This window comes from Arachis duranensis, chromosome 2, assembly GCF_000817695.3.
Source record: "Arachis duranensis cultivar V14167 chromosome 2, aradu.V14167.gnm2.J7QH, whole genome shotgun sequence".
Lineage (NCBI taxonomy): Eukaryota > Viridiplantae > Streptophyta > Magnoliopsida > Fabales > Fabaceae > Arachis > Arachis duranensis.
The window spans coordinates 31036151-31095508 of record NC_029773.3 but is presented as its reverse complement, the minus strand read 5'-3'; the positions used below and the strand labels follow the sequence as shown (position 1 = coordinate 31095508).

Here is a 59358-nt window from a genome sequence, read left to right as displayed (position 1 = left end):
AATTGAATTTGTGTATTCTGTTGGGCTGAATTTGTGGGCCGTGAGACGTCTTTATTGTTGTCATGGGCTGAGGTAGAAGAGTGATTTAATACGCCCCCGCACGTTGGAGGATGAAAGATGTCAAGAATCCTAAGCTTATTCAGATTAAGATGGAAGGGTTGAGGAGACAAATGCTTGGTGAAAATGTCGGCTAGTTGCCCAGAAGAGAAAATTGGGAGAAGTTTCATCACTCCAGCTTGAGCTTTTTGTCAAACCAAGTGACAATCAACCTCTAAATATTTGGTTCGTTCATGAAAAATCGGGTTAGCAGCAATATGAAGAGCACTCTGATTATCACAATATAAAACTGGTGGGCGAATAGGGGAGATGCGTAAAAATTGTAACACATTTAGTATCCATTGAAGTTCACAAGTTGTGTTGGCAAGTGCACGATATTCTGCCTCCGTGGATGAGCGGGCAACGGTGGTTTGTTTCTTGGTCTTCCAAGAGACTAAAGAATTGCCTAAGAAGAAACAATAACCTATTAAAGATCGTCGAGTGTCAGGACATTCAGCCCAATCAGAGTCACTGAAGCCAAGAAGCTGAATTTCTGATTCCCTTGGAAAGAAAAGTCCTTTGCCAGGACTAGTTTTCAAATATCGTAACACATGCTTGGCAGCTTGAAGATGAGATTCAGTAGGAGATGCCATGAATTGACTTAATTACTGAGTTGCATACATGATGTCCGGTCGAGTAGTGGTAAGATAGATAAGACGGCCAACTAAACGGCGATATACAAAAGGGTCGGATAGCAGGGGACTTTTGTCTTGATATAGTCTTGTGGTATTATCCATTGGAACAGAAGCAAGTTTAGCACCTAATAAACTAGAATCCTCTAAAAGATCAAGACAGTATTTTCTTTGAGATAAGCAAATTCCCTTCTCTGATTGAGCAACTTCAATACCCAAAAAATATTTTAATGGGCCCAAGTCTTTAATTCGGAAGTGTTGGTGCAAAATAGACTTAATGGTAGCAAGTTTAGAAATGGAATTACCAGTGAGAACAATGTCGTCAACATAGACTAGAAGGATAGAAATTTGATCACCAATGAATTTAACAAATAGGCTATAATCAGATGAGGTCTGCTGATATCCATGAGATAGCAAAAGATGAGAAAGTTTGTCATACCACATACGACTAGATTGTCGTAAACCATACAATGACTTTACTAGCTTACAGCATTGATTCGGTTGAGGAGATGTAAATCCGGGTGGCAGAGTCATATAAACATCCTCAGAAAGATCCCCATGTAAGAAAGCATTATTGACATCCAACTGATGTATGGGCCAACGCTTCATAGAGGCCAATGCCAAAACTAATCTGATGGTGGCAGGCTTGACAACAGGGGAGAAAGTTTCTAAAAAATCAACACCTTCAGTTTGAGTGAACCCTTTAGCCACAAGGCGTATTTTATATCGATCAACTGAACCATCAGGCTTGCGTTTGATGCGATAGACCCATTTACAGCCAACCGGCTTAACCCCTGCAGGGTAATCAACAAGACGCCAAGTTTTATTCAGCTCAAGAGCATCCAACTCATCTTTCATAGCACTACGCCAATTAGTGTGTTGATTGGCGTCCTTAAAAGACTTTGGCTCAACATCAGAATGTAGAGATAAAAGAAATCTTTTATGTGAAGATGAAAGAGAAGAAAAAGACATGACTGAAGATAAAGGATACTTGCACTTTGAGGGAGATTAATTTATAGAGATGAGAGAGGAATTACACAAGTAATCAGAGAGATATGCTGGAGGTCGGTGAGGCCGGTCGGAATGACGAGGATGGGGTTGCTCGGGTGGTGAAGAAGGTGACGGGGGATGAGAAGGTGATGGTGGACTGGTGTCTAGTGCGGAAGGAGAGATGGGTGTCTGTATTGAAAGTGATTCGGTGGTCATTGGTTCAACTTGGCTAGGTAACGATAGTGAGAAAGAGGGAGAGGTTGTTGGAGAAAATAAAGAACTAGGTGGAGTTGGGTCAATGGGTATAGGTGAGAGTTCAACTGGAAGATTAACTGAATCTTGTTTTTGAGAAGGTGTGTTTGGCAATGTTGGGCTGAGTGTCTGGAATTGGACATTTTTTGTGACTAAGGGCAAGATCATTTCATAAAAAATCACGTTTCTAGAAATCTCAATTCTTTTATCTTCTAAAACATAAACAATATATCCTTTAAAACCACTTTGAAAGCCTACAAATACAGCATTTTTGGCTCTTGGATCAAATTTTGATCTATTTGCCTTTAGGGTAGAAACAAAACATAAGCATCCAAAAACTTTAAGGTCATGATAATTTGGTGGATGATTGAATATGATCTCAAATGGTGTTTTAAAATTAATTGCGGATGATGGAACTCTGTTAAGTAGATAAACAGCATGTCTAACAACATAACACCAAAAAGATGATGGTAAATTAGATTGAAACATAAGAGCACGAGCTATATTCAAAATATGTTGATGCTTGCGTTCTACCCTTCCATTTTGTTAAGGAGTTTCAACACAACTACGTTGATGAATAATGCCCTTTGAAGCATAAAAATCAGATAAAATAAATTCTAGTCCATTATCGGAACGAATAGTTTTGACTTTGGAGTTGAATTGTGTTTCAATTTAAGTAATAAAATTTTTTATTTGATTTTGCACTTCTCCTTTTGATTTTAATAAAGTAACCCATGTAAAGCGGCTAAAATCATCAACAATAGTAAAAAAATATTTATGATTATGAATAGAACTTTGTCGAAACGGACCCCAAATATCAAAATGTAATAAATCAAAACCTGCATTGGCTTTGTTAAAACTTTGAGAAAATGAAAGTTTCTTTTGCTTAGAAAGATGACAAATGTCACAAGCCTCATCATGATGTATAGAGATAAAAGGAAATTGTTTATGTAAATGATTAAGTCTTTGCCCATAAGGGTGTCCTAAACGAAAATGCCATATATTAGAAGGTGTAATGGGTGGAGATTGGATGGTTTATGGAGTGTGTAGTGAATGAATTTTTACCGAAATTGGGTTCAAAGACATCTAATCCCTCTCTCATTCTGGCCAAATCAATTGTCCCCAAATTGTTGCTCTGTAAAGTGCAAGAAGAAGATGAAAAAGTGAGTTCATATGTGAGTGCTGAAGTAATTTTTGAAACAGAGATAATATTAAAGTTGAAATGAGGTAAATAAAGAACATCATGAAGAACCAAGGATGGTGAAAATTGAACAATGCCAGTAGCTTGAGAACCATTTGGTAAATGAACAATAATAGGAGAAGTTTGTGTGTAAAAAATAAACCAAGACAAATTTGATGCAATGTGATCTGTGGCACCAGAATCAATGATCCAAGTATTCAAGAATGAATCTCGATTTGAAGAATTGTTAACAGTAGAAAAAGTATTGAAAGAACAAAGATAATGAGTAGTTGGACTTGGAAAAAGCTCAAGTTGGTTTGAAGGACGAGCTTCTTCATTGAAAGGAAGTGCCATGAAAGAAAAGTGTTGGGTTGACGAAAGGTCCAAAAGAGGCTCCGGATGAAGTTGCTGTTGTGCCCTTTCTCCTTGATCCATGGATGTCAGCAGAGCTCAAGAGGAGCTCTGATACCATAATAAAACGGAAAGAGTATACAAAGATAATAAAATTGTGAAAGAATAATAATGAAAGAAAAGAAAAGATGAAAAAATTTTATTGATTGTTGATTGCTGTGTATTCTGTTGGGCTGAATTTGTGGGCCGTGAGACGTCTTTATTGTTGTCATGGGCTGAGGTAGAAGAGTGATTTAATAATTTTATTGCATGATAATTGTTGATCTTAATAAATAAAAAAGATTTATAATTTTTGTATTTATATGTTTTATATTTATTATTTGAAAATAAAAAATTATATTTTTCAATTAAAATATTATATATTAAAAGATATTTATTTATATACTAGTGATGTTTAATGTTTTCTATATTTATTATGGTCTATTAATATTTTTTAGTAGCTTTTGATTTATATTTAATAAAATCAAATGGTTTATAACAATATATAAGACACATTCTATGAAACACAGATGCTTCATTGAGTTACGGTGTCTACGTGTCAGACACATTTCAGACACGACTACGACACTCACCGACACTCGTCTGACATGCGTGTCTGCTATGTCCAATCGTGTCTTAATGAAAAATAAAAAATTCTTCTCTTGACACGCTTGAACACGGTTAAATACCATCACGTGTTAGTGTGTTCAGTTTTATTCTTAACATCTATTTTTAAAATAAATTTAAAAATAGTATATATTATTATTTATTAAAACAAAAAATATTTTAAATAATTTATAAAATTAAAACAAGACATTAAAAATAATTAAAAATTATTTACGTTTTAATATCAAGAAAATATAAAAATATCACTACAATTCATCTAAAAAATACTTTATATTTTATATATATGGGTGTCTCCGTATCATATAAAATTTTAAAATTTGTGTGTCGGTATATTCCGTATCGTGTCGTATTTTTTGTCCATATTAACATCCGTGCATCATAGGACACATTTAATAAACACAATTATTGTGTTTATCTTAGACATGCCAATAAAATTTACATGCATGAATGAAACAGATATGACATTAGTGTAAAAATGGTGAAAAAACAAAGAAAGGGCTAGTTAGCTAAATCTTTTAGAACAGATATGACATTTGTTTAATATGCATTTAAATGTGACTATGCTATTTTTCCTATATATAAGTTGCACCAATATAACGAAATTTATGAGTTACAGCTTAAGATGTATGGGTCCTTTACGATTTATTTGTTTGGGAGTTAAAAGACAATTCATTGTTGCTATTTATTGATGTTCGCTGAACTTGCATGCTCCAGCTGAAAATCTTGCAAAAGTTGAATCGTCAAAGAAACTATTCATTGAGTCTGACTTCTTATTACTCACTGAGCTGGCCATGTTCACTCTCTATTTGTTGATGGCTATTTTTTCGGAGAATTTTAAATAACTTCAGAATTTTAAAATAATTAACTTGTTTTTTGTTATTGCAATCATTTATCTTTTTGAAGACACCAAAAGAATAAATCACTTATCTTTTTGTAAAATAATGTTCTCCGCTATTCTTGTAAAAAGTTTACCACATATATACCAATAATGTTGCATCATGTAAAAAATATTATTAATTATTTTTTAATTTAATTATGTTGAAAATCCTATTAATTTTGATGATTATCCAAAATATAATGTTAAATGTTAGAATAAATATCTTTTTTAACTTTAGATTATTTATTTAAAAAATAAAATATTTTTTTATAATTTAAAATAATCAATCTTTAATCATAAGTAGTAGACAATAATAAAAATCACCTAGATTAATTCTTTAAATAATTAAAAATTGACTAGAGATTTTTAAATTTGGAAAGACTACTTTATCCTTCGATCATGGTTGGAGGTGAAAATTACAAGTTCTCAAAATGTTAATATTCTAGAGAGATATTCTCCACATACAAGTCATTTTGACATAAAGTTTATACAAGTTCTTTTAACCTAATTTATCTCACGCGCTTCTTTGTCACTCCTGATACTTCGTTATCGCCATCACCAACATCATCATCTCCTCTCCTCCTCATTTTTCTCCTTCTTTTCTCATTGGAATTACTTCTCCTCATTCCTTTTCTTCCATCTCTTCCATCATCTTCATCCTCCTTCCTTTTCTTCCTTCTCCCCCATCACCTTCATCATCATAATCATCATCGTTATAGTCATCGTCATCTTCTTCTTATACATATCATCGTTATTGTTGTCGTCATTATTGTTATCGTTCTCATAGAATTTTCGCTATATTGATGACGTTGCTTGATCCAAAACTGATTTGGATGTGTTTCTGTTGATAATTTAGTCATTTTTTGTGTGTTATTTTCAAACTGAATTTGTGTGTCGTAATCAACAAAAAAAAATTGGTGTTGGAGTTATGAATCTGAATTATTATTGTGATAAATCTGTTCCATTCTCGTTTCGGTGTACTTTAGAAAACTTTCGGTATATTTTGAAAATCTTTCGGTGTATTGTAAAATTTTTTTAGTGTATTTTTATTATGATAAGTTTTACATAATTCAAAATTCTTTTTCTCCCCCCTCCTCATCTTTTGCTGCTTCTTCTTCTTCTTTCTCATCATCATCACCATCATCTTCTTTTTTTATTCTTCTTTTTTTTTTGTTTTATCTTCTCAACTTTCTTCTTATTTTACTCTCTTAACAAGAATAAAAGAAATTAAACAAAGAAGAAGAAGAAACATAATGGTACAAAATTACTTGGAAGAGGATAAACTTACATTCATTCAACTAAAATAAAGAAAGAAATAAGAAAAAAAAGAACGAAAAAATACAGCATTAGAGAAAATATTTTTATATATTTGCAGCACATTTGGGTGTAATACGAAAATATTTAGGTATAACACGAAGATATTTAGGTGTAACACGAAGATATTTAAGTGTATTGTTTAAGAATTTTCAATGTATGTGTACTGATAAGTTCTGCATAATTCAAAACTCTTCCTTTCCCTCCTCCTCATCGTTTGGTGCTTCTTCTTCTTTTTTTTCGGGCTTGTTTGGGTGAACTTCTAAAAGTATATCTTTTTTTGAGTTATCTTTTTTTAAAAGATCTTATGAAAAAGTAAAAGTAATTTTATATTTGGGTATCTCATGTAAAAAGATTTTTTTATCTATCAATTATGTTTGCTATAACAATATAAAAATACTTTTTTGTTTATTTTTTATATGAAAAACTTCTTTTTTTAAGGAAAAAAGATCTTTTAAAAATAGATGTAAATTTCAGCTTCTCAAAAAAAATGTTTTTTATTTTTCTAGTGCTTTTACTTTTACTACTAAAAATTTGCTAAATACGCTAAAAAATTAAAAAAATTAAAAAAAGATCTTTTTTATCAAGATAACGGCGCCCAAACAAGCACGAACTCATCATCATCACCTTCTTCTTCTTTTTTTATTCATCTTTTCTTTTTTGTTTTACTTTCTCAAGTTTCTTTTTGTTTTATTCTCTTAACAAGAATAAAAACAAAAAAATCAAATAAAGAAGAAGAAAAACTACATAATGCTACAAAATTATTTGAAAGATGATGAACTTTTATTCATTCAACTAAAATAAAGAAAGAAATATGAAAAAAAGAAAAAAATGCAGTATTAGAGAAAATATTTTTCTGTATTTGTAGCAAATTCGGATGTAATACAAAGATATTTGAATGTATTGTTAAAGAATTTTCATTGTATGTGTGCTGATAAGTAGTTCTGCATAATTTAAAACTCTTCCACTCCCTCCTCCTTATCTTCTACTGTTTCTTCTTTTTTTCATCATTATCACCATTTTTTATTCATCTTTTTCTTTTTATTTTACCTTCTCAAATTTTTTCTTATGTTACTCTCTTAACAAGAATAAAAATAAAAAATCAAATAAAAAAAAGAAGAAATACATAATGCTGCAAAATTATTTAGGAAGATGATAAACTTACAATCATTCAACTAAAAGAAAAAAAGAAAGAAAGAAAGAAAAAATGAAGAAGAAAAATGCAGTATCAGAAGAAATATTTTTCCTGTTTGCAGTAAATTTAAGTGTAACACGAAGATATTTTGATGTAACATGAAGATATTTAAGTGTATTATTTAAGAACGGTACATATGTGCTAATAAGTTTTGCATAATTCAAAACTCTTCTTTCTCCTCATCTTGTATTGCTTCTTCTTTATTTTTTTATTTCATATCTCATAATTCTTTTTCGGAAGAAAAGATCAAATAAAAACAAATACATAATGTTGTAAAATTAATAGAAAGAGGAGGAAAAAAAATATGGCAACAACAATAATAGAAAAGACGATAATAAAAATGAAATACACACACAAAAAAAAAAAGAGAAACTCAACGAAAAAGAAGAAGGAACATGAGGAGGAGAAAGAACATGGATACAAATGCATTATTTAAATAAATTTTGTTGGATTAAAATTAACTTATATAACTTGTATACTAAAAAGATTTGTATGTATAGTAGTACTCTTATTACTATATGATATGCAATGCATAACTATAAGTGAAATAGTAGGTGGCGTACGAGGATTTGCTGTGTCCAATTTTATTACTCCTTTTTCCAGAATTTTCTTGACAGCATTCTATCGTCAGTGATGACATCTGATGCAACTCAAGGTAGCTATTATAAATACTTGAACTCAATCGCGTGTGAGTACCCACCAAAAGTTTTGTGCATCACAAATTACAATCAAATTACTCTTTAAACTACTACTATACATTCGCTCGCTGAAGAGAATCAAGATCATGGCAACTGCGTATGTCAATTCTACATTCTCTAATTTCCTTATATCTATGTCACTTGAATTTCCTCTTTGCTAAATCTTCTCTCAATTTCTGTGTAACATTTAGTGGTGTGCAAGAAGCTCGTCCTGCTCCACTAACTTCAACTTCCGAACCACCGCCTCTTTTTGATGGAACTACAAGGTTCCTTTCTTTCTCATTCTTTGTTATAACTCTGCTTATTTTCTAGGTTTTATTATTTTTCGGTAAAATTTTGATTTGGTTAAATTATTCGGTCGGTAGTTTCAAAAACTTTGTAACTAAAATTTTATAGATTAAAAGCTTTCAATTGAGTATTATGCTGTTTTGTAAATTTGTAATTAGGTCTTTGTCGTACCAACAATGTTAGAGTCAACGAGAACCTTCTAAAAAAAATAAGAGGAGGTTAGATTTAGAGATTTATCCTTTACATATAGGTATCTTAAGTTTGAAAGGGAATATTCTATTAATTCTGATATTTTTTGTACGATAATGACCTAATTATAAAATTTAAAATGAGTAGGGATCTAATCAAAAGCTTTTAAAATATGAGGATTTAATTACAAATTTAGTAAAAACTATATGAACTGACAGAGTAATTCAACTTTTTGATTTTCTAAGTTTTTACTAAAATTCAGTACTGACATGTATGCTCAATTTCTTATCTAGGTTGTACATCTGTTATTATTGCCCCTATGCACAACGTGCATGGATCACCAGAAATTACAAGGTTATTCCTTTTCTTTGGAGAAAAGGATAAATAAGTCTTTGACTTTTGGTTCACGAACATTTAAGTTTTCGAGAATTTAAAAGTACATTGAAGTCTCTGACCCTTTCAAAACCTAGACACATCGATTCTTCTGTTTACTTGGGTCTATCAGACCCAACGGAAAAATCAAACATGGTTTTCATTGTACTGATCTGGCGATATACGGATGCTCACGTAGGAGAGTTTTTAAAATGAGATAAATTTAGACCCAGGATCGATATATCCAGCTTTTAAGAAGGTCAAGGACTTAAATGTGTTTTTAAATCATCGGGGACTTAAATGATCGACCAAAAGGTCAAGGACCTATTTGTCCTTTTCTCCTTTTCTTTGTAGTTGAATCTTTGTATAATGGTAAATTCAATTGCTTGATGAATTACATATTAGTTAGTCACCCTTGATATGATTATGAATCATACATTGAATAAACAGGGAACCACCAACGTAGCACTTGAATGATTTTGTTGCTAACACAATAGTTCTTAAAAGAATGGAATTAGTTTGTAACGCCCAAAAGATATCAACTGTTGACTAGTACTCATGTATTTAATTATTATTTGCTAAGTCATAAAAGTGTATGATTCTATTATTATTTACTCTTCTGGTCTGCTGTTGTTATACTTTTCTGGTCTTGCCACTTCTAATTTGTTTCTTCTGTTGGTTACAGGGGCTGCAAGAGAAGATCAAATTGGTTCCTATTGACCTTGGAAACAGGCCTGCTTGGTACAAGGAGAAAGTCTACCCTCAAAATAAGGTATGTAACTTGATGATTATGATAAAAGATAATATTATAAATTGCTTTGCTATTTTATACATAAACAGTTTCTTAATAGAGATGCACATGAATGGTTTTATATTTTAACAAATAGAAAATTTTAACTCGTATTGGAATTTAATCTTTATTTAGAAGAATGGGATAATAGCAGATGAACTCTTAGGCTCACATCAGTGCTAGCATAGTTTTAAAATAGAGATCCTGACAAGGAGAAAGTCTACCCTGAAAATATGTTTTAGTTTGTGTTAGTGATAGAAGATAAATAAATTTGCTTGCTAGTTTATGCATAAACAATTTCTTATTAACCTTAAGTCATGGTAGATGTAAATAAATGGTTCTTTGTTTTAATAAACAGAACAATCAACACTGAAATTTGATGTTATGGAAGTTGTCTTGTAGAGACAACTATTTAGTTGTTAATGTAGTGTTACCTATTTATAAAAAGCTCTCAATAGACTCATTTCTAGTTTATGTACAACATATTTCACTTGATTAACTAATTTACTGCACCCACATATATGACTTTCGTCTCCTGCTAATTTTTACAGGTGCCGTCATTGGAGCACAATGGTAAGGTAATTGGAGAAAGTCTTGATTTGATCAAATATATAGATGCCAACTTTGAAGGGCCATCTCTTGTTCCAACGGTAAGAACTTTGAACTGCCGAATCTCTTTCTTCTTTGCACATTATGGCCCGTAAGCAGTTTTCAGTAGTTAATCGAGTAATGAACTAATGATGTTAAGAACACACTTTTTATAGGATCCTGCAAAGAAAGAGTTTGGTGAGCAATTGGTGTCACAAGTTGATTCAGTCACCACAGATTTGTATGCTGCATTGAAAGGGGATGCTATACGACAAGCAAGTAAGAGTGTAGGTTTATTGATTGAGGAGAGTGTTTTCTCAAACGTAAAAATGTGTCTTAAAATTGGTTCTCTGAATTAGGTCCTATCTTTGATTCCTTTGAGAATGCTTTTGGAAAATTTGATGATGGGCCATTCTTCCTTGGTCAATTCAGCTGGGTAAGTTCAAGTAGATTTCTTAATTCATACCTCAAGAAATTGGAACTGATACTGATGTTCATCATGATGCATTTGATAAAAGAAAGTTTCACTTACCCAAAAGTGGCAAAAAATCAATGTAGAATAAACCTCCAAACCCTTACTCACATAAAACAATGTAGTCAAACCCACCATGTATTGATTTGTCACACTTTCTCTAATGGTGGGAAATGAATTTGTCATTTTAAATACGACATTATCCTACCAATTTTTTTTTTAGGTAGGAGTTTTGGTGTTTACTCATGATTACATCAATGAATATGTGACTTTTCTCCCTTTATAATTTGTAAATGCTTGTGATAATCAGGTGGATATCGCCTATGTTCCATTCATTGAAAGATTCCACGTGGTCTTTGCTGAGGTTTTCAAGCATGACATCACTGAAGGAAGGCCTAAACTTAGAACATTCATTGAGGTACCCTATAGCCTCTTATCTACAAACTTTTCTTCCCCCTTTTGTCGAAATTGCAATGTTTTTCATTAATTTATATGATTAGCTAATTTGACGCAGGGGTACATGTCTTTAGATTACTTGGAGTTTCTATGGGGTCATATGACCTAACAACATTATTACTTTTCTTTTCTCTGTTTTCATGTTGTGAGTGCCTTAGTGGTTTCACATTGCTTATGCTATCATTTTGGTTATTTCTTTTCTTTTCCTTATGTTATTCTGAAGTCTGGCATAGCTTACATTACCATTATGTGGATACTGGATAGCTATTTCCTATATAAATAACAAGCTTATTCAATATGTCAATAACCAATAGTGGTAGCACAGTGTTCTATTTGAATTTGGCCCTGAAATTCAGTCTATGGGATTGATAATAAGATGTCTAACTATGCTACTAACATGTTCAAACTTTCGTAGTTACAAAAGAGATTTTCATTTGAGAGTAAAACTTAATTTCTTCAATGTTTTGTAGGAGGTGAACAAGATTGATGCATATACACAAACAAGGTTTGACACAAAGGAACTTGTTGATCTTTACAAGAGACGTTTCTTGGTACTGCTACGTATCCTTTTTCACTGTTAATGTTTGAAGAGTCCTAATTTGATTGATTTATGACTTTGTTTACATATTCTCTTTGCAGCCCCAACAGCAGTGAACTTTTGAATTGCAGTGTGGCCTCTAAGATGTGAAGAACGCGGCCAATAAAGTGTTTTGCATTCATGGGATGCTGATGTTCAGTTAGATATTGGTCTGTTTGTTTTGTGTCATAATAATCAATAATGTTCTATGTAACAACTTGTGATCTTTGATGATACATGTACTATTGTGATAATAAATTAATTAGTAATAAAGAGATATATATGCATTACCTATAATATACTAGAAAGTATTCGATGATATTTCTGTCAGCAAAGGCAAGAAAAACATAGAAATGAAAGAGAAAAACATAGGATAAACCGGGAAGAAAATAATTTGATGAGATCATACAATGCTTTCAAAAACATCTGACATAGATACTTCTTATTTTCAAATTTAGGTGGCTGTTTTACATATATTTTCTTAGATATGAAGTTATTTGAGAAGGTTGCCTTTGCATCCATTTGGAACAATGAGATCATTTGAGAAGCAATAAAAACAAGCAAGATTTCAATTATTTCTAACCTTGTGATTGGTTTAAAGATTTTTTCACAATCAATTCTTTTTTCATGATCATAGTCTTGGGCAACTAATTATGTTTTGATTTTTGACAATTTTCCTATTTCATCCAATTTCTTTTCGTACATTATTAATCCCAATGATTATTTTTTTTTACGACTGGATATCAAACTTGATTTTTATAAAATTGTTTTTAAGTTTTCTTTCAAAGTTTTGACTGAATCAAGTTTTTTGAGAGTTTTAATATATGATCTGATTCATTATTACGTTCCTACTCTTTTTGGAATTGGATTATTGAAACAACTTTGGGAGCCAGCACACTTTTATAGTTTTAACTTTTGAGATCTTTCAGGTTTTTCTCTTTTTAGTTACTTTTCCTGTTTTTTTTTTATTATTATCAATGACTTGAGGTGATGATATTGATCAGTTTTCAGAAGAAATTCTGAATAGAAAATTAAATCATCTAAAAAAACCACATGAAAGACAAAGTGAGAATTTATGATGTACGGATACGGGACACAATACGATATAGTATGGGATACGTGAATACACGAATTTTAAAATTTTATAAGATACGGGAACACGACATATATATAAAATATAAAATATTTTTTAGATAAATTATAATGATATTTTGATATTTTATTAATATTAAAATATAAAATAATTTTTTAATAATTTTTAATGTTCTTTTTTAATTATATAAAGTATTTAAAAAATTATTTTAATAAATAATAATAATATATTATTTCTAGATGCATTCCAAGAATACATATTGAGAATAAGGTTGGACATGCTGACACGTGATGATATTTTGGTGTGTCCAAGTATCTCAGAAGAAAAAAATTTTATTTTTTATCAAGACACAGTTAAACACAATAGAGAGTAGACACACGTACGGACGAGGGTTGATGAGTGTCGTGTCCGTAATATGTCTAATATGCAGAGACGGAAACTCAACAAAATGTCCATACTTTATAGGTGAGAATTATCCCTGTCTGCAGTCCCAATACTAGCAATTTTGGGTTAACTTTCTTCGAAAGCTTGTCTGAGCCACTGCTTTTAGGGTTTGAGAAGACTGAAGTACTTCCACTACTAAAAAATTCACCAGTATCGACAGCATTACCAAAAATCAAGGAGCTGGTAACCTAATTTACTAGTGATTAGGGCGTCGATAATTTTCAGTCAAATAAGTCTCCATTGGTAATTTTTGACCAAATTTATGAATGATTTATGGCTAGAGGTGTTTATGGATCAGATCCGATTTGCATATCCGTAGTATTTATTCGAATTTGATCCAAAAATTGCTGATATGGATCCGATCCACAAGGCTATCGAATCGGATCTTATCCGGACACTAGTAGGATCGGGTTGCAGATTTTATGTAGATATCCGCATATTCGCGTATCCACAAAAATAAAGAAATAAATAAGTATATATTCTTTTTATGTTTTATTTCAACTAATAATTATCATATATGTTGTATTATTTTAATTTATTATTTAAGAAAAGTATGTTTAATATGATTTTAAGAGTAAACATATTTAAAAGAATAGAAAAAATAAATTTTATTGATATTTTTTAATAAAAATAAGCTTTTAAAATTATTTTTATGTTTTGCGGATATATCCGATCCGATCCGCATATGTATAGATCGGATCGAATCGGATCCAAGCTTAAAAACTACAGATATTAAATCCGATCCAATCCAATAATTTTAGTACAGATCAGATAAAAATTTTGGCCATATCCAATCCGATCCGCGTTCACCCCTATTTATGGCCATCGATAATAATAATTAATAATACAGACGCTTACCATTGGCTCCAAAAGTAGGAAAGTCACCTCTTTCAAGAATCAATTCCTCCACAATATGCCTCTGATATAGATCAAGTAGTAGGAAAGGTATAAAATCGCGAATAAACAAAAATTAAATAAATAATAAATTAAATATGAGCGAATATGGGTAGAAAATTTAGCAATTAAAATTTAATAATTTAAATATGATATTTAGACTCAGTGAATTTTTCTAAGTCAGAAAACATAATTTTTGGTGTAAAAACACGAAATAGCAGTTTAACATAGATGCGCTAGGGACCCAAACTATGATTTGATTCTTAGTGGCTAAAAATCAGAGTGACGCAGCGGAAGCTTACAGGAGCGTTAACATAGTATGGTTAGAATAAGGAGTAGTAGGATGGTGAACTTCAGTTTAAGGGAGGTTCTATCAACCATTGTTAAGGATTCGGAGAATTTTGGGAGTTCTAAGTTAATACTTCAATTGGAAGTTATAGGAAGTTTAAGCGAGGTAAATTTGAGGCAACTAAAATTTGAGGGAAAAATTTAAAATAAGGTGGGTAGGATGTTAAACCTCGAATAAACGAAAATTAAATAAATAAAATAAATTAAATATGAGAGAATATAGTTAGAAAATTTAGCAATCAAAATTTGATAATTTAAATATGATATTTGGACTCAGTGGATTTTTTTGATAAAAGCGCAAAGTGACATTTTAGCTGGTAGTACCAGCTTAAGTCTGTCCGGTACTGTATCTGAGAAAATTAATTGTGGGTAAAAAGGGTAAGAAGATAAAAGTCAATTTGAAAAAGTATAAATATTGAAAATATAAATTTATACTCTAGTATTAAAGGTTTTGACCCAAAATTGGGCCAATGAACTAAAACAAGCAGACCGAGCCCAAGTGAGCCCAAGCCCAATACACACAAGCCCTAACTAAGAGCATTTAGCTCATCCTCTTCCCAAAAAGAGAGAGAGAGAGAGCTCGGATAGACAAGAAGAGAGGAGAGGAAGAAGAGTCACTTTTCACCAGCACACTCTTTTGACCATAACATTCTCTTCGGTGCTCCGAGCTATTTGTGGCTATGCATCGCTCTCCTCCTCCTCTTCAATTCTATCTAGGTATTGTAGTGAGTATTTCTAAACTCTCTGCCCAGTTTCATTTTTCCCCTTTTATTTCGAATTTGATTTCGGTTTTGAGGAAATCTTGTGGTTTTGGTTGTTTAGGAGTGCTCTAGTATGAGCTATTGATGTGTGTCATCAACAAATTCCATGGGTTAAGGTAAGGAACCCTCCAATCCTTATGATTTATAAAATTTATGAACTCTAAATTAACGTATATGTAAATTGGTTATGTTAGTGTTGTTGGGTGAATTTGGAGTACTTGGAACAAGGTATTGCTGGCTAAAAGCTTATTGGTGTTGATCGAGAGCCTTGAAAGCTTGAGTTGTGATGTGTTGGGTATGAACCGCCGTCATTATGGTATGGTTTAAATTTTATTTAAGTACCGTGTGGTGTAATATGAATTCCTAGGTTAGATGCTCTTAGGAATAAGCTTGAATAGTATATTTGAATGTGGTGATATGAGTAGTGAATGCATGGATGAGATTAATATTACTATAGAGGGAATTGATATGGTATTTATGGAATTGATGTTGGTATAGATGATATTGAGATTGGATAATGATTATGCATTTAGGGGTATATATATATATGAGTGAGGGGAGACCCGTTTAATCACCGCCTTTATAAAATGACTAAAATACCCCTTAATGTATATATAACATATGAGTGAGGGGAGATGGAAACCCTAGCCGCTGTTACTCACACTTCACAAACCCCAAATCCCTCTGAACTTTGATGCCTGAACCTCAAACGGTCAAACCCCATCTCGCTGAACCACGCACAGAGCCACAGACGGCCACCTCCCACCCCCAATCCTTCACCACTACCTCCTAGTCTCCCATCCCCTCAGTCCTTCTCCCTCATCGCCACCTCTCAGTCTCTCACACATTGTGGATCTCAGTCAAGACACCATCAGGTCATGCACACCAGCACACCGTAGCAGGGAGCCTATTGTCTTCGCCGTCGTTGCGTCTTCTTGTGGTCGCGAGTTCGTCCGCGTCATCTGGTCGCCTCTTCGTGTCTTGTCGTGGTCGCTGGTCGTCGCCGGTTCTCCGTCGGGTAAGTCATAGAACTCTGAATCTTTATTGTTTGCTTTGATTTTGAATTTGTTATAATTTCTGTGAGTTAGCTTAAGTATAATTTATATTTTTGATGATGAGTTATTGAGTCTGGTTTTTATGATTCTGAATTCTTATTATTTTACTTTGAATTTTGATTTTTTGATGTTGAATTGTTGAATATGAAATTGTTATTGTTGAATTGTTGATGTAAGTAAACTATTAAATTATATACAACACACTATGTTTTTATATTATTGACTTATTGAGTTATTACGATTTTAATTTTAAATTATTTTCTTTTTGATGTAGGATTCAAGTAAGTTGGAATCTACCATCACTATCATTACGGCATGAAAAGAGGATTGAGAATTATGTTTTTATAATGTAATGAAATTTGTTTGGTTATTTATGGATATATTTGGTTGTTTATGGAATATTTGATTGTTTATGGATATGTTAGATGTTTATGTTTGTTGGTTATTGCTATTTAAGTCTTTAAAGACTATGGAAATTATGTTTGTAATGACAATTGAGTATTATTTTTTATTTTTCTTAATTTTTTTATTTTTTTCAAATTTTATTAGTTTTTACAAACATCCGCGGAGACCCAGGTCCCCGGCGGATACGGGGTCCTGATGCACGAAAACTTGTCACTCAACAAATTTCCCTTCGGCAAGTATACCGAATTGTCATCAAGTAAAAACTCACAATAGAGTGAGGTCGAATCCCACAGGGATTGATTGGTCAAGCAACTTTAATTGGAGAAATGTTCTAGTTTAGCTAAGCAGAAGTTGAGTTGATAATTGCAGAAAATTAAATGGCGGAAAAGCAAATGACAGAAAATATAAATGCTGGAAATAAATGGCGGAATGTAAATTGCAGAAAGTAAATTGCAGAATCTTAAATGGGAATTTGGGGAGACAAACATAAAAATAAATGGTAGAAGGTAAAGAGAATGGGTAAGATCAGAATGGGGGATTCATTGGGCTTAGGAGATGTTACATTCTCCGGATCAAGTTCATTCTCATCTCTTCCATAATCAATGCATTCATTGATCTCCTTGGCAATCTTAAGTGATTGGATCCCAATTCCTTGGCAACCCAATCTCTCTAAGCTTGAACAATTGCCCAATTCCTTGATTTAATTGCTCATGGAAAGAGATGAAGTATGGTCACTGATTATACTACATGTATTTCCAAATCAAAGTGTTGGTAGGATTATATGTCACTATATCCATCCAAACCCCAATTTGGTCCAACATGAGAAAGCAATTCTAGCATGATCTCTTCATCCCTTTTCCAAGGCTCAGAGGAGATCCAATTATGGAGAGTTTCTTTTCCAAGACAACTAACCAATTGATTTAAGATCGAAAGCTTTCTAGTAAATCAAGAGAAAAGAAAGAAGAAGAAGAATGAAAACTATAATTGATCCATCAAATTACAACAGAGCTCCCTAACCCAATGAAAAGGGGTTTAGTTGTTCATAGCTCTAAAAATAGAAGATGATAGAGAAGAGTGCATTCTCCAGTAAACTAGAATTTGCAGGAAAGTAAATATACAGAATGTAGTTCCCAATAATGCCCAGCCTCCTTCTAGTTCAAAACTACTTCCTATATATACTACTCTTCTGATCTTTTAGTTAGCTCTTCAAGTCTTGGATATGGGCCCTTGATCTTTAGTTGAAGCAGTTACAGTCTTCAGTGTTCAGTGGGCTCAGCTTTGCTTGCAGAAAGAATATGAGTCAGGCATGGTAGGACGTTAGTTAGGATGTTAGTGGCGTAAATGTTATTGGCACTCACTTTTACCAATAATGCTGCTCCTTGTCCCTCTTTCCCACGTTAATGATCCACGTTAGTGTAACTAACGTGGCCGTTAACGTGGGCATGCCAAAGCTCGAGGGCGTTAGTGACACTTATCTTTGTCACTAATGCTTCAAAACGCTCCTTCTTCTGACGTTAGTGCTTCACGTTAATGGAATTAACGTGACCACTAACGTGGGTGTGCTTGCCACCTCCAATGTTAGTGACAAAGGTGAGTGTCATTAACGTTGGCCTATCATCCCTTGCTCCACGTTACCATTCACGTTAGTGGTCTTAACGTGACCACTAACGTAGGCAATCTTGGCTTTCCCCAGTGTTAGTGACAAAGGTAAGTGTCACTAACGTTGGCCTATCTCTTCTTATTCCACGTTAGAGTTCATGTTAATTGGATTAATGTGACTCTTAACGTGGCTATGTATGGCTCTTTGGAACGTTAGTGGTGTTTACTTTTACCACTAACGTTGGAGCTTCCCTTTCCTTCCACGTTAGTTCCCACGTTAATGTAACTAACGTAGCAACTAACGTGGGTTATGATGGCTTTCGAAGGTGTTATTGATGAAAACGTTTCCACTAACGCTGCAAGCTTGCTCCCATTCCACGTTAGTGGTCACGTTAGTGAGACTAACGTGGCGGCTAACGTGGCTCTTCTTTGCTTCCTTTGTTCTGAAATCAAACAAACAGGGTGCCTCAAAGCTCTGTTCCAAGTCATGAGATCATGCATCATCCATTTTATCTTTCAATTCATACATAATTCTCATGAAATCATGTAAAGTTCACAATGTTTGCTTGAATCAAGATGTAAGTGTATTTTTACCAAAAACTTGCTTATTTACTGAGAAAATGCATGAAACTACCCTAAAACAGTAAAGAAAAGGTCAGTGAAAATGGCCAAGATGCACTGGCATCACAACACCAAACTTAAAGCTTGCTTGTCCCTAAGCAAGTACTGAAACATAAGAATGATGAATGAAAGAACAAGAGAAACAAGTCCTTATTATAGAAGTCAAGTTCTTGGTTTATGGGATTTCATGCATAGCAACTTAGGTTCATTCTTTTACTGGTTTTCAGGTCCTTATCATGCTCTTGAATACTCGCTCGATTGCATCCTATGAGATCCTTATTCATTGATCCCCCCTTTCTTTTCAGGGTTTATTGCATTCTTTTAGGCTAAGTGCTTTGTGAGGGGGCGACTCTTTAAGATAAGCTTTCACCAACACTCCCGAATCAGTTGGTTCAATGTGCTAGGTGTTGAGACACCCCTAAGGACCTACTCCCTTAAGTCTTTCTCCGCCATACATGCACACCACATGCATATGGTTTGTTAGCTTCTTTTCTTGAGGCCTTGGTGTCCAGCACCTCTTTGGGTTACTAAGTGTTTTGTAGCAAGGTTTCTCTTGATAGTAGATTTTCAGCTGATAATCTCGGGGTAGTTAACCCAAGTTACCAAGTGATGAAGCACTCCTGAGAACTTATTCATCCAAGCAGATCCTTTGTACAAGAACACCACAGACACATGCCTCAAGATTCAAACCCTTGGTGCCTAGCCTTATTTCTTATTCTTTTTCTTTTTTTTTTCAAACTCTCACTGTTCTTTTCCTTTTTCTTATTAGGATCTTGTTGTTTAGATAGTCTCATAGAATGTGCTTCAAGCATATGATTCAGAACATTTAGTTGCCTGTATACCTTGTTGGTGAACCAACTTAGCTAATCAATTACCACACCACAAACATTGAGAACTTACTTCACAAGATGAACCCCACTCTGGTTTTTCATAACATTTTCTTTTATTTAGCTTAAAGGACAAGCATACATTTAAGCAGAACGGAAAATGAAAACCGGGAACTTAGACCAGCACACATAGACCTAAGCAATGAAATCTTAAAGACAGAATTGAAAATTCCTAAGCTACTATGGAAGCATGTTCTATTTCATACATGATTTTCCTTATTTAAACTTGAAAAAGATAGAACGAAGAGGGAACTCCACCACCTTTTACTTCTGGGGATGCTCATGCTCTCTCTCTTGTTTGTCCTCTTTGTGTCCACTTGCGCTTCCTTGTATCCGTGTCATTCTGGCTCTTTTCCAATCTTCCAATGCCTTCCTTATTGATTCATGACTCTTTTCTGCTCTTTCTCTTTCCTGCCGTGCTAATTCATCCTTTACTTCCCCATATCTTGTGATCCCATGGTGCAATACAGGCAGTTGTCTGACTAAGTATCCGAGCCTGGCTTGAGTATTTATATGATATCCAGTCTCACTCATATAGACTCCTTCTGAGAACGCTCTATATTCATCAAAGAGATATGCCTGTTCTCTTTGTTTTCGAAGCATCTCATGAATGTGTGCACCTTGATGTGCTTGGATGTTGATTAGCTTTTGGATGGCTTCTTGTTGTTGATCTTGCTTTTGGTTCAACCTGTGGAAGGATTCACCACACTGTCTCGCTTGTTCCAGTTGCTGCTCCATCAATTACTTTTGCCACTTCCCTTGTTGATTCATCCATCTAGAGAATGATTCTTCTTGGCGATCCATCATTTGCAGTTGAAGCTCCTTCTGTGCCCCTTGATTCTCCATGTATTGCCTAGACAAGCCATCAATGACTTCTTGTAATTGGTGCATGTCTAAAGTGGCTGGGGCTTGCTCCTCTGGGTTTTGTCCTTCCACAACTTGATGGGTTGGCCTCTTTCTTAGTCTTCGTTGAGGTAAGGGAGGTGCAACGGAATGCATCCATCGAAAAGTAATTGGGATGCCGACTTTTATCTACTCGGGGTTTCCATCTTCGAACACTACCCCAGCCCTTGTGCACAGACGGAAAATGGTGCTGGGGTAGCCTAACCTTCCTCCAGAATCACTTTTCTCAGCTAACTTCCAAATGCCTTGAGCTATGAGTTCATGAACCTTGATCTCCCCCCTTTGAGTATACATTGTACCATTGTTGCTCTCTTAAGGTTTACCTCTGAGTTGTTTCTGGCGGGAAGGATGGATCTCCTTACAATCTCGAACCACCCCTTTGCTTCAGGGGTGAGATCCCCTCTCTTAATGAATTTGGACTTCCTATGGGAATCTCTTACCCAATCCGCTCCTGGTATGCAGATATCTTCCACAATCTGGTCATAGTTGGGACTGCTATCTATTCTAGATTGACAGCTCTCTTCTGCGAATGGCATGGTTCATAGCTTTAACACCTTCATGATGTTCATGGGACTAAAATCCACCGTTACCCCTCTTACAAAGCTTATATAGGATTCATCTGCCTTATCATACCTGACTGCATTTGCATAAAACTCTCTTACAAGAGTTGCGTTTACTTTTGTGACCGGATCAATGAGGAGCTCCCATCTTCTCTTTTCCATATTCTCTGTGATTTCGGGGCACTCAGTTTTCTTGGCTTGAAAGCCTAGCTCATATATGATCTCTTTATCAGCCATCCACTCAAATTGTAACGCATGGTGAAAGGTTCTAAATTTCTTCTCATCAAAAGGGGATTGCTCCATTGGTTCCTTCCCTTTTCTTCTTTTAGAGCTCGACGATGCCATGAGTGACCTTTGATTTCGAATTTGTATAAGTATAGATGATTGCAACTTAAAAGATGTAGCTATGAGAGTGTGTGAGAAAGCTTTTAATGGAGGAGCAAGTTTTGAGTGTATGTTCCGAAAGAGAGAAGAAAGATGAAATGAAAGGGCATTTGAATATGGAAGGGTATAGAGTGGGGGTCATTTATATAGGAGGAGGATGGGTGATTGAAGGGTGTGGATTGATAGTAAAAATCAATGGTGGAAAGTTGGGGTTTGGCATGAGATGAGCACAAGGATCACTACTTTTATGAGGTTCTTGGTTCAGTCTCCAAGGATATCCTTCTTCCAATGTTGCATGGCAACACTTCCCAAGGTACTCCCCTTGAAGACATGTGTATAGTCCCCCTTTTGAAGTGGCCGAACCCCCTTCCTTTGGGTTGTCCCATCAGTTCCCTCCAATCCTTCCTTCATTTCCTATACAAGACAAAAGGAATTCAAGAGTTACTTGAATTTTTGGTGGCCAAAGTTAAAGAGTGGACTGGCTACTTTTTAAACTTTTGTTTTTAAATAACTAAATGCTATTCATGAATGCAAACCAACCGACCAATTAAGTGTTCATGCATGCAACATTGGTGACACCAAACTTAGTTTGTGAGCATGTAGTGTAGGAAGAGTTGATTAAGGCTCTAAGAATGACATGATATGAATTGTGTTCATGCCCTCTTAGTGTGCCTTGAACACCAAACTTGTCATTCACTATATGTTGCACATAAGGGTTCATCTGAGTGTTTGTCAAGGTTGATTTGGAATTCATGAACCTTGCTTTATTAACTACTATTAAGGGTCTAAAGGAAAGGATATAAAACATGGGTTGCCTCCCATGAAGCGCTTCTTTAGCGTCATTAGCTTGACGTTTGGCCTTTGTCAGGGTGGTTGGTAATGCCTCAAATCTTTCCCTCTCGGAGTGAATCTATCTCTGTTGGCTTTATTAAGAATCTCCACATGTTTCAAGGAGAAAATTCTGCTGATGGTGTACACTTGAGGTAGCTGAGATAGAATGGTGGGGAGATGAGGTGGGATAGATGGGAAATGAGCGGAGATTACTTCATCCCCTGGAGAGAAATCCTCTGTAGAGATCTTCTTGTTCCTCTATCCCCTTGGTGCTTTCTTCCTTACTTCTTTTAATGCTACCCTGTTCCTTGTGGCCTCTTTTTTTTGGGAAATTTTGTTGCTGGTCTCATATGACTCCGGTGGGTTTAGCTCCTCTTGGGTTTTCCTTAGCTGTTGTGCCTTCTGGCTGTATTGTTTGTCAACCAAAGGGATTCTCAGGTGTACTGTTTGTGCTTCTGTGCTTGATTTTTCCACCAATACCTTATTGTGATCCTCCCTTGATTCTTTGTTTTCTTGATCTGCTTCTTGTGAGGGTTTGAAGACATTGAAGGTGAGTTGTTCATCATGTATCCTCAGTATTAGATCTCCTCGCTCCACATCTATAAGTGCTCTCGGGTTTTTCTCTGTCACTTGGGAAGCTATCAGTAGGCTTGGGAATTTGCTGAGAGAGATATCCCACTTGAGACTCCAGCCTCTTGATGGTGTCTCCTTGGTTTTTGATATTAGCTCGTACTTCATCCTTGAACACTCTATTGTCTTGGACTTCCTTGCATATACCTTCAAGTAGAGTCTCAATTCTTGAGAGTCTATCTTCGGATGGTGATGGTGAATTAAGGTAGGAGGGGTGAGAAGGGCCATTTTGGTTTTGATGTGGATGTTGACATGTACTATTGGGTGGGTGTTGATATGATCTCTGTGTGGAATGCTGGTGAGTTGCATTATTGTTGGGGTTGTGACGTCTCTGATCTTGGCTTTGATCTTGTTGATTTCTCCACCCAAAGTTTGGGTGGTTCTTCCAACCGGGATTATAAGTTTTGGAGTGTGGATTATAGGCCTGCCTAGGTGAGTTCCCAATATAGTTGGCTTGATCCCAGTCACTCTCTTCCTCTGTATTTACTCCTTCTTGAGCTGATGATGAAGTGATGACTGCTGCAACTTGGTTCCTTTCCATCTTCTTGGTAAGGTCAGCTAACTACTTGGTGATCATCTTGTTTTGAGCCAGCAGTGCATCCATATGGTTTAGCTCCATCACTCCTCGAGTGTTACTCCTTTCAAAAGCATAAAAATAGTCATTCTCAGCTATAGTCTCGATGACATCTATGGCTTCTTCAATGGTCTTTTTCTTGTTTAGAGATGCCCCGGATGAGTGGTCTACTACCTTTTTTGATTCATAAGAAAGACCCTCATAGAAAATGTGTAGTTGCACCCATTCATTGAACATGTCTGGTGGGCACCTTCTTGTTAAGTCCTTAAACCGCTCTCATGCCTCATAGAGAGTTTCACCATCTTGTTGCCTGAAGGTTTGTACCTCAGCTCTCAACCTTTTGATTCTTTGAGGAGGGTAGAATCTGATGAGCGGATAATTTATACGCTTTTTGGCATTGTTTTTAGGTAGTTTTTAATAGGATCTAGCTACTTTTAGGGATGTTTTTATTAGTTTTTATGCAAAATTCACATTTATGGACTTTACTATGAGTTTTTGTGTTTTTCTGTGATTTTAGTTATTTTCTGGCTGAAATTGAGAGACCTGAGCAAAAATCTGATTCAGGCTGAAAAAGGACTGCTGATGTTGTTGGATTCTGACCTCCCTGCACTCAAAATAGATTTTATGGAGCTACAGAACTCCAAATGGTGCGCTCTCAATTGCGTTGGAAAGTAGACATCCAGGGATTTCCAGCAATATATAATAGTGCATACTTTGTTCGAGCTTAGATGACGCAAACTGGCGTTCAACACCAGTCCTATGCTGCATTTTGGAGTAAAACACCAGAAACACGTCACAAACCAGAGTTAAACGCCAAACAGACATTACAACTTGGTGTTTAACCCCAAGAGAAGCCTCTGCACGTGCAAAGCTCAAGCTCAGCCCAAGCACACACCAAAGTGGGCCCCGGGAGTGGATTTCTGCACTTAGACTTATTTCTGTAAACCCTAGTAGCTAAGTTTAGTATAAATAGAACTTTTTACTATTGTACTAGGCGTCTTTTGACCATTCAGTCTTTTGATCATTCTGGGGGGCTGGCCATTTGGCCATGCCTGGACCATCACTTATGTATTTCCAATGGTGGAGTTTCTACACACCATAGATTAAGGTATGGAGCTCTGCTGTACCTCGAGAATTAATGCAATTACTATTGTTCTTCTATTCAATTCAAGCTTATTCTTATTCTAAGATATTCGCTACACTTCAACCTGTTGGATGTGATGATCCATGACACTCATCATCATCCGTCCTTATGAACGTGTGACTGACAACCACTTCCGTTCTACCTTAGATCGAGCATGTATCTCTTGGATTCCTTAATCGAAATCTTTGTGGTATAAGCTAGAATTATTGGCGGCCATTCTTGAGAATCCAGAAAGTCTAAACCTTGTATGTGGTATTCCGAGTAGGATTCAGGGATTGAATGACTATGACGAGCTTCAAACTCACGATTGTTGGGTGTAGTGACAGACGTAAAAGAATCAATGGATTCTATTCCGACATGATCGAGAACCGACAGATGATTAGTCGTGCTGTGACAGATCATTTGGACCATTTTCACTGAGAGAATGGGAAGTAGCCATTGACAACGGTGACGCCCTACATACAGCTTGCCATGGAAAGGAGTAAGAATGATTGGATGAAAGCAGTAGAAAAGCAGAGATTCAGAAGGAACACCGCATCTCTATACACTTATCTGAAATTCCCACCAATGAATTACATAAGTATCTCTATCTTTATTTTATGTTTTATTTATCTTGATTTTCGAAAACCACCATAACCATTTATTATCCTCCTAACTGAGATTTACAAGATGACCATAGCTTGCTTCATACCAACAATCTCCGTGGGATCGACCCTTACTCACGTAAGGTATTACTTGGACGACCCAGTGCACTTGCTGGTTAGTTATGCGAAGTTGTGACAAAGTGTGACGTTTGAGAGCTCCAAGTCTTTGGCGCCATTGTTGATGATCACAATTTCGTGCACCAAGTTTTTGGCGCCGTTGCCGGGGTTTGTTTGAGTTTGGACAACTGACGGTTCATCTTGTTGCTCAGATTAGGTAATTTTCTTTTCAAAAAGTTTTCAAAAATCTTTCAAAATTTTTATTTTGTTTTCGTTTTTTTTTTAAAAAATAATTTTCAAAAAAAATTTATAAAATCATAAAAACCAAAAATTTTTGTGTTTCTTGTTTGAGTCTTGAGTCAATTTTTAAGTTTGGTGTCAATTGCATGTTTTAAAAACTTTTGCATTTTTCGAAAATTCATGCATGTGTTCTTCATGATCTTCAAGTTGTTCTTGATAAGTCTTCTTGTTTGATCTTTAAATTTTCTTATTTTGTATTTTTTGTTGTTTTCATATGCATTTTTGCATTCATAGTGTCTAAGCATTAAAAATTTCCAAGTTTGGTGTCTTGCATGTTTTTCTTTTCTTGAAAATTTTCAAAAATAAGTCTTGATGTTCATCTTGATCTTCAAAGTGTTCTTGGTGTTTATCTTGACATTCATAGTGTTCTTGCATGCATCATTGGTTTTGATCCATAATTTTTATGTTTTGGATCATATTTGTGTTTTTCTCTCTCCTCATAAAAAATTTAAAAATAAAAAAATATATTTCCTTGTTTTACTCATAATTTTCGAAATCTTTGGGTTGACTTAGTCAAAAAATTTTAAAATAAGTTGTTTCTTGTTAGTCAAGTCAAGATTTCAATTTAAAAAATCCTATCTTTTCAAAATCTTTTTCAAAAATCAAATCTTTTTCATTTTTTCATTGTTTTTGAAAATTTTAAAATTGATTTTCAAAATCTTTTTCTTATCTTTATTTCATAATTTTCAAAAACTTTACTAACAATTAATGTGATTGATTCAAAAATTTGAAGTTTGTTACTTTCTTGTTAAGAAAGGTTCAATCTTTAAATTCTAGAATCATATCTTTTAGTTTCTTGTTAGTCAAGTAATTAATTTTAATTTTAAAAAAATCATATCTTCTCAAAATATCTTTTTCAAAATTGATATCAAAATCTTTTCTAACTTCTTATCTTTCCAAAATTGATTTTCAAATCTTTTTTTCAACTAACTAATTGAGTTTTTGTTTGTTTCTTATCTTTTTCAAAACCACCTAACTACTTTCCTCTCTCTGATTTTCGAAAATCACCTCACTCTTTTTCAAAATTCTTTTAATTAACTAATTGTTTCAAATTTTAAATTTTAATTTTATTTTTTCTTTTAATTTTCGAAAATTACAAACCTTTTTTTCAAAAATAATATTCGAATTCTCTCTCTTATCTCTTTCTATTTATTTATTCATTTACTAACACTTCTCTTCATCTCAAAAATTCGAACCCTCTCCTCTCTTCTGTGTTAAAATTTTTCTTCTCTTTCCTCTATTCTCCTCTTTTTCTACTCACATAAAGGAATCTCTATACTGTGACATAGAGGATTCCTCTTCTCTCTTTGTTTTCTTCTCTTTCATATGAGTAGGAACAAGGAAAAAGGCATTCTTGTTGAAGCTGATCCTGAACCTGAAAGGACCTTGAAGAGGAAGCTAAGAGCAGCTAAAGCACAGTACTCTGAAGAGGACCCAACTGAAATTTTCGAATATGAAAAGGAGATGGCAGCCAAAAATAATAACAACAACAATGCAAGGAAGATGCTTGGTGACTTTACTGCACCAAATTCTAACTTACATGGAAGAAGCATCTCAATCCCTGCCATTGGAGTAAACAACTTTGAGCTAAAGTCTCAATTAGTTTCTCTGATACAACAGAATTGCAAGTTTCATGGACTTCCATCAAAAGATCCTTTTCAGTTCTTAACTGAATTCTTGCAGATCTGTGATACTGTTAAGACCAATGGGATTGATCCCGAGGTCTACAGGCTTATGCTTTTCTCTTTTGCTGTAAGAGACAGAGTTAGAGTATGGTTGGACTCTCAACCTAAAGATATCCTGAACTCTTGGGATAAGCTGGTCACAGCCTTCTTGGCCAAGTTCTTTCCTCCTCAAAAGCTGAGTAAGATTAGAGTGGATGTTCAAACCTTCAGACAGAAAGAAGGCGAATCCCTCTATGAAGCTTGGGAGAGATACAAGCAACTAACCAAAAAGTGTTCTTCTGACATGCTTTCAGAATGGACCATCCTGGATATATTCTATGATGGTCTGTCTGAATTGTCTAAGATGTCATTGGACCACTCTGCAGGTGGATCCATCCACCTAAAGAAAACGCTTGCAGAAGCTCAAGAACTCATTGACATGGTTGCAAATAACCAATTCATCTATACCTCTGAGAGGAATCCCGTGAGTAATGGGATGCCTCAAAAGAGGGGAGTTCTTGAAATTGATGCTTTGAATGCCATATTTGCTCAAAACAAAATGTTGACTCAGCAAGTCAACATGATTTCTCAGAGTCTAAATGGATGGCAAAATGCATCCAACAGTTCTAAAGAGGCATCTTCTGAAGAAGAAGCTTATGATATTGAGAACCCTGCAATGGCAGAGGTGAATTACATGGGTGAACCTTATGGAAACACCTATAATTCCTCATGGAGAAATCATCCAAATTTCTCATGGAAGGATCAACAAAAGCCTCAACAAGGCTTTAATAATGGTAGAAGAAACAGGCTTAGCAATAGAAAGCCTTTTCCATCATCTTCTCAGCAACAGACAGATAATTCTGAGCAGAGCCCCTCTAGCTTAGCAAACATAGTCTCTGATCTATCTAAGGCCACTTTAAGTTTTATGAGTGAAACAAGGTCCTCCATTAGAAATTTGGAGGCACAAGTGGGCCAGCTGAGTAAGAAAATCACTGAAACCCCTCCTAGTACTCTCCCAAGCAATATAGAAGAGAATCCAAAAGAGAGAGTGCAAGGCTATTGATATAATCAATATGGCCGAATGCACAAAGGAGGAGAAGGATGTGAATCCCAGTGAGGAAGACCCCCTAGGATGTCCTCTGAACAAAAAGGAGTTCTAAACTGAGGAACCTAAGGAATCTGAGGCTCACCTAGAGACCATAGAGATTCCATTGAACCCTCCTTTTACCATTCATGAGCTCTGAAAACTATTCTTCCTCTGAAGAGGATGAAGATGTAATTGAAGAGCAAGTTGCTCAATATCTAGGAGCCATCATGAAGCTAAATGCCAAGTTGTTTGGTAATGAGACTTGAGAAGGTGAACCTCCCTTGCTCATTAGTGAACTAGATACTGGGTTCAGCAAACTCTACCTCAAAAGAAACAAGATCCTGGTAAATTCTTAATATCCTGTACCATAGGCACCATGACCTTGAGAAGGCTCTGTGTGACCTGGGGTTAGGTATAAATCTCATGCCACTCTCTGTAATGGAGAAGCTGTGGATCTTTGAGGTACAAGCTGCAAGAATCTCATTAGAGATGGTAGACAAGTCAATAAAACAAGCTTATGGATTGGTAGAGGATGTGTTGGTAAAGGTTAAAGGCCTTTACATCCCTGCTGATTTCATAATCTTAGACACTAGGAAGGATGAGAATGAATCCATCATTCTTGGAAGACCCTTCCTAGCCACAGCAGGAGCTGTGATTGATGTTGACAGAGGAGAGTTAGTCCTTCAATTGAACGGGGACTACGTTGTGTTTAAAGCTCAAGGTTATCCTTCTGTAAACATGGAGAGGAAGCCTGAAAAGCTTCTCTCAATACAGAGTCAAACAAAGCCCCCATAATCAAACTCTAAGTTTAGTGTTGGGAGGCCACAGCCACACTCAAATTTTGGTGTTGAACCCCCACATTCAAACTCTAAGTTTGGTATTGGGAGGTCCCAACAATGCTCTAAACATCTGTGAAGCTCCATGGTAGCTCACTGTCAAGCTAGTGACATTAAAGAAGCGCTTATTGGGAGTCAACCCAATTTTTATTTATCTATTGTTCTTTTATATTTTATTAGGTTTATGATCATGTGGAGTCACAAAACAATTGCAAAAATTAAAAATAGAATAAAAAATAGCAGAAGAAATAGCACACCCTGGAGGAAGAGCTTACTGGCGTTTAAACGCCAGCAAGGAGTATCTGGCTGGCGTTTAATGCCAGAACAGAGCATGAAGCTGGTGTTGAACGCCAGAAACAAGCAGTAGTCTGGCGTTTAAATGCCAGGATTACACCCTAAGGAGAGCTGGCGTTAAACGCCAGAAACAAGCATGGAAGTGGCGTTCAACGCCAGAATCATGCTGCAGATTGGCGTTGAACGCCCAAAACAAGCATGGAAGTGGTGTTTAACGCTAGAAACATGCTACAGTCTGGCGTTAAACGCCAGGATTGTATACAAAGGGCATTTTACATGCCTAAAGGGTGCATGGATAAGAAATCCTTGACACCTCAGGATCTGTGGACCACATGAGATCACCTCAGGATCTGTGGACCCCTTCTCCCTCTCTCTCACATCTTTTCATAATGCTCTTTCCCAAACATCATTCACCAATCACCTCAATCACTCTTCCCCACCATCTCTTCACAACTCACATCCATCCACTCTTCCCCAAAAACCCCACCTACCTTCAAATTTAAAATCTCTTTCACACCCAAACCCACCCTAATGACCGAAACCTACCCTTTCTCCCACTCCTATATAAACCCCTCAACACACCTTCTTTCCTCACACACAACCATCAATACTTCTCCCTTTGGCCAAACCCTAAACCTCCCTCCATCTCCCCCATTTTCTTCCTCTTCCTCTCATATTCTTTCTTCTTTTGTTCGAAGACGAGCAACATTCTAAGTTTGGTGTGGTAAAAGCATAGCTTTTTGTTTTTCCATAACCATTTATGGCACCTAAGGCCGGAGAAACCTTTAGAAAGAGGAAAGGGAAGACAAAAGCTTCCACCTCCGAGTCATGGGAGATGGAGAGTAATGACAAGTCATCATATGCTAGCTTTGTAAGCGTTTTTCACTTGTTTCATTAGTTTTTATGTATTTTCTTGCATTGTAAGTAAGTAATTTGGAGTGGATTTGCATGGTTTTATCAAATCAATCAACCACCCTTTAATTGATACTAAATCATGAAGTTTAAGCTAAATTTAATTAGTTTTTGAATGATTTATAAACCTTGTGAATTTGGTGATACTTTGATTGGTTGTTTTGTTTACTTGTAGGTGAAGAAAAGAAAAAAACAAGAAAGCGTGGCCCAAGAAGCGTGGCCCAAGGAAGAGAAAAATGTGGCAAAAGCAACAAGGAAGCGTGGCACATTAAAGGAGGAAGCCACAGCGCTCTCTCCAAGAGCACAATGCTCTCCAAGGGAGCACAAAAATGAACCAAGGAAGAAAGGCTTGGATGTTGCGCTCTCCTTGAGAGCTGAGCATTATTTTGAACCAAGAAAGAAAGGGGAGAAGTACAATGCTCCGCTCTTGCCAAGAGCATTATCGGGTTCCTCCCAAAAATTAAATCAAAGAAAAAGCTTGCCAATGCTTGCCACAAGGTTCGAACCAAGCACCTAATGAAAGGAAGGAAGTGCTACTACAAAGCTTGGCAAAGGAAAAATATACAAAATGGCTCAGCAAGGATTCGAACCAAGGCACTCCCACTCAAGGCATGCACTAGGTTGGTTTCCTTGCAAAGAAAATTGGCCAGCAATGCTTCCCCAGGGATTCAAACCTAGAGCCTCACCCTTGAAGCATGGATGCTGTGCTCTCAAGGAGAGCTGAGCGTTACTCTTCAAGCAATTTGGCACAGTCCAGGAAAACTTGGTGCGCACACAAGGCAACGCAAGCAAGGGATGCTGCGCTCTCCTTGAGAGCTGAGCATACCCTGGTGCTGTCCAACAAGCCTAGCATGCTACAAAGGGTCAAGGAAATGAAGCCCAATGCTGCGCTCTCACCAAGAGCTAAGCACACTACTAGGAGGTGCACCATGGGCTGAAAATTGAACAAAAAAATCCAAATTAATTCATTTCTCCACCAAATTTTAGAGCCCACCCAATTTCTTAGATCCAAATTAGGAAGTGTATAAATAGGTGTTAGTTAGATGTAGAAAGGAGACTTACTTTTTCATTTTTTACTTTTTGACTTTTTGAAATTGTAATTGGAGATTTGTATCATTTTGCTTTCTGTTTTGAATTCTGCTTGCTCTTTTGGAAATTTCTGCTTAAATTGGAAGGAGAATTGAGTTCTTCTCCTTTGGGGATTCTCGTTTCATTCTCTGCAAAGCTTGCTTGAGACTTGGGTGTGAAGAATTGAGGAAATTCTGTCTCAATCTCACCTTAAGATCTCTTTGTTTCTTTTTCTGCATAATTCAAGTTTCCTTACTGATTTTCATCTTTCCTTTTACTTTGAATTGTTTTCTGAATTGGATCAAGGAAGGTAGTGAGATCTAGACTTGGTTTTCTAGTCTCTTGACCCCTGAGATCTGCAATTCCTTTTCTGTTAATCTGCTGAGGCTTCTTCAAGCCAACCCACCTTGCTGTTTGAGACTTACTTCAGTCAATTCATCTTTTTCTCTTCTGCTCATTGCAATTTACTTTTCTTTGTTTAGATCTTGCAATCCTATCTCCCTAAGCCCTTTGATATTCAAGCAATTTACATTTCTTGCACTCTAAGTTTCTGCAATTTACATTTCTTGCACTTTAAGTTACTGTCATTTACTTTACTTTTTCTTTAAGACTCAGCACTTTAATTTCTTTAGCTCCTTAATTTACTGCAATTTTTCCCTCTCCCTTTATAATTCATGCAATTTAGTTTCTGTCAACCATAAATCCCTCAAATCAACTCTTGTTTGCTTGACTAAATCAACCATTAAACTAAAATTGCTCAATCCTTCAATCCCTGTGGGATCGACCTCACTCATGTGAGTTATTATTACTTGATGCGACCTGGTACACTTGCCGGTGAGTTTTGTGTTGGATCATTTTCCACACATCAAGTTTTTGGCGCCGTTGCCAGGGATTGAAATAGATTGACAATGATTAAGTGAGGTGGTGATCTAGATTAAGTAATTTTTTTATTTTTGACTAACACATTAACTATTTGAATATTTGCTTTAACTAACTTAAACTTTACTCTAGCAATGGAGTGAAGGGCTACTAGTTTTCTGGTTTTGTGTGGTTCTTATGCTTGGGTTGTATGTCAGGTACAAGGAGAGTTATCCCTACTTTCTCTGAAGCTGACGAAAGAACTCTTCGAAGGTTAAAAAGAGAAGAAAGAGGGAAAGGCATTGTTGGAGAAGAGGATTCAGAAGAAGAATTCCAAGATATGGAAGAACGCTCAATAAATTCAACAGTAGGAGTGGATAACAACAATGGTCAACTACAGAGGAGAGTACTGGCCTCTTATACATTTGCAAACTCTAGACGTTGTGGGAGTAGCATTCTTACCCCTAATGTCAATACAAATAACTTTGAATTGAAGCCACAACTTATCACATTGGTCCAAAACAACTACTCTTTTGGAGGAGGGCCACTTGAAGACCCAAACCAACACTTATCCACCTTCCTGAGGATTTGTGATACTGTCAAAAGCAATGGAGTGGACCCTGACATATACAAGCTGCTGTTATTCCCATTCTCCCTCAGAGACAAAGCCACTCAATGGCTAGAGATATTTCCAAAGGAGAGCATCAACACTTAGGATGACTTGGTGAGCAAGTTTCTTGCTAAATTTTATCCCCTCAAAGGATCATTAGATTGAAGACTAAAGTGCAGACATTCACACAAATGGATGCTGAGAATCTATATGAGGCATGGGAGAGATATAAGGCTCTGCTCAGGAAATGTCCGCCAGAAATGTTCACTGAGTGGGACAAGCTCCAAAACTTTTATGAAGGACTCACTCTAAAAGCTCAAGAGGTACTTGATCACTCAGCTGGAGGATCATTGCAATTGATGAAGACTATAGAGGAGGCTCAAAACCTCATTGACATGGTGGCCAACAACCAATATTTCTTTGCTCACCAAAGACAACGCCAACCATCACAGAGGAAAGGAGTGCTAGAGTTGGAAGGAGTGGATACAATTTTGGCTCAACACAAAGTGATGCAGCAGCAAATTCAACAACAATTTGAGAAAATGGCCAAGAGGATTGACAGCCTACAAGTTACATCAGTGAGTGCCACAAGCCAACCATCAACTCCTTGGGGGCAAAATGAAGAGAACCAAGAAGAACAACAACAAGAGCAAATCCAATATGTGCATAACCAAAGTGCTGGATAGAATGAAGTGTATGGTGACACTTATAACCCATCCTGGAAGAACCACCCAAATCTTAGGTGGGGAGATAACCACAATCAGAACCATCAACCATGACAAAGGAACTCAAATCAAAATACTTCAAGAAACAACCAAAACCACAACCAGCAGCAGACTAACCAAAACCCCTACAGAAAACCCCAAAATAATTATCCCAACTTTAACCATTTTCCATCCAATAACCAAACCACCAATTCAAACACTTACCATCAACCCTCAACATCTCACAACTAACCAATCTCACAAGACTCTCAGAGGATCACCAATTTGGAGATGTTAATAGAAAAAATGATGAAGCACCAAGAGATGACAACAAAGAACCAGGAAGCTTCCATGAAGAATATAGAGAGGCAGATTGGACAGCTTTCCAAGCAAATTTCCATTGAGAGACCATCAAGCTCATTACCAAGTGACACCATTCCTAATCCGAAAGAAGAATGCAAAACTATACAACCAAGGAGTGGGAAGACATTGATGGACAACAAGGAAGCAACCAAGAAGTCTATGGACAGCAACAAAGAACCAACAGAGAAAAAGGAAGCTAGCAACAAGGATATGACAACAAACAAGTGTGTCCCAGAGAAGCTCAATAAAAAGGATAACCAACCACAAAATTTAAGGAAAGGGAAGCAGATCATGGAAGAGCCAGCTCCAGGACAGCAGCAAGTGGAGAAGAGCTTTACACCTCCATTGCCATATCCCCAAAGATTCAACAAAGAAGCAAAGGATCAACACTTCCATAAGTTTCTTGAGACTTTCATGAAGTTAGAAATAAACATTCCTTTAGCTGAGGCATTAGAGCAGATGCCTCTGTATACCAAGTTCTTGAAGGAGCTCATCAACAAGAAAAGAAGTTGGCTGGAGAAGGAAACCGTGCTACTCACTGAAGAATGTAGTGCTGTGATTCAAAAGGGAATCCCACCAAAGCTTAAAGATCCAGGGAGCTTTGTAGTTTCATGCACCATAGGCAAAATGACATTAGACAAAGCTCTTTGTGATCTTGGAGCTAGTATCAACTTAATGCCCCTATCCATGATGAGGAAGCTTGCTATAGAAGAACTCAAACCCACCAGGATTTCATTAGTTATGGCTAATAGATCAATCAAGACACCTAATGGAATTGTGGAGAATCTATTAGTGAAGGTTAGGGAGTTTATCTTCCCTGCGGACTTTGTAATCTTGGACGTTGAAGAGGAAGGAAACAATTTGATCATATTGGGAAGACCATTTCTAGCAACCGCAAGAGCTATCATCGACGTGGAAAAGGGAGAAATGATCTTCAGAGTGCACAATGAGCAAATGGTCATAAATGTCTTCAGATCAATGCAACATCCCCCTGAGCAAGAGGATTACTTGAGAGTGGATATGATAGAAAGCTTAGTGGAAGAAATGTTGGAAGATACTCATCATGATCAAGAAGAGGAAAGGGATCAATACACAACAGAGGAACAGGCAGCCGAGATCTCTATTGAACAAGAGGAGAAACAAAACAAGAAAGAAGAAGGACCAAAACAGGAACTGAAGCCGTTACCCACTCACCTCAAATATGTATTCCTTGGCACATCAGAGAGTTTTCCAGTGATCATCAATTCTACCTTGACTAAAGAAGAAGATGGAGAACTTCTTGGTGTACTTAAAGCTCACAGGGATGCTTTAGGATGGACCATTGACGACCTAAAAGGCATCAGCTCTGCGTTGTGTATGCATAAGATCCTCTTGGAGGACAATTCCAAACCAGTGGTTCAACCTCAGAGGAGGCTAAATCCTACAATGAAGGAAATTGTCCAAAAGGAAGTAATAAAATTGTGGAATGCAGGGATAATCTATCCTATCTCTGATAGCTCATGGATAAGCCCAGTTCAAGTGGTGCCAAACAAGGGTGGGATGACAGTCATTGTTAATGAGAAGAATGAACTCATTCCCACAAGAACTGTGACAGAATGGAGGATGTGTATTGATTATAGGAGGCTGAATGATGCCACACGCAAAGATCACTTCCCTCTCCCCTTCATTGACCAAATGCTTGAAAGATTGGTTGGCCATGCCTATTACTGCTTCCTAGATGGATATTCTGGGTATAATCAGATAGTGGTAGATCCAAAGGACTAGGAAAAGACCTCCTTCACATGTCCATTTGGAGTCTTCGCCTATAGAAGGATGCCATTTGGGCTGTGTAATGCTCCAGCCACCTTTCAAAGGTGTATGCTTTCCATTTTCTCAGATATGGTTGAAAAATTTTTAGAAGTTTTCATGGACGATTTCTCTGTTTTTGGTGACAATTTCAATGCTTGCTTGCATCATCTTACCCTTGTCTTGAAACGGTGCTAAGAAACTAATTTGGTTTTAAATTGGGAGAAGTGTCATTTCATGGTGCCTGAAGGAATTGTTCTTGGTCACAAAGTTTCAAGAAAAGGGATAGAGGTTGACAATGCAAAAGTAGAGATCATAGAGAAGCTTTTCCCACCAACTAATGTGAAATCTGTTAGAAGTTTCTTGGGGCATGCAGGATTTTATAGAAGGTTTATCAAGGATTTTTCAAAAATAGCCAAACCTTTAAGTAATTTGTTGATGATTGATAATCCTTTTGTTTTTTATGAAAGTTGCCAACATGCCTTTGAAACTTTAAAAAGCAGACTCACAACAGCACCAATCATCACACCCCTAGATTGGGAACTACCTTTTGAACTCATGTGTGATGCAAGTGATACTGCAATTGGTGCTGTGTTGGGGCAAAAGAAAGGAAACTTGCATCATGTCATATATTATGCAAGTAAAGTGTTGAATGATGCTCAAAAGAATTACACCACAACAGAGAAAGAGTTATTGGCTGTAGTTTATGCATTTGATAAGTTTAGATCATACTTGATAGGGTCCAAAATTGTAGTTTATACTGACCATGCTGCCCTTAAGTATTTAATGTCAAAACAGGATGCTAAACCAAGATTTATCAGGTGGATATTACTCCTACAAGAGTTTGATATTGAAATAAAGGACAGGAAGGGCACCGAAAATCAAGTTGATGATCATTTATCGAGGCTGCCACAAGAAACAATTTAAGAAGCCTCCCAGCCAGTAAATGAAAACTTTCCAGATGAACACCTTTTACAGATTCAACAAGCACCTTGGTTTGCTGACATAGGAAACTACAAAGTGGAAAGGAAGATACCTCAAGAATTCTCCAAGCAACAAGTAAAGAAGCTAATCAATGAAGCAAAGAATTTCTTGTGGGATGAACCCTTCTTGTTCAAGAGATGTGCTGATGGAGTAATTAGGAGGTGTGTCCCTGAAAATGAAATGAGAGACATATTGTGGCACTGTCATGGCTCAGCCTATGGTGGACACTTTAGACCAGAAAGAACAGCTGCAAAGATACTGCAGAGTGGCTTCTATTGGCCAACTATTTTCAAGGATGCCAGAGAGTTCGTTCACTAATGTAATGAATGCCAAAGAGCTGGGGGATTGACAAGAAGGAATGAGATGCCTCAAAATTTTATTCTGGAAGTGAAGTTATTTGATTTATGGGGCATTGATTTCATGGGACCCTTTCCACCTCATATTCTTTCAGATATATATTGGTAGCAGTGGAGTATGTCTCAAAGTGGGTGGAAGCCATAGCCACAACCACCTGTGATGCACAAATTGTCCTTCAATTCCTTAAGAAGCACATTTTCACTAGATATGGAGTGCCCAAGGGTCTTGTTAGTGATGGTGGTGATCATTTTTGCAACAAATAGATAGAGAAACTCCTCCATAAATATGGAGTCATTCATAAAGTAGCCACACCATATCACCCTCAGACTAATGGCCAGGCTGAATTAGCAAATAGGGAGTTGAAGAGGATCTTAGAGAAGATAGTAGGAAGTACAAGAAAAGATTGGGCTAGGAAGCTGAAAGATGCACTCTGGGCATACAGGACAGCTTTCAAAACTCCCATTGGGAAGTCCCCCTTTTAGCTATTGTATGGCAAATCTTGTCACCTTCCTGTAGAGCTTAAACACAAAGCTTTTTGGGCTACTAGACTCCTAAATCTTGATTCTCAAGTAGCATGGGAAAAAAGGTTGTTGCAACTAAATGAGCTGGATGAATTTAGGCTAGAGGCCTATGAAAATGCTAAAATATACAAGGAAAAAGCCAAGAAGTGACATGACAGGAAGATCTTGAAGAAAGAATTCAAACCAGGACAGCAAGTACTCCTGTACAACTCACGGCTCAAGATTTTCCTTGGCAAGCTTAAGTCTAAGTGGACTGGTCCATATTTGGTGACCAAGGTTTTCCCTTATAGAAACCTTGAATTACTAGATGAAGCAACAAAGAGTCTCTTCACAGCAAATGGTCACAGAGCAAAGCTGTACTTAGGAGGACAATGGGACAAGGAAAAGGAGGTTCAGAACCTAAGCTAAGCAAGAATGAAGGATGTCATGCTAGTGACAATAAAGAAGCGCTTGTTGGGAGGCAACCCAACCTGAGGTAGTTTTCTTTTCATAGCTTTTTCAATAAAAAAGTTGAATGATTGGTATGTATTGCTAGGAGCTAAGTTTGGTGTTCCACACCAAAACAAATTAAGAGAGAATGAAGCATTCTAAGTTTGGTGTTCCACCAAAATTTTATCTAAAAGCACAATCTCACTTTCTATATAATGCTAGCTCCAATGCAATCAGACAAATCATTTAACCATTAGGCTGTTTTCTAGCTTTTAGCTCCATAACCTTTAGCAAGGCCAAGAGAATTCATAATTGGTTAACTTGTTGCATCAGAGGCAGTGGCAAGGAATTAAGTTTGGTGTTCCCACACCAAAATAAATCCAAAAGACACACTCAATTCATGCATACTAACCATTCACTTAAGGGCTTGAGAAGTAAGCAACTTTTGAGAATTATGCAGGAAACTAGCCAACATTTGAAGACAATTTGCATTATGACTCAAAAGGGATACAACAGGAGGAAGCATGAAAAGCTGCAACCCAAAAAGATTGTGTCTGCACTTAATCCTTGTTGTTGAAGTACTTTAAATTGGGAATTCTTGTATGTTTTGCTAAAGTGTTCATTTGGTTGCAAGTGGAATTGTTTGTCAAGAATGCTGATTTGCATAATGCTTGTTATCCATCATTTAGTTTTGAATTTTGTTTTGTTTCCTATATGCTTGAATAAAAGAGAAATGTTTGAATTAAGAAATAAATATCCAATGTTGCATAAGTTAGAATAGAAGTTAGTGGTGGTAATTGTTGATTTAATGCATAACTCATGAAATAAATGCTGCATAATGTCATTTCCATTAAAGTGTGAACTAGCTTGCTATCATAAGTGCTCATATCAGTAAGGATCCCTTGATAACAAAATAAGACAGAAAAAAAAGGAAGAAGAAAAAAACCAAAAGTGGGAAAGAAAAACAAAGAATAAGGCTAGGCACCAATAGCTTGGACCCTAGGACACATGCCTGTGGTGTTTTTGTGCTGGGATATGCTTGGACAAGTAAGTTCTAAGGAGTATTTCAAAACTTGGCCACTTAGATCAACTGATTTGGGATGGTCAACTGAAAGTCCACAATAAAGAGCAACATAGTTACAAAGCACTTAGTTATCCAAAGAGATGCTGGGCATCAATGATCCTAGGAGGAAAAGAGTGAGCCATGTGTCTGTGGTGAAGAAATGTTGAGCAAAAATAAAGCCAAAGGTTGCTGCAACATTTGCCACCAAGCCTTCAATGAATAATAAGCTCTTTAAGCAAAACAAGGAAAGAAAAGTAAGCAAGGGAACAAGCAAAAAAAAATGAAGCCTTATAGCAGCAAGTTTAGTAAGCCTTTAAGGGAATGTTCCTTATGTAACAGCAAGCAATAATTGAGTTGTCATTGTCTGCATAAAAACCCGCATGAACCAAGTTCAACTATGTGCTTAATAAGGATATGCATACCTCTCTGTTTCATTACATTCCCTCTTAATTTTAATGCTTGCTTGGGGACAAGCAAGATTTAAGTTTGGTATTGTGATGACAAGTCATCATATGCTAGCTTTGCAAGCATTTTTCACTTGTTTCATTAGTTTTTATGCACTTTCTTGCATTGTAAGTAAGTAATTTGGAGTGGATTTGCATGGTTTTATCGAATCAATCAACCACCCTTTAATTGATACTAAATCATGAGGTTTAAGCTAAATTTAATTAGTTTTTGAATGATTTATAAACCTTGTGAATTTGGTGATACTTTGATTGGTTGTTTTGATTACTTGTAGGTGAAGAAAAAGAAAAAAAAAACAAGAAAGCGTGGCCTAAGAAGTGTGGCCCAAGGAAGAGAAAAATGTGGCAAAAGCAACAAGGAAGCGTGGCATATTAAATGAGGAAGCCATAGCGCTCTCTCCAAGAGCACAATGCTCTCCAAGGGAGCACAAAAATGAACCAAGGAAGCAAGGCTTGGATGCTGCGCTCTCCTTGAGAGCTGAGCATTATTTTGAACCAAGAAAGAAAGGGGAGAAGCACAATGCTCCGCTCTTGCCAAGAGCATTATCAGGCTCCTCCCAAAAATTAATTCAAAGAAAAAGCTTGCCAATGCTTGCCACAAGGTTCGAACCAAGAACCTAAGGAAAGGAAGGAAGCGCTACTACAAAGCTTGGCAAAGGAAAAATATACAAAATGGCTCAGCAAGGATTCGAACCAAGGCACTCCCACTCAAGGCATGCGCTAGCTTGGTTTCCTTGCAAAGAAAATTGGCCAGTAATGCATTCCCAAGGATTCAAACCTAGAGCCTCACCCTTGAAGCATGGATGCTGTGCTCTCAAGAAGAGCTGAGCGCTACTCTTCAAGCAATTTGGCACGGTCCAGGAAAACTTGGTGCGCACACAAGGCAACGCAAGCAACAGATGCTGCGCTCTCCTTGAGAGCTGAGCATCAACAAGCCTAGCACGCTACAAAGGGTCAAGGAAATGAAGCCCAATGCTGCGCTCTCACCAAGAGCTGAGCACACTACTGGGAGGTGCACCATGGGCTGAAAATTGAACAAAAAATCCAAATTAATTCATTTCTCCACCAAATTTTAGAGCCCACCCAAATTCTTAGATCCAAATTAGGAAGTGTATAAATAGGTGTTAGTTAGATGTAGAAAGGAGACTTACTTTTTCATTTTTTACTTTTTGACTTTTTGAAATTGTAATTGGAGATTTGGATCATTTTGCTTTCTGTTTTGAATTCTGCTTGCTCTTTTGGAAATTTCTGCTTGAATTGGAAGGAGAATTGAGTTCTTCTCCTTTGGCCATTCTCGTTTCATTCTCTGCAAAGCTTGCTTGAGACTTGGGTGTGAAGAATTGAGGAAATTTTGTCTCAATCTCACCTTAAGATCTCTTTGTTTCTTTTTCTGCATAATTCAAGTTTCCTTACTGATTTTCATCTTTCCTTTTACTTTGAATTGTTTTCTGAATTGGATCAAGGAAGGTAGTGAGATCTAGACTTGGTTTTCTAGTCTCTTGACCCCTGAGATCTGCAATTCCTTTTCTGTTAATCTGCTGAGGCTTCTTCAAGCCAACCCACCTTGCTGTTTAAGACTTACTTCAGTCAATTCATCTTTTACTCTTCTGTTCATTGCAATTTACTTTTCTTTGTTTAGATCTTGCAATCCCATCTCCCTAAGCCCTTTGATATTCAAGCAATTTACATTTCTTGCACTCTAAGTTTCTGCAATTTACATTTCTTGCACTTTAAGTTACTGTCATTTACTTTTCTTGTTCATTAAGACTCAGCACTTTAATTTCTTTAGTTCCTTAATTTACTGCAATTTTCCCTCTCCCTTTATAATTCATGCAATTTAATTTTTGTCAACCACAAATCACTCAAATCAACTCTTGTTTGCTTGACTAAATCAACCATTAAACTAAAATTGCTCAATCCTTCAATCCCTGTGGGATCGACCTCACTCATGTAAGTTATTATTACTTGATGCGACCCGGTACACTTGCCGGTGATTTTTGTGTTGGATCATTTTCCATGCATCAGAGAGATTCATCTCAAGGGTCCATAGCTCAGTAGTAGAGCATTTGACTGTACATCAAGAGAGCCCACTCATGGACCTCAACAAGAGCATGAGGAATTCCCTTATCAAGAAATCCCTGAGATACCTCAGGAGATACACTTTCCTCCACACAATTATTGGGAGCAACTAAGGATAGGAGCACCAAAATCACTAGGGATCAAGCAACAGAGGCAAAGAAGAGACATAGAGAAGCTCAAGAGCATCTTTGGTTCTTCAAGAGGAAGACGCTACCCTCACTAAGGTGGACTCATTCCTTAATATCCTCGCTCTTATTTTTCTATTTTTTGATTTTTGAGCTTCATGTTTGTCTATGTTTGTGTCTTTATTACATGATCATTAGTGTCTAGTAACTATGTCTTAAGGCTATGAATATTCCATGAATCCTTCACCTTTCTTAAATGAAAAATATTTTTAATTCAAAAGAACAAGAAGTACATGAGTTTCGAATTCATCATTGAAATTAGTTTAATTATATTGATGTGGTGACAATACTTTTTGTTTTCTGAATGAATGCTTGAACAGTGCATATTTTTTATCTTGTTGTTTATGAATGTTAAAATTGTTGGCTCTTGAAAGAATGATGAAAAAGAAAAATGTTATTGATGATCTGAAAAATCATAAAATTGATTTTTGAAGCAAGAAAAAGCAGCAAAGAACAAAGCTTGCGAAAAAAAAGTGGCGAAAAAAATATAAAAGAAAAAGAAAAAGTAAGCAGAAAAAGCCAATAGCCCTTAAAACCAAAAGGCAAGGGTAAAAAGGATCCAAGTCTTTGAGCATCAATGGATAGGAGGGACCAAGGAAATAAAATCCAGGCCTAAGCGGCTAAATCAAGTTGTCCCTAACCATGTGCTTGTGGCATGCAGGTCCAAGTGAAAAGTTTGAGACTAAGTGGTTAAAGTCGTGATCCAAAGCAAAAAGAGTGTGCTTAAGAGCTCTGGACATCTCTAACTGGGGACTTTAGCAAAGCTGAGTCACAATCTGAAAAGGTCACCCAGTCATGTGTCTGTGGCATTTATGTATCCGGTGGTAATACTGGAAAACAAAGTGCTTAGGGTCACGGCCAAGACTCATAAAAGTAGCTATGTTCAAGAATCAACATACTTAACTAGGAGAATCAATAACACTATCTGAACTCTGAGTTCTTATAGATGCCAATCATTCTAAACTTCAAAGGATAAAGTGAAATGCCAAAACTGTTCAGAAGTAAAAAGTTACAAGTCCCGCTCATCTAATTAGAACTAATATTCATTGATATTTTGGGATTTATAGTATATTCTCTTCTTTTTATCCTTTGATTTTCAGTTGCTTGGGGACAAGCAACAATTTAAGTTTGGTGTTGTGATGAGCAGATAATTTATATGCTTTTTGGCATTGTTTTTAGGTAGTTTTTAGTAGGATCTAGCTACTTTTAGGGATGTTTTTATTAGTTTTTATGCAAAATTCATATTTCTGGACTTTACTATGAGTTTGTGTGTTTTTTTGTGATTTCAGTTATTTTCTGGCTGAAATTGAGAGACCTGAGCAAAAATCTTATTCAGGCTGAAAAAGGACTGCTGATGCTGTTGGATTCTGACCTCCCTACACTCAAAATGGATTTTCTGGAGCTACAGAACTCCAAATAGCGCGCTCTCAATTGCGTTAGACATCCAGGGCTTTCCAGCAATATATAATAGTCCATACTTTATTCGAGCTTAGATGACGAAATCTGGCGTTCAATGCCAGTCCCATGCTGCATTCTGGAGTAAAACGCCAGAAACACGTCACAAACCAGAGTTAAATGCCAAACACACGTTACAACTTGGCGTTTAACCCCAAGAGAAGCCTCTGCACGTGTAAAGCTCAAGTTCAGCCCAAGCACACACCAAAATGGGCCCTGGGAGTAGATTTCTGCACTTAAACTTATTTCTGTAAACCCTAATAGCTAAGTTTAGTATAAATAGAACTTTTTACTATTGTACTAGGCGTCTTTTGACCATTCGGTCTTTTGATCATTTTGGGGAGCTGGTCATTCGGCCATGCCTGGACCATCACTTATGTATTTCCAATGGTGGAGTTTCTATATGTAACGACCCAACTTCCAGAACATCATGATTGTACCGAATGTAAGGCGTTACCAACCTGCTTTCCTTTATTAACTATTTACTATCGAGCCTTTACTTCGATATCACGATTCAGTTTTATAGAAAATTCCAAAAAAATTTTGTTTTTATTAATTGAAGTCATATTAAAGAATCAACAAGCAATAATAATCACATAGTTATTAATAATAATAAATATTATACAAAAGAATTTAAGTAAAACTCAGATACAACTTCTATCCCTCTGCATAAAATAAAAACTAAAGCTACAAAGGCGAGGGAATTCTATGAAAGAAACTCAAGTTATAAACTTAACATAAATAAGTTCTATAATCGCCCGCAGCTTCAAACTGTGTCTTCGAACCTGTGTCACTGAAAGGATGGAAGATTTTGGGGTGAGAACAAACCACACGTTCTCAGTAGGGAATGGAAATGCCGTAAAAGTAATGATTAACATGCAAATAATTAACTTTGCTTAATAAACCATCTTTGTCAACCCCTTTGAAAATACTTTTCAATCTTACTTTAGATAAATAATTGCTTTCTTTAAATTCCTAAACCCAAAACAGATTTCACTCACAAAATTTATCATATTAAATATCTTTCAGCCACAAATGAAAATGATTCTCAGTCACAACAAACAGTTATTAATCATCTCTATACATTCACAAACTACTAGCACAAGAAGAAACTCAATTCAACACACAAACAAATCACAATATAACAAGCAACACAATCACAGAGAAGTAATACAAGCAAACACAATCAAATGCAAATGCACAACCACTATGATGCATGTCTATCCTAAGCAGGCCATGAGCTCACGTATCGGTTTACACCCTGCAGCCCGGCGTTACCTTGGAACAAGTCCCAGATATGGTTTCCCTTTGTGTCCTTAGTGCATATGTGTCGGTGGTAATGCATATGTGTCGGTGGTAAGAATACCACTCCTTCGTAACTACCGGCAGTCGGCGCAAAACTCGACCCCATAATATACGCACAAGGGAAAACAGTGATCCTCAGTTTGTGGGCGTCCCCGAGATCAATTCACACACAAAACAGAGATCTTCAGTTCGTGGGTTATTCCCCGAGATCAATACACAATAACATAACAATCTTCAGTTCGTGGGTTATACCCGAGATCAATACACAGCAAATAATGATCTTCAGTTCGTGGGTTATACCCGAAATCAACATACAACAATTCATGGGTTATTCCCGTAATCAATGATTATTAGTCCATGGGTTTTTCCCGCATATAAAACAAATATCAATTTATAGGTTTTCCCGAGATCAATGATCATTCAGTTCGTGGGTACTTCCCGATTTTAACCAATTATCACTTCGTGGGCTTTTCCCCGTAGTTAAACAACTAACAGTTCGTGGGGTTTTTCCGCCTTTTATCACTTTTCATTATCCTTTCTAAAATGCAACAATCCACATATCAATTCGTCATTCTCTCTTTTCCTTTGATTTCTTAACATTTTTCTTTAAACCTTTCTTAACTTTCTCAGGCATTTATCCATAAAAATCTTAACCATCAAGCCGGTCATAATCTCTACTTTAGCAATCTTGACCCAAGCCAACTTTAAAACTACTTTTCAGTTTAGTCCTCTATCAAAAGAGTCAAGAAAATCATTTATTTTAAATTTATTAAACACCTTTCAAAATATAACCTCTCATTAGAAGTAATCAAATAAAACTTTTTCTCAAGTTTACTAACTTTCCAAATACTCAAAAATCATCCCTCTTTACTATTCAAATTCAAATATTATTATTTCACCAAACTTCTAAAAAGATAATCCTTTATTTCAAACCTAAAACATAACTCTTTTCATATTAAATCAACTCAAAACATATTTCTTTCTATTCTTAATAAATCAACTCAAAATGGAATCCTTTTTGTAATAAATCCAGCTTAAACATAATATTTTTTCTCAATAAATAAAACTGAAAAACATAATTCATTTCTTTTCTTAGTAAACTAAAACCAAATAATATAATTTTCCAAATCCTACTCTTTTAAAATAACATTTCAGACAGAACCTCAGACTTTATAAAATTTCGACAACATCTCCTCTAAAACTCGGACTTAGCCACCCTTACGGGTTCCCTCTTTCTCCACAAATCACCAGCCCTTTTCCCAACAATTTTTAAACAGGTAATTCTCAATCAATCATACATTCACAATTCATAATATTTAACAAATCAATCATACTCCACAATTCCAACTAATCCATCAATCCAACTCCAATCTCATCAATTCATATTTACTTTTCACATATCATAGAATCCTTTCAAAATTAAACTCCATCAACTAGTAATCCCAAAAATCAGCCTTTCATAATTCTAAATTATTTTAATGTCATTTACTCTTTAGCAAACTTACTATTTAATTTTAAAAGTCAAATTTGAAGAGAATGATTTGGTAATAAAACTTCAATCTTTTAACTGTTCTCAAACTTAATTCTAATTAATCATAAATCAACTTTAGCAACCATCAAAGCCAATTCCAATCAGTCGTTGTCAGTATCACAGCCATTCCATTACATCAGATAACTAAAAACAACAAGAAGCACTTATTCTTAATAATCAGAATACAGCCACAACTTAGCCAGAATTAATCTTACCAATTAATCAATCACTCACAGCAACAGAACCAGTCACAATCACAGCCTTAATCTAAACTCCATTCATCAATTATCAAAACGTCAGATTTTTAATAATTAGCTCAACATTTTTCAGTTTAATAAGTAACATTAAATAAATCATTCACAGCCCCATTTCAACTAATTTCAACCCGTCACAAGTCCATTTCACAGCCGTTCCAATATACTAAAATTCCAATTCAATATCAAACAATTCAAAATAACTCACTCAAGATCAAAATCTCAACCAACTCATCACAAAAAAATCAGTAATTCAAAATACAATTCACAATCGCATCTAATTTCACTTATAATTTAAAGTCATCACAACCGCATCCAATTCTAATTTCATAATTCACAATAATCACAATAGCTAACTATTCTCAAACACATGTCAAGCAATTCACATCAATTAATCAATTCTTAACCACTGTTAACTATTTGCAATTATCCAATTAACCTTGTAGGCATTCTAAATTGAAAACGTTTGATTTTAAAAATAAGTCCCCTACCTCAGTGTCGCGTTAACAATGCAATCAAACCAAACAACAGCCTTAATAACATTTTTTTTATGAGTTACCTTCCTCCGGCAACAACACAGCAGCTCCAAACCTACGTAGCAGCATCAGAATCATCAAGGGCAGCTCCGACATTGGTTCCCAGCGACTCCAACGGCAATACCCACGGCGGCAGAGATTCAGGTAACTACGAAAATCAAAAGCAGAGGAAGAACAGAGGACAACCGTGAGCATGGACAAGGATGAATTACATCAGAATCAAAACAGCAACTTCGGCAGTCTCAATTAGTACCAGCGGCAGACTTCTTTCACGGTGGCAGAGCCCTCACGGTGGTGGCTGTGGATCGGTGGCGACGGCGGCGTGAAACACAGCTTCGTCTCTTCTCAGTGGCGACTCTGACTCTCGCGTTTCTCTCTGCTGGCCCTCGATGGCGACGGCTCTAAGGGAGACGACAAGCAAGGATGGCGGTGGCTCCTCATACGACAACGCGCGCAACGGATCTAGCGGCGGTGGGAACAGCCGAGGCGACAGCGACGCGGGCTCCACGGAGGTCACGATGGCTGGACCGCGCAGCGCTGCACCTTGCGTGGATGAGGACGACAGGGACGGCGAAGACCCCCCAGTGGCGGCTCTGGCGACTGAATGGTGGCTGCTTGTATCACACTCTGATTTCCTCTCTCTCTCCCTGTCTGATTCTGTTTCAGCATTAGGTTTAGGAAGAAAGGGGGTGGGGACTGCGTTTAGAAGCTTGGGAAATTAAAAAATTAAGAGTTAGGGTCTCTTAATTTAGGAAATTAGGGTTTTTAGGTTTGATTTGGGAATTAGGGTTAGAAATTAAGATTTTATAAGGAAATATGAATAGATATGAATAGATATTTTGATAAAATTGGAGGGTAGAATAATTTTAAAACCAAATATATTATATTAAAAATATTTAAAAACATTATTTATCAACATATTGATAAGTTTAATTAATTATTTTTAATTTAAATTATAAAATAAATATATTAATCACATATTTATAAAATATAGTTTAAACTCAATATTAATTATTCAAATTAAATGATATATCTTTTTATTATTTTTCTATTTTCGAAACTTTAATTTCAATTTATAAAATAACTAATTATAATAAAAATTATACATAAATATTAATTGACTTAAACTTAAAGTATTTATAAATATCAATCTAATTATTCTTAATAAGTTATTTTGTAAAAATAAGGAATTTGAATTGAATCATAAATTATTCATAATAAAAATTACTTAAATTAAATTATACAATTCTTTCTTATTTTTCAATTACCAAACTTATAATTTCAATTATACCAAATATCTAATAAAGATTATATAAAAATTCTAATTAATTTAAAATTCAATTATCATGAAACTCCATTTAATTACCTTTAGTAAAATAATTTTCTTAAAATAAATCATAAATAACTAATTATTTTATTTTCAAAAACTAGGATTGTTACACTACACACCATAGATTAAGGTGTGGAACTCTGCTGTACCTCAAGAATTAATGCAATTATTATTGTTCTTCTATTCAATTCAAGCTTATTCTTATTCTAAGATATTCGCTGCACTTCAACCTGATGAATGTGATGATCCGTGACACTCATCATCATCCGTCCTTATGAACGCATGACTGACAACCACTTCCGTTCTACTTAGATCGAGCGTGTATCTCTTGGATTCCTTAATCAGAATCTTCGTGGTATAAGCTAGAATTATTGGCGGCCATTCTTGAGAATCTGGAAAGTCTAAACCTTGTCTGTGGTATTCCGAGTAGGATTCAGGAATTGAATGATTGTGACGAGCTTCAAACTCGCGATTGTTGGGCGTAGTGACAGACGTAAAAGAATCAATGGACTCTATTCCGACATGATCGATAACCGACAGATGATTAGCCGTGCTGTGACAGAGCATTTGGACCATTTTCACTGAGAAGATGGGAAGTAACCATTGACAATGGTGATGCCATACATACAGCTTGCCATGGAAATGTGTAAGAATGATTGGATGAAAGTAGTAGGAAAGCAGAGATTCAGAAGGAACACAGCATCTCCATACACTTATCTGAAATTCACACCAATGAATTACATAAGCATCTCTATCTTTATTTTATGTTTTATTTATCTTGATTTTCGAAAACCACCATAACCATTTATTATCCACCTAACTGAGATTTACAAGATGACCATAGCTTGCTTCATATCAACAATCTCCGTGGGATCGACCCTTACTCACGTAAGGTATTACTTGGACGACCCAGTGCACTTGCTGGTTAATTGTGCGAAGTTGTGACAAAGTGTGATTCACGTTTGAGAGCTCCAAGTCTTTGGCGCCATTGTTGATGATCATAATTTTGTGCACCAGAATCTCGCCAAGAATTTGTTCACCACATCTTCTCATGTTGTTAAACTCTCCTTCGAAAAAGATTCCAGCCATTTAGATGCTTTATCCCTGAGTGAAAAGGGGAACAAAAGCAGTCTATAGGTGTCAGGATGAACACCATTAGACTTCACAATATCACATATCCTTAGGAAGGTGGTTAGATGTTGATTGGGGTCTTCTTAGGCGCTTCCTCCGAATGCACAGTTGTTCTGAACGAGGGTGATGAGCTGGGGCTTTAGTTCAAAGTTATTGGCATGTCTGGTTGGCTTCTAAATGCTACTTCCACAATTTCCTGGGTTTGGATTGATGTAAGAGCCTAGAACTCTTCTCTCTTACCCAGCATGATTCACTGGGCCTTCTCTGGCATGGTTGTGAGCTTCTTCTTCATGGTGGTTCTCCATATTCTCCTCCATGTCTGTTTCAAAATACTCCTCCTCTTCCTCAGCACCAACGACTCTATTCCCTCTTGCTTCCCTCCTTAATCTAAGGAAGGTCCTCTTAGGTTCAGAATCAAAGGAAGTTAAAGCTCCGCTTCTTCTACCTGTCATACAACCAACAAAGCAAAAAGCAAGAAAGAAAATAAATGAAGAAATTACTCTTGTTAGAATTGCTGTTACTGTGAGTGGTGCAATGTATCAAACAGTTAGTGGGTTGGTGAACTAAATTGTAGAGAGCAAGGAAAACAGATGAAGAAGAAAGAAAAAGGAAACGAAAAGGCTAAACTGGAAGTAAATGACTAAAATGAAATAATCAAAACAAAGAAAATTGCTTAATCTAGTTATCTTCCAACTTAATCATTGTCGATACAAAATCAATCCCCGGCAACGGCGCCATAAACTTGATGCACGAAAACTTGTCTCTCAACAAATTTCCCTTCGGCAAGTATACCGAATTGTTGTCAAGTAAAAACTCACAATAGAGTAAGGTCGAATCCCACAGGGATTGATTGGTCAAGCAACTTTAATTGGAGAAATGTTCTAGTTGAGCTAAGCAGAAGTTGAAGTGATAATTACAGAAAATTAAATGGCGGGAAAGTAAATGACAGAAAATATAAATGATGGAAATAAATGGCAGAATGTAAATTACAGAAAGTAAATTACAAAATCTTAAATGGGGATTTGGGGAGATGAACATAAAAATAAATGGCAGAAGGTAAAAAGAATGGGTAAGATCAGAAATGGGGGATTCATTTGGCTTAGGAGATGTTACATTCTCCAGATCAAGTTCATTCTCATCTCTTCCTCAATTAATGCATTCATTGATCTCCTTGGCAATCTTAAGTGATTGGATCCCAATTCCTTGGCAACCCATTCTCTCTAAGCTTGAACAATTGCCCAATTCCTTGATTTAATTGCTCATGGGAAGAGATGAAGTATGGTAACTGATTATACTACATGTATTTCCAAATCAAAGTGTTGGTAGGATTATATGTCACTATATCCATCCAAACCCCAATTTGGTCCAACATGAGAAAGTAATTCTAGCATGATCTCCTCATCCCTTTTCCAAGGCTCAGAGGAGATCTAATTATGGAGAGTTTCTTTTCCAAGACAACTAACCAATTGATTTAAGATCGAAAGCTTTCTAGTAAATCAAGAGAAAAGAAAGAAGAAGAAGAATGAAAACTATAATTGATCCATCAAATTACAACAGAGCTCCCTAACCCAATGAAAAAGGGTTTAGTTGTTCATAGCTCTAAAAATAGAAGATGATAGAAAAGAGTGCATTCTCCAGTAAACTAGAATTTGCAGGAAAGTAAATATATAGAATGTAGTTCCCAATAATGCCCAGCCTCCTTCTAGTTCAAAATTACTTCCTATATATACTACTCTTCTGATCTTTTAGTTAACTCTTCAAGTCTTGGATATGGGCCCTTGATCTTTAGTTGAAGCAGTTACAATCTTCAGTCTTCAGTGGGCTCAGCTTTGCTTGTAGAAAGAATGTGAGTCAGGCATGGTAGCACGTTGGTTAGGACGTTAGTGGTGTTAACGTTAGGTGTAAACTTGGGTTCGAAAGCGTTAGTGACGATAACTTTATCACTAACGTTCCAAACCAATTGATCTACGTTAACTTCAACGTTAGTGGTACTAACGTGACCACTAACGTAGCCTCTTAGCCCTTTGCAAACGTTATTGGCACTCACTTTTACCAATAACGCTGCTTCTTTTCCCTCTTTCCCACGTTAATGATCCACATTTGTGTAACTAACATGGCCTTTAACGTGGGCATGCCAAAGCTCGAGGGCGTTAGTGACACTTACCTTTGTCACTAACGCTTCAAAACGCCCCTTCTTCCCACATTAGTGCTTCACGTTAATGGTATTAACGTGACCACTAACGTGGGTGTGCTTGCCACCTCCAACGTTAATGACAAAGGTGAGTGTCATTAACGTTGGCCTATCATCCCTTGCTCCACATTACCATTCACGTTAATGGTCTTAACATGACCACTAACATAGGCAATCTTGGCCTTCCCCAGCGTTAGTGACAAAGGTAAGTGTCACTAACGTTGGCCTATCTCTTCTTATTCCACGTTAGAGTTCACGTTAATTGGATTAACGTGACTCTTAACGTGGCTATGTATGGCCCTTTGGAACGTTAGTGGTGTTTACTTTTACCACTAACATTGGAGCTTTCCTTTCCTTCCACGTTAGTTCCCATGTTAATGTAACTAACGTGGCAACTAACGTGGGTTATGATGGCTTTCGAAGGCGTTATTGATGATAACTTTTCCACTAACTCTGCAAGCTTGCTCCTATTCCACGTTAGTGAGACTAACGTGGCGGCTAACGTGGCTCTTCTTTGCTTCCTTTGTCCTGAAATCAAACAAACAGGGTGCATCAAAGCTCTGTTCCAAGTCATGAGATCATGCATCATCCATTTTATCTTTCAATTCATGCATAATTCTCATGAAATCATATAAAGTTTACAATGTTTTCTTGAATCAAGATGTAAGTGTATTTTTACCCAAAACTTGCTTATTTACTAAGAAAATGCATGAAACTACCCTAAAACAGTAAAGAAAATGTCAGTGAAACTGGCCAAGATGCCCTGGCATCAGGTTCCCGTTACCCGCCGCGGGGACGGGGACAGATATTGGGGGCAGGGAACGTGGGGCGGGTGGTATGTCCTGCCCCTATGAAGACCCGTTGCCATCCTTAGACTGGGCCCATATTGGGCCCAAGGCCCAACCCATATAAGCCTTACTTCAGCCCCCTTTCCCATTCATTTCAGCCTCCCATGCTAAAAGAATAGAGCAAAAGGAAAGGAACCAAAACCCTTATCACCCCAAAGTTTCAATCTTCCATAACTTTTAATCCGGAGATCCGATTGATGAGCCATCAGCGGCCACGCATTCGTCTCAAAATTCTCTACCTGAACAATTTGGTAAGAAATTTCTGATTTCTTGTCCAGTTTTTCCCCTTTCAGTTTCGTGATTTGGGTATGCGTATTGAGAGATTTTGGTGATTTTGATAGTTTAGAGGTACTCTAGCATAGATTATAAGTGGGTTTTACCCTAATTTTCAAATGGGCAAAGGAAGGAGGTCATAATATTTTTTATTTTTTCAATTTTATGATGTTGGGTATTGAATTTGGTGGTGGTATATGACCTTGCATGAAATTAGGTTGAGTATTATGTTGGTTTGAGGCAAATTGGTGAATTAGAATCAAGTTGCAATGATTGAGGCTTGATTGAGTTTATTTGGAAACATTAGAAGCTTGTCAAGTGGACCTTGGATGCTTGAATTGAGATGTTTGAGCTTGGAAAGATGTTTCGAGGATTTCCTGAAATGTTGAAGTAGTCGATCTCGGACGAGATCTTCTGATGTGACCGGGATCGTCGGGTCCGATCTGTTGTAGTCTTGAGGTGTTATCAATCCGGGGTCACTGGGGGGTGGTGGTACCTGCAAGAGACTCTAATGCTTAAGTCCGTATGGGCTTTAGGCAGGTTTTTTGTAGAATTGGAGTATATGTTATACCTGGGTGCTCCAGCGTATTTATAACAGTGTGGAGTGACCTTCCTTGAGATAAGTTTGTTATCTTATCTTATCTTCTTTGGGTGAGATCTCTTATCTTTTGGCCAACCGCCTTCTAGTAGGCGGTGACTCTTCTTTCTCGGGCCTCTTTGGGCCTTTGTGGCGATTCATCCGAGCTCTTTGTGAAGAGGTCGGCGGCTGATGCCAGGGCAACTAGGCCAGTTTTACTGACCTTTTCTTTACTGTTTTAAGGTAGTTTCATACATTTTCTTAGGAAATAAGCAAGTTTTGGATGAAATTTCATTTACACCTTGATTCAAGCAACTAGTGTGAATTTTACATGATTTCATGAGGATTTTGCAAGGATTGAATGACAAATTGATGATGCATAATCTCATGACTTGGGCTAGAGCTTTGATGCACTTTATTTGCTTGATTTCAGGACAAAGGAAGCAAGAAGAAGCCACATTAACAGTCACATTAACCTAATTAACGTAACCACTAACGTGGAATAGGGACAAGCTTGTAGCGTTAATGAAAAAGGTGACCACCAATAACGCCTGCGAAGCCATCATAAACCCACATTAATTGCCACGTTAACTAGGTTAACGTGGAGAAAAAGGTAGCTCCAGCGTTAGTGGTAAAAGTGAATACCACTAACGCTACAAATTGGCAATTAGCCACGTTAAGAGTCACGTTAACTTAGTTAACGTGAATTCTAACGTGGAAGGGAAAGACAATGCCAACATTAGTGACACTCACCTTTGTCACTAATGTTGGATTAAGCCAGCATTGTCCACGTTAGTGGTCACGTTAAGACTACTAACATGAGAGATAACGTGGAGCTATACATGAGGAGCCAACGTTAGTGACACTCACCTTTGTCACTAACGTTGGAGATGGCATTCACTACCACGTTAGTGGCTACGTTAACCTAGTTAACGTGAACTCTAACGTGAAGAGGAGGGGTGTTTGGAGCGTTAGTGACAAAGGTAAGTGTCACTAACGCTCTCGAAGCTTAGGCATGCCCACGTTAAGAGCCACGTTAACCTAGTTAACGTGAACTCTAACGTGGGGAAAGGGGGGGCACAATGCAACGTTATTGGAAAAGGTGATTCCCAATAACGTTTGCGAAGGATCATGAGGCAACGTTAGTGGTCATGTTACTGCCACTAACGTTGAAGTTAACGTTGACCATTTTGGGATTGGAACGTTAGTGAGAAAGGTGATTGCCACTAACATTCTCGAACCCACATTTTCACTTAGCGTTAACACCACTAACGTCCTAACTAACGCCCATGCCTAACTCACACTTTTTTGCAAGTTGAGCCCACTGAAGAATGTACTTGTTTCAACTCTAGATCTAAGGCCCACATCCAAGACTTGAAGAACTCACTAGAAGGTCAAGAAGAGTAGTATATATAGGAGTAGTTTTGAACTATAGAGAAGCTTGGCACTTTGGAGAACTACCATCTATATATTTACTTTTCTGCATTTTCTAGTTAAGCATGTATTCTTTTCTGCCATTTTCCATTCCTAGAGCTATGAACAACTAAACCCTTTTCATTGGATTAGGGAGCTCTGTTGTAATTTGATGGATCAATTATAGTTTTCATTCTTCTTCCTCTTTCTTTTCTCTTGATTTGCTAGAAAGCTTTCGATCTTAATTCAATTGGTTAGTTGTCTTAGAAAAGAAACTTTCCATAATTGGATCTCCTTTGAGCCTTGGAAAAGGGATGAGGAGATCATGCTAGAAATGCTTTCTCATGTTGGACCAAATTGGAGTCTGGGCGGATATAGTGACATGTAATCCTCCCAACACTTTGATTTGGAAATACATGTGGTATAATCAGTGACCATGCTTCATCTCTTCCCTAACATTCCTATGCCCAATGAATTCCCCATTTCTGATCTTACCCATTCTCTTTACTTTCTGCCATTTATTTCCATGTTCATCTCCCCCAATCTCCATTTAAGATTCTGCACTTTATTTTCTGCCATTTACTTTCTTGCCATTTAATTTCCTGCAATATCAACCACCTTCTATTTAGCTCAACTAGCATACTCTTCCAACTAAAATTGCTTGACCAATCAATCTCTGTGGGATTCGACCTCACTCCATTGTGAGTTTTTACTTGACGACAATTCGGTATACTTGCCGAAGGAAAATTTGTTGAGAGACAAGTTTTTGTGCATCAAGTTTATGGCGCCGTTGCCGGGGATTGATTTTGTATCAACAATGATTAAGTTGGAAGTTCACTAGATTGAGCATTTTTCTTTTATTTGTTTACTTTATCTAGTCATTTACCTTCAGTTGATTCAGTTTCTTCCTCACCCCCTATACCCTCTCTGTTTTCTTTCTTTCTTGTTATTTACAATTCTGCTTACTGACCCACTAACTGTTTGATAATTTGCACCACTCACACTAACAATCACTCTAACAAGAATAATCACTTCATTTTATTTCTTGCCTTGTGCCTCGTTAGTTGTATGATAGAGAGAAGAAGTGGAGCTTCAACTTCCTTTGATTCGGAACCTGAGAGAACCCTCCGTAGATTGAGGAGGGAAGCAAGAGGGAAAGGAGTTGTTTGTGCTGAGGAAGAGGAAGAGTACTTTGAAACAAACATGGAGGAGAACTTGAAAAACAACCATGAAAGAGAAGCCCACAACCATGCCAGAGAAGGCCCTGTAAATCATGCTGGGCAAGAGAGGAGAGTTCTAGGCTCTTACATCAATCCAAACCTAGGAAATTATGGAAGTAGCATCCAAAGGTCCACCATACATGCCAACAACTTTGAATTAAAACCCCAGCTCATCACCCTTGTTCAGAACAACTGCTCTTTTGGAGGAAGTGCCCAAGAAGATCCCAATTAACATCTAACCACCTTCCTGAGAATATGTGACACTGTGAAGTCTAATGGAGTCCATCCAGATTTCTATAGGCTGCTTTTGTTCCCTTTTTCACTTAGGGACAAAGCATCTAAGTGGCTAGAATCCATCTCGAAGAAGAGCTTAACAAATTGGGAAGATGTGGTGAACAAGTTTTTGGCAAGATTCTACCCTCCTCAAAGAATTAACAGGCTGAGAGCTGAGGTGCAAACATTCAGGCAATAAGATGGTGAAACTCTCTATGAGGCATGGGAGAGGTTTAAGGACTTAATACAAGAAGATGCCCACCGGACATGTTCAATGAATGGGTTCAACTTCACATTTTCTATGAAGGTCTTTCTTATGAGTCAAAGAAGGCTGTAGACCATTCATCAGGGGGCTCTAAATAAGAAGAAAACTATTGAAGAAGCCATAGATGTCATTGAAATAGTAGCTGAGAATGACTACTTCTATGCTTCTGAAAGAAGCAACACTCGAGGAGTAATGGAGCTGAACCTTGCTGGCTCAAAATAAGATGATCACCAAGCAGCTAGCAGATCTCACCAAGAAAGTAGAAGAAAACCAAGTTGCAGCAGTCATTACTTCATCACCAGCTCAAGAAGGAGTGAATGTAGGAGAAGAAGGTGACTGGGAACAAGCCAACTATGTTGGAAACTCACCCAGACAGATCCATGATCCATACTCCAAAACTTATAATTCTGGATGGAGAAATCACCCTAACTTTGGGTGGGAAAACCAACAAGACCAAGGCCAAGACCAGAGATACCATAACCACAATCCCAACAACAATGCAACTTACCAACATACCTCACAGAGATCCTATCAACACCCACCTAATCACCCTTCTCAACCACCTAATGTCAACCCACCATCACCAACCGAGGATAGACTTTCCAAAATTGAGGCTCTACTTGAAGACATATGCAAAGAAGTCTAAGACAACAGAGTGTTCAAGGATGAAGTGTGAGCTAATATAAAAAGCCAAGGGGAAAACATCAAGAGGTTGGAGTCCCAAGTAGGATATCTTTCTCAACAGTTTCCCAAACTTATTGATAGTTTCCTAAGTGACACAGAGAAGAACCCAAGAGGAGAAATAAAGAAAGTAAGGTAGGAAGAATGCAAGATAATCACCATAAGTGATGAGAGGAGTATGGAGGAAATAGACACACATAAAGAAAATCTCCAAGACAGTCCAAAGGGAATTCATGAAGAAAGAAACTATACACCCCATCCCACACACAAGGAGGAGCTAAAGAAAAAGGGGGAGGGGGCCCTGAACCCATATGCACCCTTTCCCCAAAGGCTCAAAGGTGGTATAGCAAGGAGAATGTATTCAAGGTTCCTTGACATGTTTGCATCTCTTGATGTAAATATACCATTCATTAAGGCCCTCCAACAAATGCCCTTCTACATCAAGTACATAAAGGAACTGCTAGCCAAAAAGAGTTCATTGAAGGGTGGACAAACAATAAAGATGAACATGGAGTGCAGTGCTCTCATCCAAATAGAGCCACCTACTAAGAAGAAGGATCCAGGGAGTTTCCACATTTCCTGTGCTATAGGAGAGACAATGATTGATAAGGGACTCTGTGACCTGGGAGCAAGTATCAACTTAATGCCTCTATCCCTCACGAAAAAGCTTCAAATCAATGAGCTAACACCCACAGATGTAATCATCAGATTGGCTGACAAAACTAAAAAACAGGCAATAGGAGTGGTTGAGAACGTGTTAGTGAAGGTTGGGAACTACTTCCTGCCCACAGACTTTGTTATCCTAGAAATGGAAGAGAATCCCATCCATCCCATCATCTTGGAAAGGCCATTTTTAGCCACAGCCAGGGCGCTTATAGATGTGGAGCGAGGAGAGCTAGTTGGTGGACGAAATTGTGATTACTATCTTTTGAGCTTTAGCATATACACAAAAACTATTGTGTCTCTTGGTTAAATTCACAACTCCGTTCAACTAACCAGCAAGTGTACTGGGTCGTCCAAGTAATAAACCTTACGTGAGTAAAGGTCGAATCCACAGAGATTGTTGGTATGAAGCAAGCTATGGTCACCTTGCAAATCTCAGTTAGGCAGATTAAAATAGTTTATGGGTTTCGAAAATAAAGATAAAAGAATAGATTAAAGAAAGGGATAGAATACTTATGCAGATTCATTAGTGGGAATTTCAGATAAGCGGATGGAGATGCTGTAGAGACCAGGGACGCCTGCTCTCCTACTGCTTCTACTCAATCCTTCTTACTCCTTTCCATGGCAAGCTTTGTATAGGGGTTCACCATCAACTGTGGCTACTTTCTTCCTCTCGGGGAAATATCCTATGCGGCTGTCACTCGCACAGCTAACCAGTCTGGAGGCATCACCCATGGCTGATGGCTACATCCCATCCTCGCAGTGAAAACTAATGCTCACGCACTCTGTCACAGTACGGCTAATCACCGGTTGGTTCCCTCCCCTACTGGAATAGAATCCCTCTTTTGCGTCTGTCACTAACGCCCAGCAGGTTACAAGTTTGAAGCACGTCACAGTCATTCATTACCGGAATCCTACTCGGAATACCACAGACAAGGTGAGACTTTCCGGATCCTCATAAATGCCGCCATCCATCTAGCTTATACCACGAAGATTCTGTTGGGGAATCTAAGAGATACACATTCAAGCTCT

General features: G+C 36.9%; 1 protein-coding gene, 1 long non-coding RNA gene and 1 other non-coding gene across 3 annotated transcripts; 2 read left to right on the top strand and 1 right to left on the bottom strand.

The window, feature by feature from the left end:
• The first annotated feature begins 8159 nt into the window (after nt 1-8159).
• Nucleotides 8160-12280, top strand: LOC107472191 (glutathione S-transferase L3). Its single transcript, XM_016091740.3, has 10 exons — nt 8160-8348; nt 8443-8517; nt 9022-9082; nt 9786-9872; nt 10442-10540; nt 10655-10757; nt 10838-10914; nt 11261-11368; nt 11877-11957; nt 12046-12280. The coding sequence occupies exons 1-10, from the start codon at nt 8338-8340 to the stop codon at nt 12058-12060; spliced, it is 717 nt and encodes a 238-aa protein (XP_015947226.1). The 5' UTR covers nt 8160-8337; the 3' UTR covers nt 12061-12280.
• An 11927-nt stretch (nt 12281-24207) lies between these two features.
• Nucleotides 24208-24311, top strand: LOC127745320 (small nucleolar RNA R71). Its single transcript, XR_008006517.1, has one exon. It is a non-coding gene; the product is annotated as a small nucleolar RNA R71 (small nucleolar RNA).
• A 20096-nt stretch (nt 24312-44407) lies between these two features.
• On the bottom strand, nt 44408-48183 carry LOC127744738 (uncharacterized). Its single transcript, XR_008005725.1, has 3 exons — nt 47715-48183; nt 47417-47609; nt 44408-44628 (listed from the first exon to the last, which is right to left on the bottom strand). It is a non-coding gene; the product is annotated as an uncharacterized LOC127744738 (long non-coding RNA).
• Between the last annotated feature and the right edge of the window lie 11175 nt (nt 48184-59358).

Bases quoted from the DNA above. Each gene is read 5' to 3' on its own strand.
- LOC107472191 (XM_016091740.3), top strand. The intron at 9,873-10,441 runs GTATGTAACTTG...TAATTTTTACAG, and splicing joins AAGTCTACCCTCAAAATAAG to GTGCCGTCATTGGAGCACAA. The intron at 10,758-10,837 runs GTAAGAGTGTAG...TCTCTGAATTAG, and splicing joins GGATGCTATACGACAAGCAA to GTCCTATCTTTGATTCCTTT.